Below are 72,089 nucleotides of genomic sequence, written 5' to 3' on the forward strand. Positions count from 1 at the left end.
ATGGTGCAAAGTGAGATTTGCAATTTCCTATGCATATATGCCATTTCAGTGTCTGATATATTGTGCCCAGCATGTGCCACTGGAGACATACACCCCATAAATTGTAATGTGGGTTCTCCCGGGTACGGCAATACCCTACATGTGGCTGTTATTAGCTGCCTGGGCACACGACAGGGCTCAGAAGGGAAGGACCACCATTTAGCCTACTGGAGCTTTTCTGGTGCTAAGTCATGTAGGCAGAACCCCTGAGGTACCAGTACAGTTGAAACCCCCGAGAAGTGACCCCATTTTAAAAACTACACCCCTTAAGACATTCATCTAGTGGTGTAGTGAGCATTTTGACCCCACAGTTATTGTGTAAAAGGTAATGCGCAGCAGATGGTGCAAAGTGAGATTTGCAATTTCCTATGCATATATGCCATTTCAGTGTCTGATATATTGTGCCCAGCATGTGCCACTGGAGACATACACCCCATAAATTGTAATGTGGGTTCTCCCGGGTACGGCAATACCCTACATGTGGCTGTTATTAGCTGCCTGGGCACACGACAGGGCTCAGAAGGGAAGGACCACCATTTAGCCTACTGGAGCTTTTCTGGTGCTAAGTCATGTAGGCAGAACCCCTGAGGTACCAGTACAGTTGAAACCCCCGAGAAGTGACCCCATTTTAAAAACTACACCCCTTAAGACATTCATCTAGTGGTGTAGTGAGCATTTTGACCCCACAGTTATTGTGTAAAAGGTAATGCGCAGCAGATGGTGCAAAGTGAGATTTGCAATTTCCTATGCATATATGCCATTTCAGTGTCTGATATATTGTGCCCAGCATGTGCCACTGGAGACATACACCCCATAAATTGTAATGTGGGTTCTCCCGGGTACGGCAATACCCTACATGTGGCTGTTATTAGCTGCCTGGGCACACGACAGGGCTCAGAAGGGAAGGACCACCATTTAGCCTACTGGAGCTTTTCTGGTGCTAAGTCATGTAGGCAGAACCCCTGAGGTACCAGTACAGTTGAAACCCCCGAGAAGTGACCCCATTTTAAAAACTACACCCCTTAAGACATTCATCTAGTGGTGTAGTGAGCATTTTGACCCCACAGTTATTGTGTAAAAGGTAATGCGCAGCAGATGGTGCAAAGTGAGATTTGCAATTTCCTATGCATATATGCCATTTCAGTGTCTGATATATTGTGCCCAGCATGTGCCACTGGAGACATACACCCCATAAATTGTAATGTGGGTTCTCCCGGGTACGGCAATACCCTACATGTGGCTGTTATTAGCTGCCTGGGCACACGACAGGGCTCAGAAGGGAAGGACCACCATTTAGCCTACTGGAGCTTTTCTGGTGCTAAGTCATGTAGGCAGAACCCCTGAGGTACCAGTACAGTTGAAACCCCCGAGAAGTGACCCCATTTTAAAAACTACACCCCTTAAGACATTCATCTAGTGGTGTAGTGAGCATTTTGACCCCACAGTTATTGTGTAAAAGGTAATGCGCAGCAGATGGTGCAAAGTGAGATTTGCAATTTCCTATGCATATATGCCATTTCAGTGTCTGATATATTGTGCCCAGCATGTGCCACTGGAGACATACACCCCATAAATTGTAATGTGGGTTCTCCCGGGTACGGCAATACCCTACATGTGGCTGTTATTAGCTGCCTGGGCACACGACAGGGCTCAGAAGGGAAGGACCACCATTTAGCCTACTGGAGCTTTTCTGGTGCTAAGTCATGTAGGCAGAACCCCTGAGGTACCAGTACAGTTGAAACCCCCGAGAAGTGACCCCATTTTAAAAACTACACCCCTTAAGACATTCATCTAGTGGTGTAGTGAGCATTTTGACCCCACAGTTATTGTGTAAAAGGTAATGCGCAGCAGATGGTGCAAAGTGAGATTTGCAATTTCCTATGCATATATGCCATTTCAGTGTCTGATATATTGTGCCCAGCATGTGCCACTGGAGACATACACCCCATAAATTGTAATGTGGGTTCTCCCGGGTACGGCAATACCCTACATGTGGCTGTTATTAGCTGCCTGGGCACACGACAGGGCTCAGAAGGGAAGGACCACCATTTAGCCTACTGGAGCTTTTCTGGTGCTAAGTCATGTAGGCAGAACCCCTGAGGTACCAGTACAGTTGAAACCCCCGAGAAGTGACCCCATTTTAAAAACTACACCCCTTAAGACATTCATCTAGTGGTGTAGTGAGCATTTTGACCCCACAGTTATTGTGTAAAAGGTAATGCGCAGCAGATGGTGCAAAGTGAGATTTGCAATTTCCTATGCATATATGCCATTTCAGTGTCTGATATATTGTGCCCAGCATGTGCCACTGGAGACATACACCCCATAAATTGTAATGTGGGTTCTCCCGGGTACGGCAATACCCTACATGTGGCTGTTATTAGCTGCCTGGGCACACGACAGGGCTCAGAAGGGAAGGACCACCATTTAGCCTACTGGAGCTTTTCTGGTGCTAAGTCATGTAGGCAGAACCCCTGAGGTACCAGTACAGTTGAAACCCCCGAGAAGTGACCCCATTTTAAAAACTACACCCCTTAAGACATTCATCTAGTGGTGTAGTGAGCATTTTGACCCCACAGTTATTGTGTAAAAGGTAATGCGCAGCAGATGGTGCAAAGTGAGATTTGCAATTTCCTATGCATATATGCCATTTCAGTGTCTGATATATTGTGCCCAGCATGTGCCACTGGAGACATACACCCCATAAATTGTAATGTGGGTTCTCCCGGGTACGGCAATACCCTACATGTGGCTGTTATTAGCTGCCTGGGCACACGACAGGGCTCAGAAGGGAAGGACCACCATTTAGCCTACTGGAGCTTTTCTGGTGCTAAGTCATGTAGGCAGAACCCCTGAGGTACCAGTACAGTTGAAACCCCCGAGAAGTGACCCCATTTTAAAAACTACACCCCTTAAGACATTCATCTAGTGGTGTAGTGAGCATTTTGACCCCACAGTTATTGTGTAAAAGGTAATGCGCAGCAGATGGTGCAAAGTGAGATTTGCAATTTCCTATGCATATATGCCATTTCAGTGTCTGATATATTGTGCCCAGCATGTGCCACTGGAGACATACACCCCATAAATTGTAATGTGGGTTCTCCCGGGTACGGCAATACCCTACATGTGGCTGTTATTAGCTGCCTGGGCACACGACAGGGCTCAGAAGGGAAGGACCACCATTTAGCCTACTGGAGCTTTTCTGGTGCTAAGTCATGTAGGCAGAACCCCTGAGGTACCAGTACAGTTGAAACCCCCGAGAAGTGACCCCATTTTAAAAACTACACCCCTTAAGACATTCATCTAGTGGTGTAGTGAGCATTTTGACCCCACAGTTATTGTGTAAAAGGTAATGCGCAGCAGATGGTGCAAAGTGAGATTTGCAATTTCCTATGCATATATGCCATTTCAGTGTCTGATATATTGTGCCCAGCATGTGCCACTGGAGACATACACCCCATAAATTGTAATGTGGGTTCTCCCGGGTACGGCAATACCCTACATGTGGCTGTTATTAGCTGCCTGGGCACACGACAGGGCTCAGAAGGGAAGGACCACCATTTAGCCTACTGGAGCTTTTCTGGTGCTAAGTCATGTAGGCAGAACCCCTGAGGTACCAGTACAGTTGAAACCCCCGAGAAGTGACCCCATTTTAAAAACTACACCCCTTAAGACATTCATCTAGTGGTGTAGTGAGCATTTTGACCCCACAGTTATTGTGTAAAAGGTAATGCGCAGCAGATGGTGCAAAGTGAGATTTGCAATTTCCTATGCATATATGCCATTTCAGTGTCTGATATATTGTGCCCAGCATGTGCCACTGGAGACATACACCCCATAAATTGTAATGTGGGTTCTCCCGGGTACGGCAATACCCTACATGTGGCTGTTATTAGCTGCCTGGGCACACGACAGGGCTCAGAAGGGAAGGACCACCATTTAGCCTACTGGAGCTTTTCTGGTGCTAAGTCATGTAGGCAGAACCCCTGAGGTACCAGTACAGTTGAAACCCCCGAGAAGTGACCCCATTTTAAAAACTACACCCCTTAAGACATTCATCTAGTGGTGTAGTGAGCATTTTGACCCCACAGTTATTGTGTAAAAGGTAATGCGCAGCAGATGGTGCAAAGTGAGATTTGCAATTTCCTATGCATATATGCCATTTCAGTGTCTGATATATTGTGCCCAGCATGTGCCACTGGAGACATACACCCCATAAATTGTAATGTGGGTTCTCCCGGGTACGGCAATACCCTACATGTGGCTGTTATTAGCTGCCTGGGCACACGACAGGGCTCAGAAGGGAAGGACCACCATTTAGCCTACTGGAGCTTTTCTGGTGCTAAGTCATGTAGGCAGAACCCCTGAGGTACCAGTACAGTTGAAACCCCCGAGAAGTGACCCCATTTTAAAAACTACACCCCTTAAGACATTCATCTAGTGGTGTAGTGAGCATTTTGACCCCACAGTTATTGTGTAAAAGGTAATGCGCAGCAGATGGTGCAAAGTGAGATTTGCAATTTCCTATGCATATATGCCATTTCAGTGTCTGATATATTGTGCCCAGCATGTGCCACTGGAGACATACACCCCATAAATTGTAATGTGGGTTCTCCCGGGTACGGCAATACCCTACATGTGGCTGTTATTAGCTGCCTGGGCACACGACAGGGCTCAGAAGGGAAGGACCACCATTTAGCCTACTGGAGCTTTTCTGGTGCTAAGTCATGTAGGCAGAACCCCTGAGGTACCAGTACAGTTGAAACCCCCGAGAAGTGACCCCATTTTAAAAACTACACCCCTTAAGACATTCATCTAGTGGTGTAGTGAGCATTTTGACCCCACAGTTATTGTGTAAAAGGTAATGCGCAGCAGATGGTGCAAAGTGAGATTTGCAATTTCCTATGCATATATGCCATTTCAGTGTCTGATATATTGTGCCCAGCATGTGCCACTGGAGACATACACCCCATAAATTGTAATGTGGGTTCTCCCGGGTACGGCAATACCCTACATGTGGCTGTTATTAGCTGCCTGGGCACACGACAGGGCTCAGAAGGGAAGGACCACCATTTAGCCTACTGGAGCTTTTCTGGTGCTAAGTCATGTAGGCAGAACCCCTGAGGTACCAGTACAGTTGAAACCCCCGAGAAGTGACCCCATTTTAAAAACTACACCCCTTAAGACATTCATCTAGAGTGTAGTGAGCATTTTGACCCAACAGTTATTGTGTAAAAGGTAATGCGCAGTAGATGGTGCAAAGTGAGATTTGCAATTTCCTATACATATATGCCATTTCAGTGTCCGATATATTGTGCCCAGCATGTGCCACCGGAGACATACACCCCATAAATTGTAATGTGGGTTCTCCCGGGTACGGCAATACCCTACATGTGGCTGTTATTTGCTGCTTGGGCACATGGCAGGGCTCAAAAGGGAAAGATGAGGGGGATAAGCTGTGCGGAGTGCATCAGGGTAAATTAAAAATCAAGGGATGTATGGTAAATTTTAAAACAATCTTTCATACAGAGCCCTGGTTTTTCGGGACACGTGTCGCATTGGTATGTTGTGTCCTTCCTTATCCCCCTCTTATAGCACACTTTGCACCTCTTTTGACTTTTTCCCTTCTTGCCAGTTTGGGGAACTTCTCCTGGAAAGTGTTGCCCTGGTACGATGCGTGTGGCCTCGCTTCCAGAAGTACTGGGTGCCCCTCCTTCCTGGTCGCCAAAAATTAGGTTCTTTATAACCACCTCTTGAAATTCCAGGAAAGTTCCCCTCTGGCCTGCACATCGACGTAGCACGTACGCATTGTACAATGCCATCTGTATGATGTGCACGGCCAGCTTCTTATACCACACCCTCGATTTCCGCGTAGCGCTGTAGGGCTTCAGGACTTGATCTGACAAGTCCACCCCTCCCATGTACCTATTGTAGTCCAGGATGCAATCTGGTTTGGGGGTCTCTGTACTGGTACCTCGTACAGGTACATGGGTACTGGTGTGGCCATGTATTGTTGTCAATACAAGGACATCTCTCTTGTCCTTGTACTTGACACACAATATGTTGCTACTAGAATGTGCCCTGCTCTCACCCCTTCTGAGTGTTTGCCCAAGCAGTGTTTTAGGGAGGCCTCTAAGATTTTTTCTAGCAGTGCCGCATGCCGCAGTCCTTCTGGAAGCGAGGCACTTGAAGAGCGGGACGCTGGTATAAAAATTATCCAGGTAGAGGTGGTAACCCTGGTCCAGCAGTGGGTGCACCAAATCCCACACAATTTTTGCGTTAATTCCCAGTAAGGGGGGGCATTCTGGGGGCTGAATACTGCTGTCCTTCCCTTCATATATCCTGAATTTATATGTATACCCTGATGCACTCTCGCACAGCTTATACAACTTCACGCCATACCTTGCCCTCTTACTTGGCAGGTATTGGCGGAATTGAAGCCTCCCTTTAAAATGTACCAGGGACTCATCAATGGAAATACACTTCTCGGGGGTGTATGCTTGGGCAAACCGGGCACTGAAATGGTCTAATAGGGGTCTCAGTTTATATAAACGGTCAAAACTGGGGTCATCTCGGGGTGGGCACTGCTCATTATCGGCATAATGTAGGAAGCGAAGTATTGCCTCATAACGCATCCTGGACATGGCCATACGGTACATCGGGGTGTGGTATAGGATGTCCGTGCTCCAGTAGGTCCTAATGGATGGCTTTTTTAGAAGCCCCATGTTCAAGAGCAGTCCCCAGAACTTGCCCAACTCTGCTGCGTTTACAGGAGTCCACCTCTGGGATTGGGCATAAAATGAGTTGGGGTTCTTGGTGATATACTGTTGGGCATATAAATTAGTCTGGGTGACCATTAGCTCTATAAAGTTATCAGTGAAGAAGAACTTGAAAAAGTCCATCTCACTGAACCCTGCCGTGTTAAATTTGATGCCTGGGCTGCCCGTGTACTCAGGGATTTGGGGTTCATAATGGTCTGGTGTGGGTGTCCAAATGGGGTCACTTCGCTCAGGGGTATCACTTGTTGTGGGGTCACTTCTCTCAGGGATTTCTACTATGGTGGTGGTCCTGGGGCGTCTCCTAGGGGGTCCCTCCTCTTCATCGCTGGATGAGGAGGTAGACAAATAAAATACTGTATCGCCATCCGACGAGTCTGTGTCGGAGGCCAGAAATGCATACGCCTCTTCAGCAGTAAATGTCCGTTGGGACATGCTTGTTGTGCGAAGACAAAATTTATATACTGCAAAAAAATAAATCCCTAACTGGGAGCAATAGGATAGCACAACTAGCACAAATGTGTGTTTTGTTTTTAGAGAGCAAGTGGACTTCCCTGACACTAAAGCTAACTAGGGCGAGGGTTCCTAACACTAAACCTAACTAAATTTTATGTGGACTTCCCTAACGCTAAACCTAACTACGGCGACGATTCCCTGACACTAAACCTATCTAGATTATTTCAAGCTTCCCTGACACTAAACCTAACTACGGTGACGGGTGCCTGACACTAAACCTATCTAATTATTCCGAGCTTCCCTGACGCTAAACCTAACTACGGTGATGGATCCCTAACGCTAAGCCTATCTACGGTGACCGATTCCTGACGCTAAATTCCCTGACACTATACCTAACTACGCTTTTTGACGGTTCCCTGACACTAACTAACCCTAATACTAAACTAACCAGTTAAATTTTCAAAATTGGCTAAACTAACTATTTTTTTTTGTTTCTTTTTTTTCTTTTTATATTTTTTTTTTTGTTTTATGTTTTATATAGAAAAAAATGAAAAAAAAATCCCCAGGGACCAAGAAATGTGGTCCTGAAGACTGAAAAGTGGTCAGTGATAGGAGATCACTGACCAAAAAACGTGGGTAGAACTCAAAGAGGAAGGGAACAGGAGTGGGTAGTGAATGGGGTGGTGGGAAGCAAAAAAAACGTTGTTTTAGAAACTTTTTTTCACTTTTTTTCACTTCTTTTCTCTCTGACTCTCTGCTCACAACCGATCTCAACGCCTCGCTAACTCCAACAGGGCGTTCAGGGCGGTTGCAGCAGGATGTGAGGTCAGAGAGAGGAAGTGACGAGAATGATCGCTGCTATTGGCTAGTTACTCACTGACTAGCCAATAGCGGCGATCGGCGAGGCGGGACCATAGTAAATGGTCCCGGCCCATTATGCTGTGATAGCATGCTGTCAGAAACAGCAGCTATCACAGCTCAGGAACGCCGGGCTCGAGCACTGCTGTGCTGAATGAGACCGATCGCTGCTATTGGCTAGTTACTCACTGACTAGCCAATAGCGGCGATCGGCGAGGCGGGACCATAGTAAATGGTCCCGGCCCATTATGCTGTGATAGCATGCTGTCAGAAACAGCAGCTATCACAGCTCAGGAACGCCGGGCTCGAGCACTGCTGTGCTGAATGAGACCGATCGCTGCTATTGGCTAGTTACTCACTGACTAGCCAATAGCGGCGATCGGCGAGGCGGGACCATAGTAAATGGTCCCGTCCCATTATGCCGTGATAGCCTGCTGTCAGAAACAGCAGCTATCACAGCGCATGAACGCGCCGGGCGCGCGCACCGCTGTTCTAACTGCAAGACGTACTATTACGGCATGGAGCGCGAACGATAGAGCTGCCATGACGTAATAGTACGTCAAGGAGCGGGAAGGGGCTAATACTAAACTAACCAGTTAAATTTTCAAAATTGGCTAAACTAACTATTTTTTTTTGTTTCTTTTTTTTCTTTTTATATTTTTTTTTTTGTTTTATGTTTTATATAGAAAAAAATGAAAAAAAAATCCCCAGGGACCAAGAAATGTGGTCCTGAAGACTGAAAAGTGGTCAGTGATAGGAGATCACTGACCAAAAAACGTGGGTAGAACTCAAAGAGGAAGGGAACAGGAGTGGGTAGTGGATGGGGTGGTGGGAAGCAAAAAAAACGTTGTTTTAGAAACTTTTTTTCACTTTTTTTCACTTCTTTTCTCTCTGACTCTCTGCTCACAACCGATCTCAACGCCTCGCTAACTCCAACAGGGCGTTCAGGGCGGTTGCAGCAGGATGTGAGGTCAGAGAGAGGAAGTGACGAGAATGATCGCTGCTATTGGCTAGTTACTCACTGACTAGCCAATAGCGGCGATCGGCGAGGCGGGACCATAGTAAATGGTCCCGGCCCATTATGCTGTGATAGCATGCTGTCAGAAACAGCAGCTATCACAGCTCAGGAACGCCGGGCTCGAGCACTGCTGTGCTGAATGAGACCGATCGCTGCTATTGGCTAGTTACTCACTGACTAGCCAATAGCGGCGATCGGCGAGGCGGGACCATAGTAAATGGTCCCGTCCCATTATGCCGTGATAGCCTGCTGTCAGAAACAGCAGCTATCACAGCGCATGAACGCGCCGGGCGCGCGCACCGCTGTTCTAACTGCAAGACGTACTATTACGGCATGGAGCGCGAACGATAGAGCTGCCATGACGTAATAGTACGTCAAGGAGCGGGAAGGGGTTAAGACCTTGGTTATAGCGGCAAGCAATCAACCCAAAGTAACCATGAGGCCTTCTTTCACCTGGAAGTTCTCCATCCTGCTGACCATGCATCAGGGATCAAGTTTGCCAAGCTCCCATCCTAACAGAATGTTTGGAGTGGTTTAAAGGGAAAATAATGAGAATAATATATTTAACCCAGAACCGTCTAGATAAAAGTGGTCAGCATGTTTTCTGCACATAATCCCTAAATGCAGTACTCCACGTCAATAAGACATGGCAAAATATATGAACATGACTGATAATTCAAATCCACATTTCGTTAAATGCTATATATATGTTATTAGATTTTGCCATATACCTCAAGATAAAGTCCCTTTACAATGTCCTGTTACACCTGAGTTCACCTGGCTTGTTTGAGAGATTTAATCATCATTTGATCCATGGATTATGTCAAAAATATTCCACCTCTTATATTTGTACAATATCATGAAAATGTCAAAATCTGAATGTCATCTTCAAAGACACTTTCAAGTTAGGCTTTCCCTTAATAAGAAAATAAACAATTTTATATATGCATGCTTGATGCCAGTCCAATTAATAAAAACCTTTTTTCCCCTCCTCTTTTCCTATGCTTTGCTCTATGGAAGATTCCTTTTTGAAAATAAAAATCAGAGACTGAATGAGATAAAAGGTCTATATTGTTTCCTTGCAAATTTTACAGTTTCATTTTTAATTTGTGTTTGCATGTGAGGATCTGGGTGCAGATGGTGTGATAGTCCACAGTATGTTCTGAGAACCTGAAATGATAACAAAGATATGCAAATGAAGGACATTATTTGGATGAATGCCAAGATATCCAATTTCACAATAGCTGAAAACAAATTGATGTGCCCAGCAAACTGCTCTGAGAACCACCAGGACATGTTACACTGCCAAAGCAAATGTAATTAATAACCTAAATGCTTTCTATTAATCTATTACCTAGTTTTTCAACTCATTTGAACCTGGCATCTACATTGGTGCAAAAACATATACATATGCACCCTTAGAAAATTCTGTGTTATGTTTTATGAAACAAAGAGACAACACGCCTTAAAAATATGGTCTCCAATCAGAAAAACACTGCACCAAGTCAATTGGCATTTAACCCCTTCCCGCTTTGGTCACTTTTGACCTTCCTGACAGTCCCATTTTTCAAATCTAACATGTTTCACTTTGTTGTAACAACTTCGGAATGCTTTTACCTATCCAAGCGATTCTGAGATTGTTTTCTCGTGACACATTGGACTTTAAGTTACTGGCAAAATTTGCTCGGTACATTTAGTATTTAATTGTGGAAAAACACCAACATTTTGTAAAAAATTGCAAAAATTTGCATTTTTCTACATTTAAATGTATCTGCTTGTAAGATAGGCAATTACACCACACAAAATTGTTGCTAATTAACATCCCCCATATGTCTTCTTTAGATTGGCATCATTTTTTGAACATCCTTTTATTTTTCTAGGACGTTACAAGGCTTAGAACTTTAGCAGCAATTTCTCACATTTTCAAGAAAATTTCAAAAAGCTATTTTTTCAGGGACCAGTTCAGATGTGAAGTGGCTTTGAGGGCCTTATATATTAGAAACTCCCAATAAGTCACCCCATTTTAAAAACTTCACCCCTCAAAGTATTCAAAACAGCATTTAGAAAGTTTCTTAACCCCTTAGACGTTTCACAGGAATAAAAAGCAAAGTAGATCCTTTTTATTTTGAAGAAATTCAATTTAAATCAATTTTTTTTGTAACACAGAAAGTTTTACCAGAGAAACTTAATATTTATTGCCCAGGTTCTGCAGATTTAGGAAATATCCCACATGTGGCCCTAGTATGCTTATGGACAGAAACACAGGCCTCAGAAGCAAAGGAGCACCTAGTGGATTTTGGGGCCTTCTTTTTATTAGAATATATTTTAGGCACCATGTCAGGTTTGAGGGGCTCCTGCGGTGCCAAAACAGTGGAAATCCCCCAAAAGTGACCCCATTTGAGAAACTACACCCCTCAAGGAAATTATCGAAGTGTATAGTGAGCATTTTGACCCTACAGGTTTATTGCAGAAATTATTGGAAATAGGCCGTGAAAATGAAAATCTACATACTTTAGCTAATTTTTTCTCATTTCCACATGGACTAAAGGAGAAAAAGCACCACAACATTTGTAAAGCAATTTCTCCCGAGTAAAACAATACCCCACATGTGGTCATAAACGGCTATTCGGACACACAGCAGGGCTTAGAAGGGAAAGAGTGCCATTTGGCTTTTGGAGCTCAACTTTAGCAGGCATGGTTTGCGGAGGCCATGTCGCATTTGCAAAGCCCCTGAGGGACCAAAACAGTAAAAACGCCCAAAAAGTGACTCTATTTAGGAATCTACACCCCTTGAGGAATTAATCTAGGGGTGTAGTGAGCATTTTGACCCCACAAGTGTTTCATAGATTTTATTAGAATTGGGCAGTGAAAATAAAAACAATTATTCTTCTTCAATAAGACGTAGCTTTAGTTTAAAATTTTTAATTTTCTCAACAAATAAAAGAAAAATGAATCCCAAAATTTGTGAAACATTTTCTCTGGAGTACGGAAATACCCCTCATGTGGTCAAACTGCTGTTTGGGCATACGGCAAGGATCAGAAGAGAAGGAGCACCATTTGACTTTTGGAAAACAGATTCTGCTGGATTGGTTTCTTGACAACATGTCGTATTTGCAAAGCCCCTAAGGTACCAGTACAGTGAAAACTACCCAAACGTGACTCCATTTTGGATACTACACCCCTTGAGGAATTATTCTAGGGATGTAGTGAGAATTTTGACCCCACAGGTGTTTCATAGATTTTATTTGAATTGGGAAGTTAAAATAAAAATTACGTTTTTTTCCAAAAAGACAAAGTTTTAGCTCAAAATTTTGAAAAAGAAAAAAGCACCCCAACATTGGTAAAGCAATTTCTCCTGAGTACGGTAATACCCCATATGGGGTCATAAACTGCTGTTTGGGCACACGGCAGAGCTCAGAATGGAAGTAGCCCCTTTTTTGCTTTTGGAGTGCAGATTTTGCTGGACTGGTTTCTGGTCGCTATGTCGCATTTGCAAAGCCCCTGTGGGACCAAAAAAGTGGAAACCCCCCAGAAGTGACCCCGTTTTGGAAACTACACCCCTCAAGGTATTCATCTAGGGGTGTAGTGAGCATGTTAACCCTGCAGGTGTTTTGCAGAAATTGGTGTGCTCTCGATGTTGCAGAGTGAAAATGGGATGTTTTCCATAGATATGCGTGGTGCCCAGCTTGTGCCACCATAACAAGGCAGCTCTCTTATTATTATGCTGTGTTTCCCAGTTTTAGAATCACCCTACATAATCTTTTGCCTGGACATTTGACAGGGCTCAGGAGTGAAAGAGTACCATGCGAAATTGAGGCCTAATTTGGCGACTAACAAAGTATTGTTACAAAATTGCAGGGCTCTGATGTGAAGTAATAAAAGAAACCCCTGAGAGGTGACCCCATTTTGGAAACTACACCCCTCAAGGCATTTATTAAGGGGTGTAGGGAGCATTTTCAACCCACAGGTCTCTTCCATAAATGATTGCGCTGCGGATGATGCAAAGTAAAAAATTAAAATTTTCCACAGATGTTACATTTCAGTGGCAAATATGTTGTGCCCAGCTTGTGCCACTGGAGACACACACCCCAAAAATTGTTAAAAGTGTTCTCCTGGGTATGGTGATGCCATATATGTGGAAGTAAACAGCTGTTTGGGCACGCTGTAGGGCTCAGAAGGGAGGGAGCACCATTTGACTTTTGAAGCGTAGATTTTGCTTGGTAGTAGTAATCCATAGATATTTTGCTGTGAAACAATCCAATTTGCACAGGCCAGTGTCACACTGATAATTATTTTATATTTATTTATGTATTTTTTTCCAAATATCTTTATTTTGTTCTATAGCAGTACAAAAGGGAAAGAAGTACATAGTACATACAAACATGTAATAAGAAAAAATATGCAATGCTATAGATACCCTTGGTGGGAGAGGAGGTCGGAGGGAGGGGGGAGGGAAATGAAGGAAAAAAACAAAAAAAAACAAACTCATAATAAATAAAAATATGCCTCTTATCTCCATCTTACTTGTTACTCTGAGAACTTACCCTAGCCTATAGCCAGGTTCGTTCCCATTTAGCGATGTTGTTGGCACTGCCATACCATACCTTTTCATATTTCTTAATTTTATCAACCAAGCCCAGCCAGTTTTGCAGTGTTGGGTGAGAGCTAGACCCCCACAGTCTAGCAATCATAAGACGGGCCAAGAAGAGCAATTTCCCCAATAAAGCTCTTTTGTCCTTTGACATCTGCAAATCGCTTAAATTGCCCAAAATCAGGTACTCAACCTCTAATGGGACAACCAGTCCATAAGAACCGCTGATCTCCGAGCAGATCTCCCTCCAAAATTGGGCTATTCCAGGGCAAGCCCAAATTAAATGCAAAAAGGCCGCCTGAGGGTGTTGGCAACGTAGGCAGAAAGAGCTTGCCTTCAAATTCATTGACTGAAGGGATATAGGCGTATAATACAATCTATGCATTATATTGAATTGAACCATCCTATGGGCGGCACTGAGAGAGACCGTGCTAATACTCCTATAACAATGATCCCAGTGAGATTCATCCTTTGGTCCTAGATCTCTTTCCCATTTGGCTTGTGCTCTAAAGTGAATTTGCTTTCCAAATGTGCTCATAATAGAGCGATAAATATGTGAAAATGATTTTTTCCTTTGTGAAACTACTAATAAATAATCAATTACCCTGTGAGATTCCAGTTGAATCTGTGCTACATCAATTTGCTTACATGCATGCTGAATCTGGTAATATCTAAATAAATACTTCTCTTCAATACGATACCATTCTTTCAAATTATCAAAAGTGACTATTTGTTTATCCATAATAATCTGTGAGATAAAAAAAAATCCCTCTATTTTTCCAGAAATTTATATCCGGAATTGTCCCAAATTCTCTAAAGTTATAATTATCCCAAATTGGAGTAAACTTGAGAATTCCTTTAAAACCTAACATCTCTCTCAGTGCTCGCCATGAACGGGACAACATTAGACTCAGGGGCCATTTATTCAGTGGTTCCATCTCCAGTAGGCCTGTCTCCAATAACTCAAAAATATTTCCAGCTTTCTTTCCCACTGAATCAAGCAACCTCCTGAGGGCCGGGTCCTTCTCCCATTGAATCAGAAGCCTCAATCCAGCGGCCACAAGGTACCCCCGGAAGTAAGGAAAGGATTATCCCCCTTCAGACGTATTCTTGCACAAATAAACCTGTTTCATCCTAACACGTTTTCTTCCCCAAATCAATTCATTTAGTAAAGATTCCAACATCTTAAATGTATTGTTGTCTATCCACACTGGTGTTGCCGTCAGTACATATAAGACCTGTGGGAGCACCACCATTTTAACCAGACCAATCCTATCAGCCCTGGATAAGGGAAGTTTCTGCCATACCGCTATTTTTGATCTGACCTTCTTGATCACTGGTAGCATATTCAAGGCACTAAATCTCTCAACAACTCCTGAGACAGTTATACCCAGATATTCAAATGGCTGGCCCAATCTTAGGATAAAAAGATCTCCAAAAGGGGAGTCCTGTTCCTGATCCAATGGGAGAAGACATGATTTGGACCTATTGATTCTAAGACCCGAAAATCTACCATAGGTCTCCAGTACCTGCATCGTTCTATGAAGTTATATTTATTATTATTATATATATTATTTTAACTTTTATTATATTTTTTACAACTTTTTTTGTCACTTTTTTTACATTTGTTTTTTAGTCCCATTAGGGGACTTGAAGGTCCAACTGTCAGATTTTTTTTCTAATACATTGCACTACCTATGTGGTGCAATGTATTAGATCTGTCAGTCATTAACTGACAGCAAGCCGATTAGGCTTCACCTCCAGGCAGGGCCTAATCGGCTTCAGTAATGGCAGAGCAGGAGGCCATTGTTAGGTCTCCTGTTGCCATAGTAGCAGTCTGCAGCCCTACGATTGCAGGGCCGAGCTGCCAATCTGCTGACAACCACAAAGATGAGGCGATCACTTTCGATCGCTGCATCTAAGGGGTTAATGGCAGGGATTGGAGCTAGCTCTGGTTCCTGCCGTTATAGGTGGATGTCAGCTGTAACATACAGCTGACATCCACAGCTAATGACGCTGGCTAAGCTGGGGGGGGCTGGAAATTTTCCATACTAGGCATACTGGGAGGCCAGTGTTAGGCCTCTGGTTGCCATTGCAGCCACCGACACCCCAGCAATGTCGATGAGCTGCAAACACCTTAAATGCAGCGATCGGTTTTGACCGCTGCATTTGAGGGGTTAATGGTGGGAAACGAAGCTAACTTCAGTCCCCGCCATTACAGCAGCGTGTCAGCTGTAAGATACAGCTGATATCGGGGGATGATGTCACCGACTCAGCTTCCGAGCCGGTGCCATCCATTTGTCGTAAGTATTCGACAATTTGCTGGAAGCACTGGCTTTCCATGACGTATAATTACGACAAATGTCGGGAAGGGGTTAAAGGTTCTGTGGCTTGGTGGCTTAATAGACAAGTCACGACAGTTAGGTATCCTTATGTACCGCATAGAATACCAGATGACTTTTTCTTTCACTATTTTGGTATTTTTCTACTTGTAGTATATAAATTTAGAGTATAGCATATGGTGTATTAAATATATGCTGTGCAATGTATTTAACTATCAACAAGAAATGTAAACAGACTTTTTGTGTGAGGTTGAGTTTATAGAATTTTACAGTGGGTATACTTTTATTAAAAAATAAACGTAAAAATTATCAACAATACATACCTAATTTAATGGATGTCTCTTAGGCTGGATTCCTACGCTGCATTTTTCATGGAGTTTTCATTTTCCATTTTTCAGTGCATTTTTTTTTGTTTAACCGCTTAAGGACACAGCCATTTTTTGATTTTTCATTTTCATTTTTCACTTCCCACATTCCAAGAGCCATAACTTCTTTATTTTTCCGTTAATAGAGCAATGTGGGGGCTTATATTTTGCGGGAGGAGTTTTAGTTTCTATTGGTAGCATTTAAAGTACCATATAATGTACTCGGAAACTGGAAAAAAATTATTTGCGGGCTGAAATTGGTAAAAACTGCGATTGCGCCATTATTTTTTGGGTTCCGACTTGACTTTATTCTGTGGCTCAATATGATTATGGTGATATCAAATTTATATGGATTTTTTTTATATTTTACTACTTTAAAAAAAGCAAAAACCTTTTGTTAAAAAATAATCGTTTTTTTTACCACATTCTGAGAGCATTTTTAATTTTTCGTGCATTGAGTGGTGTGAGGGCTTATTTTTTTGCGGGACGAGCTGTAGTTTTTATTGGCACCATTTGTTGGTACATATGACATTTTGATAACTTTTTTAAAAAAAATTTGGGGAGCTAAGGTAACCAAAAAACTGCGATTTTGGCGGTTTACAATTTTTATTTTTTACGGCCTTCACTGTGCGCATTAAATAACACTATATTGTAATAGTTCAGACTTTTACGGATGCAGCAATACCAATTTTGATTACCTGTTTTATTTTTTTACATTACTTTAGAGGAAAAATGGGAAAAGTTTTTTTTTTTAACTTTTTCTTTTTTTTGCAGTACTAAAAACTTTATATCACTTCTTTTACACATTTTATTAGTCCCCCTACTATTATTACTAATGCATTGCAGTTCATCATAATTTTTACAGGCATCTGTTAAGCCCTGCCACAGGGCTTAACAGAGGCAGAGTGAAGGCAGCCATGGGGGCCTTCATTAGACCACTGGGCTGCCATAACAGCCACCGTCACCCCCCGTTCCCGCAGCGGGGGGGGAATGACCTGTCGAAGGGAGCCGCCCCGCTCTTTGCAACGTCTCAGATGCTGCGGTCGCGATTGACTGCAGCATTTGAAGGGTTAAACATCCAGAAACAGTGCGATCGCTGCTCCTGGCAGTTAGTCCTGAGTGTTGGCTGTAAAACACAGCTGACACCTGCAGCATATGGAGCGCGCTCAGCGCGTGAGCATGCTCCAAACATCACCCCCCGCAACAAGACCTACCTGTGCGTCCTGGTGCACTAAGGGGTTAAAAACTCAGCGGCCAGATGTTACTTTAAAGTCTATAGTGAAATATTGAAAAGTGTTTTGTTTTTTGGCGTTTTGGTGGCGTTTTTGAGTTAAGTGGCATTTTTTCAAAAGCCCACTAAAATTCTACAAAATATTGATCTAAGGTCTGTGTTATCTTAAAGGATATTCCCTTCTTCAGCATGTACAACTTGTAATTAATAACATATGAATTCATAATATATATCTATGAAATGTATTTACATTATGAAGGTTTGGAGAAGGTAAGACAGCAGAATGTAAAAATTCCTTGAGGTTTAGGCAATCATTCTTATATATACAAAAGAAAGTAAAGACTGTAGCATCAGCTTGCCAATCAGATTTTTTTTTCATTTACAGTGGTCCCCCGACTTACGATTGCCTGAATTTGTGATGGATTCAACATCCGATGGTCTCTAAGGGGGTCACTGGAAGTTGAATGCAGCCTCAGGTTACAATGCATCAGTGTTAGTCAGCGGTAGCGGACAGGCAAAGAAGTGGAGCCAGGATCGCCATGATCGGGCAGCCATTCAGCTTGTGCCTTGTACAGGCAGGACAAGCGCTGATTGGATGTTACCTTTGAGCCATTCAGCGCTTGCAGGTGTGGTTTCCTACAGCCAATCAGCGCATGATACCCAAAACCCTAAACCCCTTAGAGTTTAGATACCACACTGCTTCGCAGTTCCTAAGACGCTGGGGCCTGCGTGCCCATCTATTGAGATTTTTTACCTTTCTTGTACACTTAATTTGCATTATATGTAATGTATCACCAATAAAAAGAGTTTTGACAATGATTAACCAGTTTCCTGTTGTTCCTTCTTACTGTTATATTACTTACAATACATGCTTTACTTATAGTTTTGTGCATAGACTTTTATGATTTATCCCGTGGATATGACATAAATGTCTAGGGTGGCAATACCCCTTTGACTGTGCAGGAGATTTGGAGTTTTTTATCAGGAGACTATAAAGATGAATAAATTAAATTGACAAATTAAGACAAGTTGCTCTCATACCTTTACCCCCCAGACCCTTCAAGCAGCGGCAGTGATGACCTTCTTTCCTTTTTCGAGAACAACTGATTTAAGATTTTAAATTTAAATAGAAGACAATTCAATCCTCCTTTTTTATCGATTCGGGTGGACATTTTCGGGGCTTCGGGAACAATTTTTCCGTTTTCCATAGGGTAATGGTTTCAACATGCAATGGTTTTAAAACACAATTGTCGTCCCAGAAACCAATGAATATTGTATGTTGAGGGACCATTGTATTTTGCCACTAGCTGACACAGTCTTACATAAGCATTTTACCACAGTGAGATTTATCATCTATATTGTCTATTTAGTAGTTTGATGAACAATTCGCTGGGAGTAGACATTTTCTATAATTGCAGACACAGATCGTCAATGTCCTTTGAATGATTCTAGAAGTTAGGGAAGTTGTATGTTTACTTTGACTTTCCAGTTTCCCAGGTTGATTTCAATCTGTTAGACATATTATCTTTATATTTTTCTTTAAAGGGAAACATTTCCATTTGCCCATGTTGAGACATAGGTCCTTAAGCCAGTATTTGGGCCTCCATGTATTACATATGGATAGCCAATCATTATATGGAGGACCATACATCTGTAATGTAATGTTTGTCTAGCCACGACTTTTCCCGGCCAAATACTCTGTTTGCCGGGGACCTCAGGAACTGGACCACCGGCGCTCAGCTGATCACAGTGGAGGCTCCCATTTGATTAGAAACCTCTTTTAGGCTAGGGCTACACGGCCACATTGGCCGCAACACAGGTCCCACAACCAAAGATCGCTCTGTCATCCTGTCTGCATCACAGTTAATGAAAGAGAAAGTTGCAACCCGCAGGTTGCCGTGAACGCGACAACAATCACACTAATTCCCGCAGGTTCGGATTTCTTGCTTACTGTCGGGTCAATATTCACTTTCCTTAGCTGGGATGCAGGCAGGGCACCACAGCAGCCAAATAGTAACCTAGCCAAAGGCATTGGATAGAATAAAAATCCTACAATAGAGGATCCACATCAGTAAAACTCCAGAGTATGGATTCATATAAAATGTTAAAGACACTCTGGACAGTAATGCACTACATAACATATGCACATATTGCTTAAAGGGTCTTATGATGTCTGGAATGAATATATAATAAACCTGGAGAAAGTCTTGCCAGTTGCACTTGGCCCGGTGTTTTAAATACAATTAGCATCACAGAAGATAATCTTGTTGGCTTAGAGCATGTGTCCTAGGTCTGTCTGACACTAACTAGACAAGTAGTTGCCCTAACTGCCGGGGTCATGTCCTACTGCCTAGCATAACAAACCATACAAAATGTTTGCTATATACCACAAGCAAGTGTAAAAGAGTGGGGGAGATTCTTTATTCATGTTGCGAGTAATGGTACCTATTGTGTTTGTATCTTTTTTATTGTTTTTCCCCAAGGGTGACTGCTCAAGATGACATGTTGTGTATTACTTGCATCTTTGATGACCGGATCTTCCCCAGGATGGGAGCTCCTTGTGGATGAGCTCTGTCTTACTTAAGGGATAGCACTGGTGGCACATAATCCGGCTTGTTAGACAGACCAACTATTGTGATGGATACAGAAAGTGAAGACTGGACCTACTCTTCGTACCACAGCACCCAGACCCTTAACTAGGTTTTCAATAAAACCCATCTTAAGGAAAGAAAGACTTCTCTGACACACAGATTTCCTGGTTGCATTAGTCTCCAGCTCCACGGCGACACATTGCTTGCAATGTTTTGCAATGCATTTTCATGACAGACCACAGCTCATATTTGCATGCGATATGTTTCCTGCGATTGTTCAATATATTATTTATTACATTATTGCAACAACATTGAACATAGAGAGAGAGAGAAGGCAATAGCTAGAGAAATGGTAGCAAGTAAATGGATTGGGGGAATAGAAGGACAAGAGTTATTATAAAATAAGTTAGAGGTTTGGATGATTACAACAAGGTTCATTTACATGAGTAATTTTTTTGCCGTCATTTTCGTAACTGTGGCAAAAATCAGTGACTATTAAAAAAAAGTGGCACAATTTTGCTGCGATAAAGAATATGTGGCACAAACGTAACAAAAACCATGAGCAAAACGACTCATGTAAATAAACTCTTATTTTTTTATCCAGAGGCCAAAGTTAGAAGTATTAAATAATTCACAGGCAATTGATGGCTAAGTCTATTTTCTATGGCTGAGGATATCACTACATATTCAGTTTTTGCCATCATTTTTTGGTAGTTGATTTGATATATTTTAACTTTTCATAGCATTCAAATAATTTTTTGCTACCACAATGCAAACTAATTATTTACCCCCCATGGGTGCCTTTTGTTTAAATTAAACTTGTTATTCAGTCGCTAAAAATTGATGGCCTATCCTCCTCTAGATTCACAGTGATCAAGTAGAAATGAAATGGAAGCAGCGCTCGCACGAGCGCTTCACCCGCTTCAAAACAGCTGATCGCCTGGGGTCCCGGGAGTCAGACCCTGACCCATCAGATATTGATGGCCTATCCTGAGAATAGGCCATCAGTTTTTAGCGACTGGATAACCCCTTTAAATTTTTATGTTAACCAAATTTTCAAAGAATTTTTGGAGACTTGTTTTTTTATTTTCTATGTTATTATCTTCATTAAAAAAGAATCCTAAAATCTTGCAATTTTCACAATGGCCGCTGTGCCTCACTTCCTGTTCTGTAGAGATAATTTCTCAGCAGTCATCTCCTTATCATCACAGGCAGGATTACATATAAAATACACGATCCACCACTGACAATAGGTGATGGACACAGTTCCCCTCCTATCCCTTCCTGAACGATGACTTCTGCACAGGTCACATAACATGCCTAGGACACTCCCCCAAAGTCAAGTGGTGGGCTCCAGACTACTGTTTCCTTCTGTCCATGTGGCTGCTGTAAAGAATATCTCTAAATGTTGTAAACAGCAGCTCAGGCAAGCTGGTTGCCCAATAATCATGGACAGACAAAATCTACAATAAAAAAAACAAAAAAAGATTAGAAAAATAATATTTTTTAACGATCTGTTTTTTATTGAGATTTTTTATGTATATATATATATATATATATATATATATATATATATATATATACATACATACATACATAAAAAAATATTATAACTGCAATAGTAGAGGACAAGCAACAGCACCAGGACTTCAATGATGATGGAGAGATGTTGTTTATTCACTACAGACTGAACAGAATGAGCAATGTTTCGGTTCACACCTGAACCTTTCTCAAGCTAATCAAAAGTGCATAGTGCCAAGTATATACAGAAAGTACATAGTGTACAGTATAGAATGCAATCAATTCATAATAAATAATATTAAATATAAAACAAACATACAGATATAAATGGTGAATTTGTATGAAATAGTGTTACATGATTAGTGTGTGTAAACACAACATCCCTCATTAATATAAGTGAAGTTATAGAATACAGACTAAAAAACTAATTTTATATTAAATTATGTCAATCACTCCTAATAAAGGGGGAGGCAGAGGCCAATCATATATTTAAATAAAATGAATAGAGAAAATGAATATGGAAACTCATAATGTCATATCAGAACAGACACTAGCGTCCTATATTACATAATACGTCAATGGAACGCATCCCTGGAACGCAAGGGAGATTGTGATCGATCGCGCACGCGCAGAAAGAACATACTATCTGCGCATGCGTGAACAATAAAACTATAAGGGAATGATATTTATATATAAGAGACAAAAAAATCTCATGCTTACACATTATGTAAATGTAGCAGATGTCCGAAAAAAAAACACAACAGAACCAAACCGTACTACAATAAAAGAACTAGGTATATCAAATGTGTCTCAAAAATGGATTATTTATTTTAATGTAAAAAAAGGGAACCAATACGTAAAATATCTAAGTGAGAGGAATGGTGTACCTGAGCACAACAGGCAACTACACCAGAACACTGGTGTCTACAATATTTATATGAACAGAAACAGGTATAATCATAATTCCATATTGGATACATCCTACTATGATATTCTATATGAAGAAGTGTACAATAACTTATTTCTATTCACTTATAGTTTATCCCAAGCACATCAAATGTAGCGGCACAAATCAACAAAAAAAACTTACCAATTCACATACATTATTTTTATATTTTATATATGTATATATACACAATAATATTTAAGGGATATATTGAAACGACTGCCTCTGTTCCCATGAGATACATCCCTTCATATAGAGAATCAATATCTGTAACAAAACAAACATATATTTGATTACAAATAATTGTGACAATATTCATATTAATTTTATGTGTATATAAAAACAGATAAATGTACAAATCTAACAAATACCCAGGAAGAAAAACTGAATATATTCACCAGAGCCCACGGCAAATTGCTTATATTATATACAGAGGATAGAAATCAGATGTGTGGAATATAAGCATAGTCTACATTAAGTCCCTTTGGGGACATGGTTTCTAGAGTGAAAATCCACTCCAGTTCTTTTCTTTTAAGGGCCAATTCTCTATCGCCTCCCCGTCTGTTATGGGGTGCTGAATCAATTAATTTGAAGGGTAATTGTGATGTATTATGTCTGCATTCTACAAAGTGCCTAGACACCGGTAAGTCTCGTCTTTTAGTATTAATACTTGATTTATGATTCCTCATCCTAAGGGTTACTTTAGTGGTGGTCTCACCTACATAGTATAGGCCACATGGAGAACTCATCAAATTCACTATCTTGTAGGACTTTATTATTCCAACAAAAAAAATTGACTTTATTAGAGCATTACCTGAGTTCATACTTACAAAAAAAATTGTTTTTGGTTGGTGACAAATTTTATCTGCAGAAGAGGGGTACAGCCATGGGGTCCAATATGGCCCCCACCTATGCAAATAAATTAATGCGGCGTATTGAGGAGGACCTCGTCTATGTATCCCACCACTTTGGTCATGTTCTGTGGTGGTGGCGGTACATAGACGATGTCTTCCTTTTCTAGACCAGTTCCATGGAGGAATTAGAACTTTTTTACGTCTTTTTGAATGACATGTGTCCAGGCATCAAATTTACTATGGCCCATTCTAGCTCTTCGTTTGAGTTTTTGAATGCAAAGATTCATTTACATGATGGTATTCTCATACGGATATATTCTCTAAAAAGACTGATAGGAACAGTTTGCTACATTTTAACAGTGGTCATCCTAGGGCAATGATTGTTACCACATAGACAACTATTTAGGGTTAGAAGAATTGCAAGCAATGAAAACCAGTTGTCTTTGAGAGTAGATGAGATGTGCCATAAATTCTCAAATAGAGGATACTCTAAGAAGATGCTGAATAAGGAACAAACTGTGGCAATGGATACACAGCAGTTACTATTGAAACGGAGCTAGTGACAAAAAGAAAATGCAAATACCATTTGTCTCCATGTTCTCTACCTCTAGTACAGAGATTGGGAATATCCTGAGGAGGGATTGGCGCCTATTGACTAGGGCCTTTCCCTTGATTCAGGAATATCAGGAGCCACCGATGTTGGCATATTGCAAGGGTAAAACCCTGAGAAGTAGGCTGGTAAAAGTGGATATTGGGTCCAAGGTTATGGGATCTCAGACTGCTTTAGCCCCCCTTAGCCAGGTCTGTTCTCCCTGACTTGGATGCAATATGTGTAACCATATGATCAAGGGTGACAGTTTCTGTCACCCTCAGACAGGTAAAACCTTTAAAATTAAAGGTTTCTATACGTGTAAAACCACATTTGCAATATATTTGTTGAGTTGTCCTTGTGGCCTATACTATGTAGGTGAGACCACCAAATCGAGTATTAATACTAAAAGACGAGACTTACTGGTGTCTAGGCACTTTGTAGAATGCAGACTTAATACATCACAATTACGCTTCAATATAATTAATTCAGTACCCCATAACAGAAAGGGAGGCGATAGAGAATTGGCCCTTAAAAGAAAAGAACTGGAGTGGATTTTCACTCTAGAAACCATGTCCCCAAAGGGACTTAAAGAGGCTCTGTCACCAGATTTTGCAACCCCTATCTGCTATTGCAGCAGATAGGCGCTGCAATGTAGATTACAGTAACGTTTTTATTTTTTAAAAACGAGCATTTTTGGCCAAGTTATGACCATTTTTGTATTTATGCAAATTAGGCTTGCAAAAGTACAACTGGGCGTGTTGAAAAGTAAAAGTACAACTGGGCGTGTATTATGTGCGTACATCGGGGCGTGTTTACTACTTTTACTAGCTGGGCGTTCTGATGAGAAGTATCATCCATCTCTCTTCAGAACGCCCAGCTTCTGGCAGTGCAGACACAGCCGTGTTCTCGAGATATCACGCTGTGACGTCACTTCCCCAGGTCCTGCATCGTGTCAGACGAGCGAGGACACATCGGCACCAGAGGCTACAGATGATTCTGCAGCAGCATCGGCGTTTGCAGGTAAATCAATGTAGCTACTTACCTGCAAACGCTGATGCTGCTGCAGAATCAACTGTAGCCTCTGGTGCCGATGTGGCCGACACGATGCAGGACCTGTGAGTGACGTCACAGATCTGCACTGCCAGAAGCTGGGCGTTCTGAAGAGAAGTGGATGATACTTCTCATCAGAACGCCCAGCTAGTAAAAGTAGTAAACACGCCCCGATGTACGCACATAATACACGCCCAGTTGTACTTTTACTTTTCAACACGCCCAGTTGTACTTTTGCAAGCCTCATTTGCATAAATACGAAAATGGTCATAACTTGGCCAAAAATGCTCGTTTTTTAAAAATAAAAACGTTACTGTAATCTACATTGCAGCACCTATCTGCTGCAATAGCAGATAGGGGTTGCAAAATCTGGTGACAGAGCCTCTTTAATGTAAACTATGCTTATATTCCACACATCTGATTTCTATCCTCTGTATATAATATAAGCGATTTGCCATGGGCTCTGGTGAATAAGTTCAGATTTTCTTCCTGGGTATTTGTTAGATTTGTACATTTATCTGTTTTTATATTCACATAAAATTAATATGAATATTGTCACAATTATTTTTTATCAAATATATGTTTGTTTTGTTACAGATATCGATCCTCTATATGAAGGGATGTATCTTGTAGGAGCAGAGGCAGTCGTTTCAATATATCCCTTAAATATTATTGTGTGTGTATATATATATACATATATACATACATATATAAAATATAAAAAATATGTAAGTAAATTGGTAATGTTTTTTTTTGTTGATTTGTGCTGCTACATTTGATGCGCCTGGAATAAACTATAAGTGAATAGAAATAAGTTATTGTACACTTCTTTATATAGAATATCATAGTAGGATGTATCCAATATGGAATTATGAATATGCCTGTTTTCGTCCATATAAATATTATGGGAGGTAGACACCAGTATTCTGCTGTGTTTGCCTGTTGTACTCAGGTACACCATTCCTCTCACTTTTATATTTTACATACTGGTTCTCTTTTTTTACATACATTTTCAATTTTTGAGATACATTTGATATACCTGGTTCTTTTAATGTAGTACAGCTTTGTTCCGTTGTGATTTTTTTCGGACATCTGCTACATTTACATAATGTGTAACCATGAGGTTTTTTGTCTCTTATATATAAATATAATTCCCTTATAGTTTTATTGTTCACGCATGCGCGGACAGTATGTTCTATTAATTTTATTTAAATATATGATTGGCCTCTGCCTCCCCCTTCATTAGGAGGGATTGACATAATTTAATATAAAATTAGTTTTATAGTCTGTATTCTATAACTTCACTTATATTAATGAGGGATGTTGTGTTTATACACACTAATCATGGAACACTATTTCATAAGAATTCACTATTTATATCTGTATGTTTGTTTATATTTATTACTATTTATTATGAATTTATTGCATTCTATAATGTATACTGTATGTACTTCCTATATATACTTGGCACTATGTACTTATGATTAGCTTGAGAAAGGTTTAGGTGTGAACAGAAACGTTGCTCATTCTGTTCACTTTGTGTTGAATAAACCAAAATCTCTCCATCATCATTGAAGTCCTGGTGCTGTTACTTGTCCTCTACTATTGCCGTTTTGTTTTACTCCAAGGAGTGTATTCATCCTTTCACTGGTAACGTACACATGGCCTGATATTCAGCTTGCTTTGAGTGCTGTTTTTTTCCTATTATAAATATATATTTTTATATACCCAATTAGAGAATTCCTAGCTAAGGGTATGTTCACACGGCGGGGGTCCGTAACGGCTGAAATTACGGGGATGTTTCAGCCTGAAAACATCCCCGTAATTTCAGCCGTACCGGCATATGCAGGCGCTTGAACGCCGCGTCAATTACGGCCGTAATTAGCGCTGCTATTCATTGGAGTCAATGAATAGCGGCTCCAATTACGGCCAAAGAAGTGACAGGTCACTTCTTCTACGCGGGCGTCTATTTACGCGCCGTCATTTGACAGCGGCGCGTAAATATACGCCTCGTGTGAACAGACAAACGTCTGCCCATTGCTTTCAATGGGCAGATGTTTGTCAGCGCTATTGAGGCGCTATTTTCGGGCGTAATTCGGGGCAAAAACGCCCGATTTACGTCCGTAAATAGGCCGTGTGAACATACCCTAATAGAGGAAGAAGCGACCACTCAACCTAAATATACAGGATAAAGGATAAGTGCAATTACAGTTTAAATAAAGAAAGGAACTATAAAGGAAAAGGTTAGAAAGGTTAGAATAGGTAGGGAGTGGGAAGGATAAAAGAAGATGCAAGGCTTTATAAAATAATGTAAGGTATCAAGGTCTACTGTGTTGTTCAGACAATAAACAGGATGTTCCTTAATTATAGGAGATAGTTAAGACTATGGGGCAGATTTACTACTACTATTTTTGGTACAAATTGGCACAGTTTGGTGCTGCTTGGCGCAGTGTGGCACAGTTTGGCAGAAATTTGAGGTTTGCACCTAAATAGACACTTTATAAAAGTGTTCCAGAATGGGGTCGTGGCTTAGCGGGAAAGGAGCATGGCTTATACCGTTGCAAGTAAATCTGACTAGTTTGTTGAATATGATGAAGTTGGAGGCAACTAAGTTTGTGATCGTATACTCTACCAAAGGCTGGACTTTGTCATCCATCAAGTTGGCCAATGTTGCTTTAGTCAACAAGACATATAAATCATGTGGAGGGTCTTTAATAGAAGGGACTAGATAGGACAGCAGAAAAGAGAATGTTAGTTGGGATGTAGGATGTTGCATAGAGGATGTATATGCATACTGTGTCTTAAGAGTTCCTTTAAGAAGAGGGTTTGCCAAAAGTATGACATCATCCTTGTTAGGGAGCCAAAGCTTTTTAAATGTCAAATTGCCTAATTGAGTAGTCTCCAATGCACATCAAGCCATCTCACCCGGGAAGACAATATCTAGCCATCTACTTCTGGTGTAGAGCAGCTTGGCCTAGATTATTAAATCAATGTTTAAGAGAGAAATGGGTGAGCATAGTTTCGGATCTTCGCCTTCCTTAATGGTGATAGTGATATGTGCCTCAAGAACTTGCTTGGGTAAGGCGTTATCCTGTAGCAGTGAGTTGCATATACTATTAAGATGGAGCAGGAGAATATCCTTGAACTTTCAATAGTAAGCTACAGCAAGCCCAACTGGACAAAGGCTTTTCCCTTGCGGAAAGTATGAAAGTATGTTCCTAACCTCTTGAATTGTCACCGGTTGTAAAGGTGCTTCCAATTCCTCATGTGTGAGGAATGTAGAAAAAAGAGGTGATGTGGGATTCCCTTTGGGTGGAATAGCATGCAGAGTCTGGCTCTGCAAGGTTATATAGAGAAGAATATAAGTCTGTGAACGCCTCAGCTATTGCTAAAATTTGGTACTACTGGTGCCATTCGGATTTTGTGATTTTGCAAATAAAGGGTGTTTCCTTGTGTTTCTTATTTAAGGCAAACATTAACTTTTCGCCCTTATCCCCATGTGACTATCTTTTGCCTATAGTACAAAAGGTTTTTCCCTGACTTTTTGTTTAACCTTTTCTCGTTTTACCAACTGGGCGTGTATTGTGTTTTTACCAACTGGGCGTGTATTGTGTTTTTACCAACTGGGCGTTGTGAATAGAAGTGTATGACACTGACGAATCAGCATCATACACTTCTCATCATTCCCACCCAGCTTCTTTCACTGCTGACACACAGCGTGACGTCACCCACAGGTCCTTCAACCTTGGCATCGGAAGAGAGAAGACAGATCAGCTTCAGGCGTCAGAGGGTACAGTGCAGGGTATGTGCAGGTAAGCATAGCAAACTCCCTAGAGACGAGCATATTAACCTTTTGGACGCCTGGAGCCGATATATCTTCTTTGTCCGACGACAATGTTGAAGGACCTGTGAGTGACGTCACGCTGTATGTCTGCAGTGAAAGAAGCTGGGTGGGAATGATGAGAAGTGTATGATGCTGATTCGTCAGTGTCATACACTTCTATTGACAACGCCCAGTTGGTAAAAACACAATACACGCCCAGTTGGTAAAAACACAATACACGCCCAGTTGGTAAAACGAGAAAACACGCCCAGTTGTCCATTGAAAAGCTCATTTGCATAAATATAAAATTGCTCATAACTTGGGTAAAATTATCTTTTAAAAAAAAAACAAAAAACTTTGCTGTTATCTACATTGCAGCGCCGATTACATTTAATAGGAGATAGGGATTTGATAATCTGGTGACAGAGCCTCTTTAAGTGAGTTTTAACCCTTTACATTATAGAAAGTCCACCTCATCGAAGCCACAATAATTGACATAAGGCAGTAACCATAAGCCTATTGCTATTGTACCATATAATGGTTGACTTCAATATAGTGAGGAAAGTAGATGGGAAGAGGGGAGAACGGGGGTAAACAAAGGCTTAGAATATAAGACAGATATATACAATGACATTTTTTTCCTGAGTACAGTAATACACGCTTGATCCCTAGCACAATACCGCATATGGATCGGGGTGTGTATATGGGTCCAATCCACTATCGGGCACACATGATATGCCTGGATATTATAGCATTTCAGTGTAGAAGCTTAGTAGAACATTTTACCACATGTACTGTTTGAACATGTAACAAACAAACAAACCACAAACTTAGATTAACCCCTTCCCCCTGCTTGCATTCTGGGCCCTAATGTCCAAGCCATTTTTTCCATTTTTCCATTGTCACATTCAAAGAGCTGTAACTTTTTTATTTTTGCGTCGGCATAGCTGTATAAGGTCTTGTTTTTTGCGGGACGACTTGTAGTTTTTATTGGTACCATTTGAGAGTAGATGCGACTTTTTGATCACTTTTTATCACATTTTTTTAAAGTCAGGATTAACAGAAAACAGCAATTTTTCCATTGTTTTTTATTTTATTTTTTACGGCGTTCACAGTGCGGGTTAAATAATGTAACAGCTTTATAGTCGGGGTCGTTACGGACGCGGCGATACCAAATATGTGTAACTTTTTTGCTTTATTGTAGTTTTTTTTAATAGTAAAGCATTTTGTAAGGGGAAAAGCTGGGTTTTTCATTTTTTTTTTTCACTTTTTTTTTAAATTAACTTTATTAAACTTTTTTTACTTTTTTACTAGTCCCACTAGGGGACTTCCCTATCCTCCGATCGCTATTGTAATACACTGCAATACTTTTGTATTGCAGTGTATTACTGCCTGTCCGTTTAAAACGGACAGGCATCTGCTAGGTCATGCCTGCGGCATGATCTAGCAGGCATTCGCTCCAGGCAGACCTGGGGGTCTTTATTAGACCCCCGGCTGCCATAGAAGACACAGACACTCGGCGATTTTATCGCCGGGTGTCAGTGAGATGAGAGGGAGCTCCCTCCCTCTCTCCAAAACCATTCAGATGCGGTGCTCGCTATTGTGCACCGCATCTGAAGGGTTAAACGGGTGAGATCGATACTAATATCGATCTCACCCGGCAGAGCAGGGACGCCCCCAGCCCTCAGCTGCCTCTGGCAGCTGAGAGCAGGGAGATTTCACGGCTCCCTGCTCTGTTTACTTTATTCTACAGCAGCGACGTAGAATAGCGGCGCTCTAGAATAAAGCCCACTAATGACCGCCGTAAAAAGACGTATCGGCGGTCATTAAGGGGTTAAAGGCTAGATAATCTGAAATGTAAAAGCTATGTAGGCAGATACAATGTATCCATCTCAATACAGTCAAAGCGGTAGTTCTCTGCTGGCCTGTAAAATAGCCACAGTATCAACAAAACTTAACAGTCTGCAAATTACATCTCTTGGCGGCTCGGTATATTTGGGCTTATGCAATGGCAGGTTTGGCTTCAATAGTTTAGGACTCAGGTATAACTATGAATCTAATATTCCTCCTACTCCTATTCTCGTGGTCTTCCAGGAGGGTAAAGGCTCTGTTAAACTGGTTAAGCTTGGTGTTGTAGTTTGTGGCCTATAGAGTCACACTATGTAATGGTGTAATGGACCACCTATTCCAGGTGCTCTCTCCATTTAACATTTGTTTTAATTTCAACCAAGTCCTTTAACATAGTTTTCCTTAAAAGGGAACCAAGAGAGATAAAGCCAAAGGCTGTGGAATCAGCGCCAGCCACGCTGTCATCATCTGAATTATCTTCCTGCATAGGTTCTAATGTGAGATTCTGCGCCATTTTGGATAGCCTGGCGGGACTCTGCAGCGGCTTCTTCCAATAGAATTTACCATGGTCTGCCTGGTTTTCATGAACCCTCGTTGTGCCCGGGAGTTCTTTGTGTCTTTTGCTGCCGATCTAAACCATTTGGCCAGTGATTTCAACTGTTTGTTGTTAGTGGATCTGAGCTGTGGTGGTGAGGGGCAGCAGTGCTATGTGTTCATCACTTTAAGGGGTCAAGCCCCACCCACATGTTTTGCATTGCTTTTTTATCCTGTAAAACTAATATTTTGATATCAATACACAAAGCCTGGTTCATCTTTTTGCTAGCATCTCTGTGTTGTGCCTTATTGCTAAAGGTAATATGCAGGAAACTTAGAAAAACATCAATTTAGTTCACTAGCTGCATTTTCACTGCTTTGTGTAAAAAAAGTTGATTGGAGAATTAGAAAATTTCTTGGTGACTTCTGTATTTCGAAAAATATTTTGAAATTAAAACCGAAAATATATAATCCTGTTTACAAACAGATCTGTACAAGCACATATTTTTTCAGAGAAATGCAATAATAAAGTGTTGTAGTTAACACTAGCAAATTTAAAGCAAGAACACACAAGACAGTGGTTGGCCTGTGCACTCTGAGCGGTCTGCCGTTACATAGCCCCAAACGTTGCAAACTACTATGCATAGTGTGCTCTAACAACTATTTTATCATAGCCAGAATTCTTCTTTTTTTTTTTTAGCAATTTGTGCTACAGTGGATCTTCTCTGGGATCAGAGCAGACGGGCCAGTCTTCCCACCCCATGCATATCAATTATGCTTGGACACCTATTACCCTGTTGCTGTTCCCTGGTTGTCCTTGGAGGACTTTTGGTAGGTGCTAACCACTGCACACCGGGATCACCCCACAAGTCCTGATGTTTTGGAGATGTTTTGACCCAGCATCTAGCCATACAGCCTTACGCTTGCTCAAGTTGAAGAACTGACTGTTTACATGCTGCCTAATATATTCCACCTCATTGTAACGAGATAATCAATGTTATTCTCTCCATCTTTTAAGGATTTTAATGGTATGGCTCATCGGTGTAAAACTGCAGGCCAAACCTGTCTCTTGTGCAACAGAGACTATGTCATCCTCCTATAGTGAAAAAAATACATTCTTTTTCTAATGCCTTTAAATAAGTCGACTTCAAAATCCACTAGATCGAAGTTGTCTACCATACTGAGATTTAGGCCCTTTTGAACACAAGGCTGACCTGAGCATTTTAAGGTTTGCAGGGATTGAACAGGTCCTCCAGCCAGTCAATTGGGGGTCCGTCATAAAATTCTTCTAAGGAAAGAGGCGGATTGGATCGACCAATGCTATAGGTCCAGCCGGCCTAAATGATAAGAATGATATGGCCGTATTACTTTGAGTCCTTGTACTGAGTGTTATATATCTTTTACTGAGAACCTGCCTATTCTTTGCAGTTCTGTTTTAAAGAGAGTAGTCATGTTGTTATACATGCCTCTTCTTTTAGATATAGGGTGTTTTCATTTATTCCCTTCTATATAAACAATTCAGGGGACGCTTGTTGGGGACGCTTTCTCTCGAGTTGTGGTTCCCACCCCCCGCCGCGTCAGATGACGCGTCCGGAGGAAGACCACCACCCCCGGTCTTCCTCACGCCGACCACGGATCTCCTCCCCCCTGCTGTTAACCAGGTGAGACCTGGTCTGTGATGTAGAGGGACTGCCTTCTTTGTTATTATATCTGTGGGCGGCTGCTGTGCACGCCCGAGTGGGGTAGGCTCCGCCTGCGCATGCGCGCTCAGCAACCAATCACGACCAATACTGTCTATATATGGACAATCGAAAAGTATAAAAGAGAGGCGGCACTACAAGCAGATGTTGTAAGAAAAAAGGTCGATTTATTCTTCCATCAGTTCAAAAACCAGTGCAACTTTTCAGCTGCTCAATGCAGCCTTTGTCAAGCTTGAAACAAGAAACCAAGAAACCAGATTACAGATAATCTTTTAAAACCGCATGATTTTCTGCAAAAATGCATGCGTTTTTGGCATAGTTTAAAAACGCAACAAAAAAGCACAATGTGAACCAAGTTTAAACATACAATAGCCTGACATATTTAGGTCTTATGTGGTGGTGCACTAGCACATTTGAACTACCTAAAATATAATATTCAGCATCTAGTCCATTACATTTCTTTTTCTATTCAGCTTCAAGTTATAAAGTAAATGTATTTTTTTTTTGTTGCTTCTTGCTGCTGTTACAATCCGATACTTGTAAGTAGACAATTTTGGATTAAGTTTAGTTTGTGATTTATTTTTTTTAATATGATGGATTAACATATTTTTACTGCATTATGTAGCAATAATCCAGATTGATCAAATTCAAAAAATCCCTTGTTAAAAAAAAATGACTGTCCAGCACCTGCATAGACAAGCACAATGATCCTGAGCTGAAAGCCAAACACTCACTCTGTCTTTATGCATAATACATGCAAAATAGGTGAAATAGTATGTAAAGTGAATTTTAATTGGATATAATTGTCATTTCATTTAATAAACTATTGTCTGGAGACAAGGATATCAATTATCACTCTATGGACTCTGTTCTCTATAAAAATAAGCATACAGCGAGATGTGCTCCAGTTGTAGAGATATGTTAATTAAGAAAACATAACAGTAAATTAAAGACTTTTAACATATTAATTAATAGCTGTACGGGTTCTGAGTATCCACTTGATAGAAGTAACATGACTGTATCTGAGTGAACTGCTGGAGGAATTGTGGGCTGATTCCATTTGTTCTATGCTTTTGTTAATACATATGCAGGTAATGATAAATTAGCTCTGACACTGTTTAAGCAGAGTTATCAGAGGTACAAGAAGGCCCATTCTTTGTGTATATGTGTTTGCCGCTCGCTCAGCATGAATTAAAGAAGAGGTTTAGCATCACCTTTTTCTTCTTTTCCGTTTTCCTCAGCCTCCACTTTTCCGGTGATTGACAGGTACTAATAACCTTCCGTGCTATAAGTGCCATGGAGACACTTTATTAGGACAAACAGCCAAGGAAATCTAGGAATGGAGCCAAGTCTGCAGTGAGTTATTATCGGACCTGTATTTATCTCAGCTTTGTAATATTTTTCAGTGATATGCAAATAATGAAATAGATCTTGTTCTGTTGAAGGACAGGTCCCTCTGTTAATTGATCCACTGAGATTCAGTCCAACCTCTTTTCGCTATCAGTAAGTGAAACATGTTACATGAAAGAAGCTCTGAGCTGTATACGCTTCTCATAAATTTACTCTGCCTTTTCTGAAAGTGTCTTAATGGTAGACAATTTTTTTCTTTTTAACATTTTATGCATATTTTCTTTTTTTTATTCAATTGGGAACAGCTGTTCGCATTATTATTTTCACATTGCACATAGGTTGAAAATGGAAAATTATGAAGAAACAGGCCCTACTTCTAAATAACCATGCAACAAGAAATGCTTTTCGTGCAGTATTTTAGTAATGGATTATACTGGAAACGACACATTATGGAAGTAACTGTAGTATTGAGATAAACCATGCCCCATCTCTATTTTATTTATTTTTTACTTAAAAGATTTTTAACAAGTTTACAGCCCTAATTTTCTACTATCTCATTCTAACATACTATTTATCTTGAAAGTGATACTAAGGAATGTTAGCATATTAAAGTTACATTAACTTAGAAAGTAGTTAGTATTGTTAATTTCTTGTTTTTGCAAGAGGATATTGCTGTATTTCACCCTAAAAATAAAATAAAAACCTGGACATATAAGTCACTATAACGGGACATCAGCCACTGCGTATGGTTGTGCGTACCGCTGCTACTGGACTCTCCATAGCGGGATGCACATGAGCTCTGCTATGTCTTAAAGGGCCAGGCCTATGTCAGCTGGTTGATGCTCAGCCTGTGGCTGATCACCTCTGATTATTTAAAGAGGCTCTGTCACCAGATTTTCAAACCCCTATCTCGTATTGCAGCAGATCGGCGCTGCAATGTAGATTACAGTAAAGTTTTGTTTTTTTTTTAAAACGAGCATTTTTGGCCAAGTTATAAGAATTTTTATATTTATGCAAATGAGGCTTTCTTAAGTACAACTGGGTCGTGTTTAAAGTTATGTCCAAGTGGGCGTGTATTGTGTGTGTACATCTGGGCGTTTTTACTTGTTTTACTAGCTGGGCATTGTGAATAGAAGTGTATGATGCTGACGAATCAGCATCATCCACTTCTCTTCGTTAACACCCAGCTTCTGGCAGTGCACAGACACACAGCGTGTTCTCGAGAGATCATGCTGTGACGTCACTTCCTGCCCCAGGTCCTGCATCGTGTCGGACGAGCGAGGACACATCGGCACCAGGCGACAGAGGCTACAGTTGATTCTGCAGCAGCATCGGCGTTTGCAGGTAAGTCGATGTATAGGCTCATTTGCATAAATATAAAAATGGTCATAACTTGGCCAAAAATGCTCGTTTAAAAAAAAAAAAAAAGTTACTGTTATCTATATTGCAGAGCCGATCTGCTGCAATACGAGATAGGGGTTTGAAAATCTGGTGACAGAGCCTCTTTAAACCTTCTCAGACCTGCCACGCCTTGTCTGAGTAAAAGAGTTCTTTGAAGTCTTTCGATTTGTGAAGGTGTTTGTTGTTTGCTATTTTGGATTTGACCCGCACTGTTTACTGACTCTGCTGCCTTTGAAACTCTGTCAACTCTGAGTTCAGACATGTACAATCACGCTTCTGTTTATTCAAGTACCTCACTTTGGAAATACCATCTGCAAGCTGTCAGCAGTTGCTATTGGAGATGACTCTGGGGACGCAAATCAGGGATCCCCTGCACAAAGTCCATAATCCTGTGAGGGGCATTTTGAGGTGAATATTGCAAAATCCCATAGACCACCGCTCACTTGGTTTAGCCTTGGCCAAATCTAATACTGGCATAGTGGGTCCACACTACTGTCCCAAGTCACTGAGTTGTCCTCCGGTGTGGCAGTGCCTATAGTGGTTGTCATTAAGTATTCCATATGTATGGTACCAAAATTGCACGGTTAAGGCCGGTTTCCTACGTAGCTTAAACGTTGCAGAAATTCTGCAGCATTTACAGTAGCAGAACATTGGATACGTTTTAGATAATCTCATGCCCACGCTACAAGAAAAAAATGCAGCGAAAACTTTACTAAATTGACCCTCAATGCGGAATTTCAATCTGCACCATGTCAATTTATGCTGCATTTTTGTTGCTTTTCTGTTGCGAGTTTTCCAGATTGAATTCAATGGGGATGCAAAACCCGCAACAGAAAGCCAAGTGTTGCGACTTTTGTGGCGGAATCGCAGGTATTCTGCCACAAAAATCGCAAAAAACAGAAAACAAAGAAAAATCATTCATACACAGAACTTCCTGCTTCTGTCTCCAGTCCGGCCTCCTGGGATGACATTTCATAACATGTGACCGCTGCAGCCAATCACAGGCCAATCACAGGATGCAACAGTTACATGGGCGTCATCCAAGGAGGCTGGACCGGACAGCATGACAACGGCATCACAGCAGCGGAAATTCCGTCCGAATGTGCTGTGGGTTCCAGGTTGGATACGCTGCATTGTTTTCATGCAGCGTATCTGACCCGTGGGAGCCTGGCCTAAGAGTTATATTCTGTAATAATACAGATTTATGTCCCATTCACACATTGCGTATTTGTTGCAAATTTTTTTGCCTGGATTTTCCATACAGAAATTGTGCAGTTTTCGCAACATAAATTGACATGCTGCAGATCCAGAATCCACACCGCAGGTCAATTTCTGCAAGTGTTTTCTGCAGATGTTTTCCACAACTTGTGGATGAGATTTGTTCAAATCATATTCACTTCGCTGCTACTGTAACATGCTGATGAATTTTTGCATGGAAATTCTGCGGCAACTACGCCACTATGCATGAGGCCTCGCTGGATTGGTATTTAGGGTCTATGGAAAGCTGTGTAAAAACCTATAGACTTTCCAGCTATTACCAGTAGTGCTTGTTTTGTCACCTAAAATCTGTCTCCAGTGTTTGAAACCAAGAAAGCTTAGAACTCACATACGCAGTAAAAATATTATATATTTTATAAATATCTAATGTATTTTACACTAGTAAACTGTGTCTAGCACTAAATGCAATGTAGAACATTTATAACATTTATTTAAAAAAAGGCAGGAATATTTTACAACAGTTTTCAAATTCGGGGTATAGTTTAATTGTTCACGAGCAAACACCAATTATAAAAAATTGCCATTACCAAAATTGTCTATTCCAAAAAGCTATTGAAGAGCCTATACTAGGTCGGACTTGGTAAAAAGTAGTTACATCATTTTATTTATTCGGTGAAGGATGCGGACCGTCACCCGCATTTGCGGCCCGTGCTACCATTATAAATTATGGGAGCATGGTCTGTAAAATAAAAAAATAGGACATGTCCTATTTTTTTCGGATGCTTTCTACGGCCAGGACACCTTCCCGTAAATATACACCATAGAAATGAATGGAACCGTATTTTTATCCGCAATTACGGTCCGTAATTACGGATAAAAATTATGGTTGTGTGCATGGGGCCTAACATATAGTACTAGCACCAAACTATCAAGTACATCTGTGTGCCAATTTTGCGCGTTTTGCTCACATCATGTAAATTTTGCTCCATTTTTTGTAGCAGGAGGAAACTATCAGCAATGAGAAACATTTTATAAACGTGCCCCAATATCTTAAAGCAATATCTGATATTCAGTTTGAACTATTGAGTCATGGTTTATGGAAGTAGATACTAAAAATAAACTATTAAACCATAACTGGTGCCAACTGGTGCCAATTAATTGTTGCTATGTGGTGCCAGTGTTAAATCCTAGAGATGCCGAATATTTAGTCAACTCTCCTACATTCATTTACTAGATTCCCAATATAGGAGATCGATTGGAAGATGTTTTTGTATAATTGTTGCAATGCATATAATTCACTAATACCTAAACTGGGCCAAAGAATATTTCATAAATTCATAGAAAATAATCTGCTTTTACACTACTACTGCTAATTGTAAGGCCTCAGTCAGAATAGAACTTTGCAAACCATTTTTGCAATTATATTTTGCAATTTTAATACATTTTGTCTTCCTGGGAGCTATAATGCGACCTTAATAAGTTATCTTTTCCCCTATGTATTATCAAAGTGGCTGTTTGACACACTGTCTATTTTTACATTTGTGTTACTTTGTTTGTTACTTTGATTTAGGAGTATTTTCCTTCCATTTACAACTACAAGGATAATATGGTTCATTTTCTTTCAGTAGGCTTGTGTAACAGGTGCCCTATTTGCATTAGCATCCATAATTACTTAATGACAAATCAGATATGGTTCATTGATACTAACTATAGAAACATGCTGTCTTAAGTAGTTGGAATAATAAGCATATTTCTAAATCCATGCCCCTGATGACCATATCATGCAATGATTGTATTTTATTTTAACTGTGAAATTTATATTTGCACAGTAAAATACAAAATTCAAGTAGTACAACTGCATTTTATGGAACTCAGATACAGAAGGCTTAGTTATGGACTGAGACCTCTGCATTGCTAATGGAAAGCACTGATTATTTAATCATTGGCAAGCCCTAGTGTCTATACTTAAAAGAGACCTTTTCCCAATTTGGGCTGGAAACTATAGGGTTGTGTTAAAAGCCTTGTCAAGGAATACTAAAAAACATTTATACTAAAAACACAAAAATATAACAACTGCTTCCACCCCTATATCCTCTATTGTTATAAATCCCCTTTGAATTGACTTACCAAGTTGAGCAATTGTACTATTCTCAGACTCCTTATTCCATCTTCTGGTGTTACTGTTAAGGGGTACACTGAGCCAGGCACTATTATGGGGCCATGATATTTCACACTGTGGCTCTGACTGTAATAAGAACACTGCTAATACTAAGGGTGGGCCAAAGAACATCATGAAGCATCCTTTCAAGAATTAACTTTTATTTTGACTAAGAAGGTATAAAGCAAAACAACAATAAGCGCTTGAGAAAGGCTCATCTATTGTAACAGGTCTAAACGCTGCTGTTATGCTGTATACCCTTTTGGGCAGTATATTTTCGTCACAATGTTTTTGGAAGGATTAATAATTGGGAGTGATGGCCATCTTAGTGTTATGGAATCACTAGTTGAGCAATTCCCAGAGTGAGAGTTGATGGGATTGCTATGTGAGCGATTCCCCAAAGGCTGCTGGAGACTGTCTAGAACTAGCGTGCAAGTAAATCCGCTACCTCAAATCCATCACAACTCTGATCAGCAGAGTCTAAGGCTACTCCATGCTCTTCACCAGAGCCCACTGCAAGGCAGGTTGGATTTTTCTGCATAGAACCCAGGTTGCTTTAACAGAATTTGGTGTTGGACAAGAGGTGCAATGCAGGCAATACCAGAACAGATAACAAGACAGCTAGAGGGTAAGGCTGGGTTCACACGACCTATTTTCAGGCGTAAGCGAGGCGTATTATGCCTCGATTTATGCCTGAAAATAGGGCTACAATATGTCAGCAAACATCTGCCCATTCATTTGAATGGGTTTGCCGACGTACTGTGCAGACGACCTGTAATTTACGCGTCGTCGTTTGACAGCTCTCAAACGATGACGCGTAAATTGACTGCCTCGGCAAAGAAGTGCAGGGCACTTCTTTGCAACGTAATTTGAGCTGTTCTTCATTTAACTCACTGAAGAGCAGCTCAAGATTTACGAGCGTCACAGACGCCTCGCATAATACGAGGAGGAGCTTTTACGGCTGAAACGAGGCAGCTGTTTTCTCCTGAAAACAGTCTGTCTTTTCAGACGTAAAAGCCTCTCATCATGTGCACATACCCTAAACAGAAAGTCCAAATCACAAAGCTAGTGGATATCAGGTGATTGCAAAAGTCAAAACCAGCTGGGAGCAGAAAGTCCAAATCAGTTGGCCAAGGGTAATCCAGAGACAAGCCGAGGTCCTGTTCCAAAAGTTCAAGTAGTCAAAGGTACAGAGTATAGTCAGTAGCTTGCTCAAGCACCTGGAGACAAGGAAAATCACAAGCAAAGAAAACAGAACCAAACCAGATTTAAATACTCCACCCTTCAATCTGATGTGAAGAAAGACAGAGAAGTGGGATAGGCTCTGCAACTAAAACCAGAGCCACTCAGAAGCTAGACTAGTAGTCATGGCAATCTTAAAGGGACAGATGTTTCCTAACACCCAGCTTACGAATTTGCATATACTGTCCAATCCGAAGGTCTGTTGCTGTCTCATTCTTTACACAGATATGATTCTAAGGGCAGTTTTACACGTGCCATTTTGATGCTATTTTTTTATGTTGTTTTTTAAGCCAATGCCAGGAGTGGATTATAAAGTGAGGCTAAGTATATAGAAAATATTCTACAACTTTTTTTTAATCCACTCCTGGTTCTGGGTTAAAACGCTGCAAAATAAAAACTGCATCACAATGGAACGTGTGAAGGCACCCTTGTAGACACACGTCAGTTAACACATACCCAATGCTTTTACCTTTTTCCCATCTTCAAAAGTTTGATTGGTAAGCATATAATTCATAGATGACTTACCTTTCTAAGACTTTAAACTTGAATCAAGGTGATAGGATTAGTGACTAAAGGAAGCAGCACAGCACTAATATACAAAGTAATAAACTGTTAATTGAGAATTCTTCTTAAAAATCATGACCGATCATAGCAATGTAGGTACATGGTTGATATTTCTTTCATTAGGGGATACTTGTCTTACAGGTGCTATGAAAGACTGCAATAGATAGCATCTGCCACACTATTCCACTATTAACATGCACGTTAAGCAGATAGAGTCAACGCTTAGTTGGCAGACACCTAAAACAATAGGAAACATCAGACCTAGCCAATTTATTTCACTCTGAGAAAGAAAACCCAAGGGTGTCTGGCAAGGGCCCAGTTATCAGTGGAATCTGCTGCAGCAATTTAATGTGTATTGAGAGGTTAAGATCTTGTTTCTGAGGTCTTTTGTCTCTGTCCATATTGTTTTTGCCAAAAACTGGATTGCATCCCAGGATCCCAAAGGAAAGGTTTTAATAACTCTATGTAACCATGTACACGAGACTTAAGACTGATCTTACCATATATATTGTCACGGTCACAGGGTATGTGGACCCACTAGGCCGCTCCGCCGTAGTGGGGAGGCAGCTGACCAGGTCACAGTCTATACAAAAGTCTATAGCAGTTCGTAACACTATGGTACCTGAACTAGTCCAGACTGTGGCTGTGGCTTCAGCACGGATGGAGGTTGGTGCAGCAGGTTGCGCAAGACGTGGCGCACAGTACAAGATGTGGCAGAAGACACTGGACGTGGCAGAAGACTCTGGACGTGGCAGAAGACTCTGGACGTGGAAGAAGACACTGGATGTGGCAAACGACAGCAGGTGCAGTGAGACATGACTCCAACACTAGTAGGCACAGGAACAAGAACACAGCACAGGATACAGGAACAGGTAACAGGGCACGGGTAACAACTGGAACGGGAAACACGTAGGGACCATTTGCAAGACAGACTTGGGATATACTAACAACACTCAGGCAAGGATCAGAAGGACTGGGGCCTTCTTATAGTCCAGGAAATCATGTGGGTTGATTATGATGATTGTTTTCATGTGCACGCGCTGGCCCTTTAAGAGCGGGTACGAGTGTGCGCGCGCACCCTACGTCCCGTGGACCGGAGCGGAAGTGAGTGCTGGCGTCTCCTAGGAAGGAGCTGGAGACTAGCGCTCACAGATCCATGGCTGCGGGCATCGGGAGGTGAGTAACCTAGATGGGCCACGGCCATGGACGCTACATATATCCAGAGAAGAAATCCTTTCTTTGGTTCTTTTGAGCAATGTGCACCCTCACACATACACACATTCATTGTTGTATAAATAGTAGCTATATATCAGTGAATATAACTTCTGCTTTTTTTAAATTTAAAAAAAGTTGTCAGGCTCTGACAGGCCATTTTATTGGAGGTCTCCCTGGACAATAAGTTGATATCTACTGCTGGAAGCCTCACCTATCACCTGCTATCCTTGAGTGAACTTTGCAACAAGTATTCATAATGAAGCATTATATGATGCCCATTGATGCCCACTGCTATATCATGTATAGATGTGACAGCCAGTTTTTATAGCAGCTTTTCATTCTGGAAGACAATCCTGGAGCCGTCATGTCAATAGGGCTTTTAAAAAGCAGAGAACCTTTTTACATACTGAGTGACAGGCTGATAATCTGTATTCATGTTAATTAAATGTACATTAGTCTGAATTATCCTGATCTCATGAAAAATAAGTAATGTTTGAAAAATATATCAGCTATTATGAAGCTGTAAACTCAAATCTGGATGTTGGTCATACTATTAATGATACTTTGCTATTGCAAAAGTGTTTTATATAGTTTATCAGAAAAGCCTGGTACAGAAGTTGCTGAGAAAGCACTGTAAGTACTTGGGTGGAAAAGGGACCGGTTAAAAAGGGCACTTGTATATGGTATGTATTGAAATGGACCAAAGCTAGTAATGGTCTAGTTCAGGGATTGACATTTATCTCAGCTATTTTTAATCTTTGTATCAATGAGCTTGTAGATGCAGTGGGACCTCTACCAATCTCTAGAATAAGGAATTTTGTTTCCCTGTCCCCCAACCACATGACCGCAGCATGGAGGATATAGAATGGAGCTGTGGATGAGCATACACCCTGCTGTCACATGCAAAGTCTATGTGACTTATAAAAACAGTCAACCAACAGCTGGAAATATGTATAAAATAAATGATAATTGTTTAAATGCAACTGGTTTGAAAAAGGGGTAGAATATTGGTGACAAATCTCAGATCGATGAGGGTCAAACTGTTAGGCTACTAGTCCCTCCTTGCCAGAACATTCAAGCATGCTTTCTGCTTTTCCATACAACACTATTGGATGTATGGAAAAAGCTGAGTGAGGACAGGGGTCTCCTGCATTAATGATTGGTGTAGGTACAGCAGTCAGACTTCCACTGATCTACCCATTGCATCGATAGATGATAAATGTTTGTAGCTGGAATGCCCATTTAACTTTGTTTTCCTTTAGCTCCAATAAATGACCTCAATTTCTTTGTGTGCTTCACGAATCATTAAAAAAAAGATGAACAGATAAAAAATGGTATATCTTCTATTAGTCTTCCCTTCTTCTCTTACTTTTTAGTTATATATACAGTTAGGTCCAGAATTATTTGGACAGTGACAATAGTTTTGACATTTTAGCTGTTTACCAAAACATATTGAATATACAGTTATATACTCAATATAGGCTTAAAGTGCAGGCTCTCAGCTTTAATTTGAGGGTATTCACATCCTAATTTGTGGAAGGGTTTAGGAATTACAGCTCTTTAATAAGTAGCTGCCTCTTTTTCAAGGGACCAAAGGTAATTGGACAATTATCTCGAAAGCTATTTAATGGGTTGCATGGGCTATTCCCTAGTTAATCCATCATCAATTAAGCAGGTAAAAGTTCTGGATTTCATTCCAGGTGTGGCATTTGCATTTTGAAGCTGTTGCTGTGAACCCACAACATGAGGTCAAAGGAGCTCTCAATGCAAGTGAAACAGACTATCGTTAGGCTGAAAAAAACCTGAAAAAATCCATCAGAGAGATAGCACAAATATTAGGAGTAGCCAAATCAACATTTTGGTACATTCTTGAAAAAAAAAAAGAGCGCACTGCTGATCTCGTGAACACCAAAAGGCCTGGACGTCCACGGAAGACAACAGTGGTGGATGATCCCAGAATCCTTTCCATGGTGAAGAAAAACCCTTTCATAACATCTACCCAAGTGAAGAAAGCTCCTGGAAGTAGGTGTATCAGTATCTAAGTCTACCATAAAGAGAAGACTTCATGGGAGCAAATACAGAGGGTTCACCACAAGGTGCAAACCATTAATCAGCCTCAAAATAGAAAGACCAGATTAGACTTTGCCAAACAACATGTAAAGAAGCCAGCCCAGTTCTGGAACAGCATTCTTTGGACAGATGAAACTAAGATCAACCCTCTACCAGAATGAAGGGAGGAAGAAAGTATGGAGACGCCTTGGAACGGCTCATGATCCAAAGCACACCACATCCTCTGTAAAACATGGTGGAGGCAGTGTGATGGCATAGGCATGCATGGCTGCCAAAGGCACTGGGTCACAAGTGTTCATTGATAATGTGACTGAAGACAGAAGCAGCTGGATGAATTCTGAAGTGTTCAGGGATATACTTTCTGCTCAAATTCAACCAAATGCAGCAAGGCTGATTGGACGTCGCTTCACAGTACAGGTGGACAATGACCCAAAACATACTGCGAAAGCAACCCAGGAGTTTTAAAGGCAAAGAAGTGGAATATTCTGCAATAGCTAAGACAATCACCAGATCTCAACCCGATCGAGCTGCATTTCACTTGTTTAAGACAAAACTTAAGGCAGAAAGACCCACAAACAAGCAACAACTGAAGACAGCTGCAGTAAAGGCCTCGCAAAGCATCACAAAGGAGGAAACCCAGTGTTTGGTGATGTCCATGGATTCAAAACTTCAGGCAGTTATTGCCTGCACAGGATTCTCTACAAAGTATTAAATAAAATTAAATAAAACATTTTATTTATGGTAATGTTCATTTGTCTAACTGCTTTTGAGCCCCTAAAATGAGGAGGCTGTGTAGAAAAATGGTTGCAATTCCTAAACTTTTCACAGGATATTTTTGTTCAACTCCTTGAATTAAACCCGAAAGTCCATACTTCAATTGCATCTCAGTTGTTTCATTTCAAATCTAATGTGGTGGCAAGCAGAGTCCAAATCATGAAGATTGTGTCACTGTCCAAATAATTCTGGACCCAACTGCATATATATATATATATATATATATATATATATATATATATATATATATATATATATATATATATATATATATATATATATACACTACACTATATATATAGCCAGCACGGTTTTACAAAGGACAGAAGCTGTCAAACCAAAGGGATTTGTTTTTATGAAGAGGTAAGCAGGAGCCTAGACAGAGGGGCCGCTGTGGATATAGTGTTTTTGGACTTTGCAAAGGCATTTGACACTGTCCCCCATAGACGTCTAATGCGTAAATTAAGGACTATAGGTTTAGAAAGTATAGTTTGTAATTGGATTGAGAATTGTCTCAAGGATCGTATCCAGAGAGTTGTGGTCAATGATTCGTACTCTGAATGGTCCCCAGTTATAAGTGGTGTACCCCAGGGTTCAGTGCTGGGACCACTATTATTCAACTTATTTATTAATGATATAGAGGATGGGATTAATAGCACTATTTCTATTTTTGCAGATGACACCAAACTATGCAATATAGTTCAGACTATTGAAGATGTTTGTGAATTGCAGGCAGATTTAAACAAACTAAGTGTTTGGGCGTCCACTTGGCAAATGAAGTTTAATGTAGATAAATGTAAAGTTATGCACCTGGGTACGAACAACCTGCATGCATCATATGTCCTAGGGGAGATACACTGGGGGAGTCACTTGATGAGAAGGATCTGGGTGTAATTGTAAATCATAAACTAAATAACAGCATGCAGTGTCAATCAGCTGCTTCAAAGGCCAGCAAAATATTGTCGTGTATCAAAAGAGGCATGGACTCGCGGGGCAGGGATGGAATATTACCACTTTACAAAGCATTAGTGAGGCCTCATCTAGAATATGCAGTCCAGTTCTGGGCTCCAGTTCATAGAATGGAGTTGGAAAAAATACAAAGAAGAGCAACGAAGCTAATAAGGGGCATAGAGAATCTAAGTTATGAGGAAAGATTAAAAGAACTAAACCTATTTAGCCTTGAGAAAAGACGACTAAGGGGGGACATGATTAACATATAAATATATGAATGGCACATACAAAAAATATGGTGAAATCCTGTTCCATGTAAAACCCCCTCAAAAAACAAGGGGGCACTCCCTCCGTCTGGAAAAAGAAAGGTTCAACCTGCAGAGGCGACAAGCATTCTTTACTGTGAGAACGGTGAATTTATGGAATAGCCTACCGCAGGAGCTGGTCACAGCATGGACAGTAGATGGCTTTAAAAAAGGCTTAGATAATTTCTTAGAACAAAAAAATATTAGCTCCTATGTGTAGAAATTTTTTACTTCCCCTTTCCCATCCCACTTCCCCTTTCCCATCCCTTGGTTGAACTTGATGGACATGTGTCTTTTTTCAACCGTACAAACTATGTAACTATGTAACTATGTAACTACCGTTCAAAAGTTTGGGGTCACCCAGACAATTTTGTGTTTTCCATGAAAACTCACACTTATATTTATCAAATGAGTTGCAAAATGACTAGAAAATATAGTCAAGACATTGACAAGGTTAGAAATAATGATTTTTATTTGAAATAATAATTTTCTCCTTCAAACTTTGCTTTCGTCAAAGAATGCTCCATTTGCAGCAATTACAGCATTGCAGACCTTTGGCATTCTAGCTGTTCATTTGCTGAGGTAATCGGGAGAAATTTCACCCCATGCTTCCAGAAGCCCCTCCCACAAGTTGGATTGGCTTGATGGGCACTTCTTGCGTACCATATGGTCAAGCTGCTCCCACAACAGCTCTATGGGGTTGAGATCTGGTGACTGCGCTGGCCACTCCATTACAGATAGAATACCAGCTGCCTGCTTCTTCCCTAAATAGTTATTGCATAATTTGGAGGTGTGCTTTGGGTCATTGTCCTGTTGTAGGATGAAATTGGCTCCAATCAAGCGCTGTCCACAGGGTATGGCATGGCGTTGCAAAATGGAGTGATAGCCTTCCTTATTCAAAATCCCTTTTACCTTGTACAAATCTCCCACTTTACCAGCACCAAAGCAACCCCAGACCATCACATTACCTCCACCATGCTTGACAGATGGCGTCAGGCACTCTTCCAGCATCTTTTCAGTTGTTCTGCATCTCACAAATGTTCTTCTGTGTGATCCAAACACCTCAAACTTCGATTCGTCTGTCCATAACACTTTTTTCCAATCTTCCTCTGTCCAATGTCTGTGTGCTTTTGCCCATATTAATCTTTTCCTTTTATTAGCCAGTCTCAGATATGGCTTTTTCTTTGCCACTCTGCCCTGAAGGCCAGCATCCCGGAGTCGCCTCTTCACTGTAGACGTTGAAACTGGCGTTTTGCGGGTACTATTTAATGAAGCTGCCAGTTGAGGACCTGTGAGGCGTCTATTTCTCAAACTAGAGACTCTACTGTACTTGTCTTGTTGCTCAGTTGTGCAGCGGGGCCTCCCACTTCTCTTTCTACTCTGGTTAGAGCCTGTTTGTGCTGTCCTCTGAAGGGAGTAGTACACACCGTTGTAGGAAATCTTCAGTTTCTTGGCAATTTCTCGCATGGAATATCCTTCATTTCTAAGATCAAGAATAGACTATCGAGTTTCACATGAAAGCTCTCTTTTTCTAGCCATTTTGAGAGTTTAATCAAACGCACAAATGTAATGCTCCAGATTCTCAACTAGCTCAAAGGAAGGTCAGTTTTATAGCTCTTCTAAACAGCAAAACTGTTTACAGTGGTGCTAACATAATTGCACAAGGGTTTTCAAGTGTTTTCTAATCATCCATTAGCCTTCTAACACAGTTAGCAAACACAATGTACCATTAGAACACTGGAGTGATGGTTGCTGGAAATGGGCCACTATACACCTATGTAGATATTGCATTAAAAACCAGACGTTTGCAGCTAGAATAGTCATTTAGCACATTAACAATGTATAGAGTGTATTTCTGATTAATTTAATGTTATCTTCATTGAAAAAAACTGTGCTTTTCTTTAAAAAAATCAGGAAAACGGACCCTAAACTTTTGAACGGTAGTGTGTATATATATATATATATATATATATATATATATAAATACATATATATATATATATATATATATATATATATATATATGTATACATATATATATGTATCTATATACATGTATATATATATTTATATATATACAACAAAGAATATATATATATATACACACTGTATATTGCTTCTACAGGCATTATATGAGGGTATTGAGCAAAGTAGCATAAGTATCTTATAGCTGAAAACTACTACCTTAACACTTTCTTCACTCCAACTAGACTAGATGTTAGAAGTCAACCTATAGTGATGTCGATTTTGCTAAATAAACATTGACAGACAAAGGTAAAGCTGCAAATAAGGGCTAAAGTGTGTCAATAGTGTTTCACAAGAACAATTTCAGGCAACTGTTGTACTTGTTGGAACATTTTGACATGTATTTAGTGATGAAACGTAGTAAGTTTTCAGACTGTTTCGAGACTTGATGTTATCTGTTGTGTTTTATTGATTTTTCTGTTAAATTGCACAAGGCCATTTGGGACATCATTGAGATTCAAGCAGCAGAAGAGAAAGTACTGAAAGGACTGTCTGGACTTGATGATGTCCAATGGTAATTAGTTGCGACTCGTGCACTTTAATTATCTATAACGTAGTTATTTCACATATAAATGAAGGATTTTCCATTTTTTTCAGTTTAATGTTAGATGACATAAATATACTTCCAGTAGCTGCTTGTACTCTTAATTCATAAAACATATTACTATGCTATAAAATTGTTCATGGAATATTTTAAATGCAAATATTAACATTTCTTTTATTTAGATATTGGTGGTTTGGTCTGACTGCTGATGTCATAAATTCTTAAAAATATTTTATGCGTTCCTTATTTTTTCAATAGATTTTTCTCTTAACCCAAATTTCCTTTCCATGGTCTACAGTCCCTGCAATCACTCCTGTAATCAAGGTGAAGAACAGATGATTGGTGCAAGAAAAAAATGTTTCAAACTGTGCAAGACTTACTGTCTTCTTTTATTAGGACGCTCCATTGTAAATATAAGGGCATGGCCCCTTGCACACCACGTGGGAGAAATCTATTTTTTGTTAATATCTTTTTAGATTATAAGGAGGACTGGATAATGGCACAAGGAAGAGGGGAAATATTCCCTAATAATTCCATATAAAAAATTTGTGCCACAATCATTTTGAGAAAAAAAGACCTTTGAGAGTACAGATCTTCCGTACATCATGTGAAAGGGGCCTTAGGTGTATGAATAGGTCAATTAAGCCTTTCAGGATCAAGGCAGTTAGATGCCTTAGTGTCCACAGCAAAACTTTCCCTTATACATAGTTCCTAACACTGAAAAAACACAAGTTTATCAAGTTCAGCCTATTATACTGCAATGCTGATCTAAAGCAGGGGGTCTCAAAAGCGCGGCCCGCAGGCCTCATGCGGCCCCTGAGGCTGACATCTGCGGCCCACGGGGCACCATAGCTACCTCGGGAGAGGAGAAGGAAGGCCGAAGAAGGAATGCGGCGGTGCTCCTTTATGACGTCATAAAGGAGCGCAGTCTGTTGGTGGTAGGTGGCAATGGCCACACAGCCCCCTGTAGATACTGCAATCCCCCCCCCCCGTAGATAACGCTACATTTCCCCTGGGGCACCTTCCAACCGTCCCGGATTCAGGGGGACAGTCCCGGATTCTAGGTGGTGTCACGCTGTCTCGGGCGGCTGGGGGTATTTCCCGCTGTCAACTGTATCTGCGTCCTGAGGACTCAGATACAGTTGAACCCAATGCTGAAGCAGGGAACTGCCATATATGGACAGTGATGTCAGTGGCTACTCCTGGAGTGGAATCCCCATTGCCGCCACTCTGGCAGGGGATTCTGCTTGTTGAGTAGACCCTGACGTCACTGTCAGTATATGGTCTAACTAGGGAATTATAAAGTGGTTTAATTATGTTCTCGCCATGTGCATCTATGTCTCATTGATGCACCCCATGCGCTTATTTGCCTTAGCACCAGCTGCCTGACACCGGTTGCTACAGTTAAGATTACTATCAACTAAAATTCTTATGTCCTTTTCCATGTCGGTTTTACGCGGTGTTCTGCCATTTAGAAAGTAATCTTGTTTTCACTTCCCATGTGCATCACCATACTCTTATTAGTGTTAAAACTCATTTGCCACTTCTCTACCGAATCCTCCAACTTACAACTCATTTGTAAAAGAACTCTGTCTTTCTTTTTGTTAATTACTTGACATAGTTTAATATCATCTGCACTTATTGATATTTTACTGTGCAATCCCTCTACAAGATCATTAAAAAATATACTAAACAGAATAGGCCCCAATAATGATTCTTATGGTACCCCACTAGTAATGGTGACCCAATCCTGGTATGAACCGTTAATAACTACTCTCTGTTTTCTACACTGAGCCAGTTACTTACCTACATACACACATTTTCCCTCAGTCGCAGCATTCTCATTTTATGTATCAACATTTTATGTGGCACATTATAATATGCTTCTGAAAAATGCAGACTGATGACATCCAGTTAATTCCCCCTGATCCAGTCTAGAACTAACCTCCTTGTAGAATCTGATCTGATTACTTTAACAGGACTGATCCCTCATAAATCAATGCTGATGCCGTGTTCTAAGTCTATTTTCATGGAGATATTCCAGAATAGCATCTCTTAGAAACTCTTCAAACATTTTACCCACAATGGAGGCAATGGAGGTTAAACTTACAGGCTTATAGTTACCAGGCACCCTATTTGACCCCTTTTTAAAAATTGGCATCATATGTGCTATGCACCAGTCCTGTGATGCAGACGCTTTTCACTATAGAATCACCTTGGAATGACACATTCTGAGGATAAACATTTTTTTTCATACTGGTCAAATAATTAATTTTTTCTTGCAGGTGGGATTTTACTATGGTGCCAAAACAGAACCAGTATCTTTTCATTTTTTACATTTTATGTAAGGGGACAATACAGACAAGGAAAACCAAAAAAGGACAATTACCTGTTTTAATTTTTATTGTAATTCAATATAAATAGTTTAACTAAACAAATTTATACCACTCTCCAATGTATAATGATACCACATAAGTATACTTTGCCCAACCACATTATTACTATAACACCCGTACCAATATTTGGAGGATCAGATCACAGCACAAAGTGGACAGAAAACAGTCTGATCTTCCTTTTGATTGTTATAAAAAGACATAGAAGCCTAAATAATTTGTGTGACATTGAGGTAACATATTATGTGTGATTATTAAATGGGTGAATGTAAAATGCTTCCATGTCATATAGGATGATCCTGACTGTGCAGATGTGTTGGAAAAGGGTTACGGTCACATGAAGTGAATATGCTGTGGAGTTTCTTTACGCAATAACAGGAATTCACATAGAAAATGTGCAGCAAAAACGTATTCACACATGGTGGGAATTTTTTTTATCTGCAGCATGCTCTATTGTGCTGTGGTATAGCGTTGTATTTTTCCACAGATTTATCCTTTGCCACTACAAAGGGTCTGTAGTCAAATCTGTGTCAAAATCTGGATGAGTATGATTTCTCCAGAGTCAGGCCTCATTTACACGAGCGTGTGCGTTTTGCGCGCGTAAAAAACGCAGCGTATTGCGCGCGTTGGCATTGCGTTTGCACTGCGTATACGCAGCGTTGTTGCGTTTTAAATGCGCGCACGACTAGCGTTTGCAACGTGCGTAAAAAATGCAGAGGGGATTAATGCGAGGCCAGCATACAAATAGGCCAGCTGGCCCAACCCCTGCTTGCTGGGAGAAGCCGGTTTTGCACCTTATTTCCGCCTCTACAGAAACCCCAGTGTGTGTTTCTCCATTGAGGTTGGAATAGCCTTTGCACAGCACAATTATGCCTTCTCAGTCGCTGGCACGTGTGCTTCTTGCCTAGATGATCTCACGTCGTTTTGGGGAGCGTCGACCCATGCTGCAGCACCAGACGCCTGTAAGATGTCGCATTTGGGTTCATCCACTTGTGGCCCAACGTACGATGAAAGGCCATTTCCATAGCCTGTATGAGGACTTACGACAGCATCCTGAAAAATTTCGAGCCTTCTGCCACTTGTCTGTGGCCACATTTGACCTTCTGCTTGAGCAGATTCGCTCTGGTCTCACCTACAAGAATACCAACATGAGACGCAGCATTTCGCCCGAGGAACGTCTGCTTGTGACCTTGAGGTATGTGTGCAGCTGCTATTACTTAGTCAATGACGCTGTCTGCTTTACCAGCCCCCCCCCCCTAACATGTGTTGTGGCTTTCTTTTTCTTTGTTTTCTAGATTTCTGGCCACAGGCAATAGTTATCATTCCTTACATTTTGAATTTCTTTTGGGAGTGACCACCATTTCGTTCATTGTCACATCCACCTGTGTCGTGTTGTGGCAGAGGTTAAAGACCACGGTCATGCCTCAGCCCACGACAGAACAGTGGCTAAGTATTTCAGTGGGATTTCTTAGAGCAAGTGATTTTCAAAATTGCATTGGTGCCCTAGACGGCAAACACATTAGTGTGAGAAAGCCCCCACGCAGTGGCTCGCAATACTATAACTACAAGCAGTATTTTTCTATGGTATTGTTAGCCTTGGCGGACACGAATTATTGTTTCACTATTGTTGACATCGGCTCGTATGGAAGCTCGGCAGATGCCCGCATATTCCGTTCATCAAGAATGGGGAAGCGACTTGTGAATAATCGACTGGCGGTGCCCGAACCTTCCATCCTCCCGGGCTCCAGCGGACCCCCTATCCCATATGTCATCGTGGCGGATGAGGGGTTTGCCCTGACAAGGCAAGTCATGCGTCCTTTTACGAGAAGGGGCTTGGATGACCGTTGGCGCATGTTCAATCTCCGCCTAGGCCGAGCTCGACGATGTGTGGAATGTGCCTTTGGCATTATGTCGAACAGGTGGCGTGTCTTTCTGACGACAATGCAATTGTCCATGCAGAATGTGACACGTGTCATACAAGCGTGTGTCGTTCTGCATAACTTCTGCCGCATTAATGATGCTACCTTTGATGCAGAATATATCCTAACACATGCAGGCACCAGCCACACTGTCCCGGTTATTCCTCTCGGCCGATCTCTCTCTTCCGGCCTTCGAGTGTGGGATATTTTGGCGGCATATTTCAAGTGCCCATCAGGAGCCGCACCGTGGGGGCGTGATGACCTTTGAAGGGTTGTCTGTTGTTTGGAGGCTTCACTACACACGTCACATGTGGCCTTGGTTTTTAGAAGTTTTTGGGGTTCGTGTTGGGTTAGGGACTCACAAAACATGAGGACCCTTGACGCGGGTTGCGAGCTTACATCTGTCGGGGTTTGACAAGGACTTTTGACATTTGGCAACATTTTTTCTGGAGATAGAATGATGTGCGGCCTAAAGATAGGCAAGTCCAATTGCAAGTGTACTTAGTTTGCTTCGGGGGCCCATAACAGCACCTAAACGTTCGCACCTCTTGCAAACCATGTCAAACCCCAAGAGATTAACTAAAACCTCATATCACGTGTGTATGCATTGGGCCCAAAGGCCAGAAGTGTGAGAGGGTATAGCCAAAGGAAATGTGGGTCAAACATTGTGTTGAGGGGTATCAATTAAAAACAACACGCAATAGAAGCAATCAACATCCATGTTTTTAATGTGTTGGGAATGCACACAACGGAAACATGGTGTGGTCAGGAAAACACACAAACATATTGTATAAACAAACAAACACCAACATGGTGTAATATACATAATACATAAGACGACGAGTTGCCATCCCTGCATCAAAATTAAATTGGCCGCCCAAATATCACCCCACCAACACACTCACAGGTGTTGGTAGTGGCGGCAGGGGATGAATACGCCGGCATTTCAGCACCACTATGCTGGACCTGGAGCTGTGGAGGTTGTTCCTCGCCAGCATAGTGGTGCTGATGTTGCCCGTGGTACGTTGGGGCAGGGAAGTGGGGAGCCATAGGGCGCATATAGGGATGCGGACGTGGCATCCGGGGGGCTGGATTGTATGTGGCCGGCATCTGTGGCGTGGTGGCCGCCATGGCTAATCCGCGCCACTGCTCAATGGCCGTGAAGCAATGGTTGGGATTGTGGGGCGGTGTGGATGCGTCGATCAACGTTATTATGGACGCTTGCAGACGGGCCATATGATCCATGGGGACCAGCCGGAGTAGGGGAACGATGATGCGCCCAAAGGAGTCGTTCCCGTCCTCATCTGCAGCTCGCCAGAGATATTCGAGGACCCGGGTATCGACTTGGCCAGCAGCGGAGGCCTGTTGAGCACGGCGCCGGCGAGTGGGGGCACGCACAGGGCGCTCCTCAGCCGGAGAGGCGATGGCCCGTGCAGACTGGACAGGGGCGGGGTCCAGGGGTGTCGGCTCGGGGCTAAGGGGCAGGACATGGGCAGCAGGAGGTTCCGGCAGAGACTCTCCCATGTCCGTCTCCTCTGTCGTATCCTCCAAATTGTCGGTGGTTCTATAATGGGAAAATTATGTAAGAACAGAATATAGAACAATGCCCACAACAACACGATGGCAAACAGGACATGGCTGAACACACATTAGACACATGCAATTGCAGAATCTCTTACGTGCGCATCCCCATTATGTCCTTCAGGAACATCAACTGTTTGGTGTACAGGTAAGGGCGCTTACGCGAGCCGCCATCTCCACTGTGTCCCTTTTCCCCCATTTCACGGCGGAATTGGTCACGGCAGCTCCGCCACCGTGTTTTGATGTCTTGGACTGTTGGAGTAAAAACAAATATAACGCCATAAGAACTCTGCCCTCTCACTAAAATGAGGGGCCCTGCCCTGCCAATGACGTGGTACATGGTGATGCGCCTGCTCCACATTGGGCAAATGCGCGGAAGAAGACACATACAGGGCCCCAGTTCTTCAATAGGGATGACATTGCATTGACAGAAAAAGCATGGTACTCACCCAACCGACTGCGGTCCCGGGTTCGGCCACTCTCCCACTCCTGGCCAAAAAGCTCCCTCGCGACCTCCTCCCAGGCATCCTCCTTGACCGTGCGGTCATGGTACGCCTCCGCGCGAGTGTCCCAAATCGCATGATGGCCCTGGACCAGGACGATGAGGCGCTCCACGTCAATCCCACGTGGCATGGCAGCAGATGTCAGTGGAAGCTAAGTTCTGTCTCAAGTCAATAGCCTTGCCCACTCGCAGTCAAAACGCAAGCACTTCCTGGTTTTTGTTTGCTTTGTCCAGCTTTATAAACTCTTTTTCATGGACATAACAAGTGATGCGTGATTTTCGCGCATGCAACGCAGGAGCGTCCGTGTGTCATGCGTGGTTTTCACGCACCCATTGACTTCAATGGGTGCGTGATGCGCGAAAAACGCACGATTATAGAACATGTCGTGAGTTTTACGCAACACACTCGCGCTGCGCAAAATTCACGCATCGTCTGCACTGCCCCATAGAGTAATATAGGTGCGTACGACACGCGTGAAAAGCACGCGCGTCGCACGGCGTATATTACGCTCGTGTAAATGAGGCCTAAATCTGCCCTGTGTAAACATAGCCTTAGAAATGTATGTATTTAATGTTTTTATTTGTCGTGCTAGGGGCTTTTTTTAACTTCTTTGTATTTTTTTAAAATAATAATAATTTTTTCTATTTATTATTTTTTTTTAAACTTTTATTTACTTATGCTCCTGGGGCTAGGAGAAGATGGGGAAACATGTGTGTCATCTTAGGGCCTGTTTACATCAGCGTTGCTTTCCGTTGAGTGGTTCTGTCTGAGGTTTCCGTCGGGGGAACCCCTCAATGGAAAGGCAAACGGAAAACTTTGCTTCCATTTGCATCATCATTGATCTCTTTCCGTTGAGGGAACCCCTCAACGGAAAGAAAACGCTGATGTGAACACAGCCTTAGCAGTCTATATATGCAGATCATATAAAATAGTGACCTAATGTCTGATGGTCTACTATTACCAGTGATCTTAATACAAAGAAATGCTAACATCCTGTGCACACGCATGCTGGATTTAGAGAGGTTGTGGAGTTTTAATAAAGTGTCTTCACTTCTAGTGATCAGCTTGTATATTCAATAACTAATAACTCAACACAGAAATTAGATATTTGCATTAATTCAAATGATTAAAAACACACAAATTTGATTATTTAGCATTTACCGTGGTATTAAAAGAAACTTTATAGTAACAGTATACAAAGTATCTGGATTATTAATGTAATGCTGCTTTCCTAATGCTGTTTCATTTGCTGCCTTTTTAAGCAGACTTAATTCTTGCCAGGGTGAATCAATAACTAAAAGGTGAACTTTTTGCTTTATAGAAAACTTTTTCAAAACAACAAAAACATGCATTGGATAAATCAAAGTTTGATCATGTTCAAAAACAAATTTCTAGTAGAGAAGTGAATAATTAAAATATTTACAATTGAGGAATCCCAATCATTACATTTGCTATGGATCTCCCAGGAAATGCATGCAGTAGATAGCCAAAGGCAGTCAACAAACCAAGGTCAAATGTATAGGTTTGAGCTACTTTAAAAAATCTTTTCTGCTACAATTTTATAGACAAACTGGAAGCCTTGAAATGAACTAGCTTTACACTAGAGTATAGTATGAATCATTATTTACCATGATCAGTATTAGAATTGACTGGAATCTATCATAGATGTTTAACAACTCTCAAAGCAACAGATTGCAGACCCAACAAGCCAAAGGAGTGTTTCAGATTAAAAGTTCACGTGATTTTGGCAGAGAACATTTCCTCACTAATTAAGAAGTATTGCTTTAGGCACTATGTTTGTCTTTTGTACCTTACTCTTTTATCGCTAGATCAGAGTGCATGTAGTTCATTTAGTATAGAGTGTATGGCAGAAAAACGGGGAACGTTTGCAGAATTGAAAACAATATACATTGCTAAGGCTTTAAGGTCTTTGGGTAACTGTTCTCTTATTTTTCAGTCTAGGTATAGCATTATTATTTATACCTTTAGTGGGATTTCATAGTTTGAGGAAATATTACAAAAGATAATTGTTCCCCTTATGAACTGTAACTAGGGGATTTTCCAGGACTTAAAGATGTCCTCAAGCAATATTTTACAAAATAGACTTAGTATGGCAGTAAGAGACAGAGAAATGCCCAGCTTATGCCCTGCTAAGAATTCCGGCCCCTTCTCTTTCCTCAGTTTACTGTTAATTGCGTATATACCATATTCTAAAAGCCTTAGTCATATGTGTTTGTAAGGCTTCATGCACATGGCAGAGATGTATGAAATTGGCGGCATACGGAGGTATATTAAGGTCCTATACACCGGTGCTCTATTATTAAGTACAACATGGAGCCATAATATAGCTGTGTGCATTCGATCTTAGGTAGTAGATCTCTTGCACTCTGCATCACACGATTCAGAAGTTAAATTCAAAGCCGGATTGGCACAATGTGAAATGAGAGAAAAAAATAAGTTTAGCAACAATTAAGCTATAGCGAACCCATTGTCAGCCTTGGATAATCAGAAGAAAATATGATACATTACAAAGTTTTATATGTTCATATGTACTACTGATTTATATACTGTATATAATATAATGATAGGTACATTTCAACTTTGTCTTACCAGTCTGAGTTATGTTTTCTTAGAGACGCAAACCTGATAATGCATATGCATAAAGAATATATCTTCACCAAAATATTTCTCTAACTGACTCTTAGCTTCAAAGGGCCTTTTTAGTACTTTGAGTACAGACTCTGAAGGATAAAGTAATTTATACAGGTCTCCTATGGTCTCTGCAGCATCTACTGCTGAGATGGAAAAGATGGTTGCTTAAAAATGCCTAAATTCTTTCCCTACATAGTCTACATGTTAAATTAAGGATTTGTAAAGAATATCTTCTTTGTACTTAGTGAAATAGACAAATATGTTACTGAATTTTAAAAACACATGCAAAATTAGATTATATGAGAATGATGTTTTGCTTGTTAATCCACTATTTAAAGAATATGAGTTTTTCATAACTACACTATGACAGAATGTAATTTGGTGCTTTAGCCAAATGCATAAATTCATCCATTTTCATAGTGCCTTTAACCACCGCAGGTGCACAATCAGTACACGACAGAAAGAGGGAACTGAATGCTGTCAGCTTGTGACATTCAGCTACAGCCCTAGCCAAAGTTTTGAGACTGACACAAATTTTTATTCTCATAAAGTACAATTATAAGCATTTCATAAGTTTTTTAACTATTTTCGACAAATACATCAAGTTTATGCATAGACTCAATATTTACAATGTTGACCCTTCTTTTTCCAGACTTCTGCAATTCGCCCTGGCATTATGGATATCAGTTTCTGGGCCAAATCCTGACTGGTGGCAACCCATTCTTACCTAATCAGTGCTTGGAGTTTATCACAATGTCTGTGTTTTTGTCTGTTCATCTGCTTTTTGAGGATTGACCAAAGGTTCTCAATGGGATAGAGATCTGGAGAGTTTCCTGGCCATGAACCTAAAATTTCAACGTTATGTTCACCGAGCCACTTAGTTATCACTTTTGCCTTGTGACATGGTGCTCTATCATGCTGGAAAAAGCATTGTTCATCACTAAATTGCTCCTAGATCATTGGGGGAAGTTGCTCTTGGAGGATGTTTAGATACCATTCTTTATTCATCAAAGTGTTCTTGGGAAAAATTGTGATTAAGTTCACTTCCTTGGATGAAAAGCAACCCCATATATAAATGATCTTAAGATGGTTTAATGTTGGCATGACACAAGACTTACAGTGTTGCTCACCTTGTCTTCTCCAGACAATCATTCTTCCAGATACCCCAAACAGTCTGAAGGGGGATTGATAAGGGAAAATAACTTTACCCCAGTCCTCTGCAGTCTAGTCCCTGTATGTCCTGCAGTATGTCAGTCTGTCCTTGATGTTTTTCTTGGAGAGAAGTTGCTTTTTTGCTGCCCTTCTTGACAACAGGCCAGCCTCCAAAAGCCTTCGCCTCACTGTGTGTGCAAATGCACTGACATCTGCTTGCTGCCATTCCTGAGCGGGCTCTACATTGGTGTTAAACTGATCCCGTAGCTGAATCCTGATTAGGAGACAATTCTGGAACTTGCTGGACTTTCTAGGGTGCCCTGAAGCCTTCTTCACAGCAATTGAACCTCTGTACTTGAAGTTCTTGATGATCTGATAAATGGTTGATTTAGGGGCAATCTTACCAGCAGCAATGTCCTTGCTTGTAATGCCCTTTTGACGCAAAGCAATGATGACTGCACATGTTTCCTTGGAGGTAACCATGGTTAACAGAAGAATACATTGATTTCAAGCACTATCCCCCTTCAAAAGCAACCGGTCTGTTCTTATAATTCAATCAGCATGATAGAATGGTATCAGCTGCCTAGTCCTCACTAACACTTTCTCCTAAGCTTACGAGAAGATCACAGAAATTAAGTTAGCAGGTCATTTTGTGGCAGGGCTGAATTGCAGTGGAAATTGGGTTTTTGTGATTATGTTAATTGTCATGGCAAGGAATGGCTTTGCAATTAATTGCAATATATCTGAACATTATTCATAACATTCTAGAGTTAATGCAAATTGCCATATAAAAACTGAAGCAGCACGATTTGTGTAAACCAAAATTTGTGTCAGTCTCAAAACTTTTGGCCAGGACTGTAGATACCACTACTGTTGCTACTACTACTACTACTACTACTACTACTACTACTACTACTAATAATAATAATAATAATAATTATAATTATAAATATAATAATTATAATAATATTAAGAATCTTTGGTTAGAGTTACTTGTGTTGGCAAAGGGAATATAAATAAATCTGCATGAACCCGTCTCCAAGCCAGTATTTGAGTCAACACAGATATAAAGTGCCGAGTGATTTGACAAGGATAGCTAGTTGAGTACAGGGTGGAGTGGAGATATTTGTGACCAGGTCAGGTTGTGTACAGGCCATGGGCTAATTTTGTGTTTTTGTATTTTTCTTTGGAATTTCTACATGGGATCATGCTTTGACTTTTAATATTGCTTCATTATTATTAAATGTGAAGTTAAACATATTATACCAAACAGTATAAACAACCCCTAGTGTCACATTCCCTAGTGGGAAGACTGGACCTGGTTCTCAAAATCTTGGCCATCCCTAAATCCGATAAGTATAAGCCATGGAGTATACCTTTGAACTAGGTTATATGACATAGGCTTCCTTGGAGAAATTAGTTGTCAAGGCAAGACTAATGATCAAGACAGACCGCACAAAATGAGGGCAACATGGGAGAAGTCCTACAGACGGGAGTGAGAGGATGTAATAAGGTAGGACAGAGTCATAGTTCATTGGCTGTTTGAAGAGCATGAATAGGTTGGTAGATGAAGATGAGAGCAGAGATGTTTGACAGTGCAGTATTGTGGAGAGCTTTGTAGACTAGCAGGAAAGATTTTAATTTAACTCTGCAAAAAAACAAGCAGAGGCTTGACAGAAAGATCAACTTTGCAGCTGTTAAAAGTGTAAGGGGTTTTCCGTCAGTTTAAAAATTAGACTGACCGTAGTACATGTGATAATAAAATAAAATAAAAAAATGCTCGCCTATTAAATCCCCTGCTGCTCCAGCGCTGAAGTTCCTATAGTCCTGAACAGTCTTTGCTTATTTTGTGCAGCAATAACGTGACATACTGTACATTCCTGTGACCGCTACAGCCAATCATTGGCCTCAGTGGGGATGCTTGCATGTATGGCACAAGACTGCTAAGACTGCTAAGGCCTTTAATTGGCTGTATCGCTTAAGTGGATGAACGGCAAAGTTCTGAGGTCACGCAGGAGTCTGTTTTTTTTCCTGTATGAAACATTCCCCATGTTGTTTCCGGCTTGGATTCCTCCAACGGTCAGCTTTCGAGCATATGCAGCACCTCTGGCAACCATCATATGCTTAACATAGCTGTTCTATCTTACATAACTGCAAAAGGCAATCAGTTTTTATTCAACGAAGCCGACCTTTTTTGTTGTCTAAAATTATATTATCCATGGAAGCGCTCTGTCCTTTCTTCTCTTTCAGCATTATGAGTAGTAAAGTTTATATAATAAACCAGCTTATTATAAGATGTGGAATGGTTTATAAATTGTGGCCTGTAATCTGTTGATTGACCCACCACTGCCATGCTTATTACATTGCTCTTAGTCTTAAAGGGATTGATGAAGCTATATATGAAGTTACCCAATATACAAGAGAAGATTTTCTGTTAGCTGACCAAGGTGATCCTACATTTTAAGATATATATACACAAGCTTTATTCCTTTTGACAGGATTCATTTTAAAGTCCTGTTAGAGTTATATAACAATGAGTTTGGAGGATGAGCAAAAATTCCTTAGGAGATATATTTTTTAACATTAATATTTATAATAATCTTGGAAAATGATGGTCTACAACCCAAATCTTGTAAATCAATAAGATTCAATAAAAAGGAACAAATGTCTATGCTGAACTAATCAATAAAGTATTACTATACGTAATGTCAATACATTTATTTATTTCAATAAATTGTGCTGTGTCTTTAAAACCCCATAAAACTTCTATATTTCTATTATTTGCTTAATTTTTCCACATTGTAACCTATGGCTATTCATATGAAAGGCTAATGTTTAAGTCATTTAATTACTGTAAATAAACCATTAACATAATATAATAATGTACCAGTATATTTTTCTTGCTGACGCACTGTTTCTCCAGATAATTTGCCAATTCTTCACATGACTCAGACTGTGTTCTGTAAACAGTCTTCCCACGTTTTTTAATCAACAGAATAATGCACAGTTTGATCTAACTCAAATCCTTGGTGTTGTCCTCAATTTCAACTTGATTTCTTGAGGCTCTCATTAGTAATCTTTTAATAAGAAATAGTTTGGATTCATTTAACACATTCTTATATTTATGAAATAAAATATTTTTTTTATCCTTAAATATAACCTTTAAGTCATTATTGAAAAATGGTGCAATTCTAATTATACACATCAAAATGGACTTGATTAGAATTCAATTTCCGGGCAGAAACAAGAACGTATGAACGTGGTGTTGATTTAAGTAAATGAAGAAATGCCAGCCAGGTAAAATAGGGTTAAACAAGTCATATTATTAGAGCAGGGTAGCAGAACTCTTATTAAAAATGGCAGTACCATAAATGTTCAAGTATTGTCAGGAATATTCTGTTGGATGACACTATACTGTGATTTGTACACACAGCGGACCATAGCTGATGGGTGAATGAAATGATCCATAACCCTCGCTGACACATTTAGAGCAGTTCAGCTGCACACAGAGAACAGTCCATCATTTGCACCCTTCTGTGAAAGCTGGCTTCACCAAGTGTTTCAATGAAATATGTGCAACTTCCCATTTAAATTAGTACCACATGAACCATGAAGAGCACCACAGGTATCTGTTGTAGTACCAGCCTAATGCAAAAGTGGCCCGAGCTGTAATGCTTTAACAGGAAAGACATACAACTACTCGTCTGTAACATATTAAAACCAGAAGAAATAAATTACTCTATAGATGATGAATTATTGCATAGGTAGAGAAAATATTAAAGATGTGCTTCACATCTAAGAAGCAGAACTAACTCTCTCTCTCTCTCTCTCTATCATTAAAGATGCGCATATTTTTAAATAATTTTTTTATTTTTTATTATGTGCAATAATAAATATTGTAATTTTGTTTGCTTTGTCTGTTCAAAATATTATATTTTATATGACATGCCTAAGCACATAATCTATTCAGAATTGTCTATAAATTAAATGGACTATAACTTTTCAAACAGCGTATGCTAATCTAATAGTATACCTGGTTAGATTAACTTTGTAATTTACTTACTGTTAAAATGTAGTTGTTTTATCCATGCAAATTCTGTGTGAAGTTATTGCCACTAGGTGTCTCCCTTCCTGTAATCAGCTTTTCACCTCCTGTTGACAAGCCTTGGCCAACCCTGATTACAGAGCAGAATTGACAGACTACAGAAGGTGGCGGTCACTTCCACTGCCTATCTATACAAGTCTATGGAGAGGGGAGGGGGAGCAAGAGGAAAATTCAAGAAAAATAATAAAATTAGTTGCTTATGTCACCTGTCACTGTTGTGCTACCTACTTACCTCCTTCCAAAAGCTGCATATGGTGCAAACTTTTCCTGTACTGTGATGTGTTGTCATTGTGACATAATACCTATTTAACCCTTATTTTTGGCCTTAAAAATCTAGGTACACCTTTGAAGTGAAGTTTTTTATTATTATTTATTTGATTCCTAAATACAAAATGAAGCAACTTTCTAAATATTCTTCATCCAAAATGTCCTACCATTTGGCTGCTGTAGAGTATGTGTAGATCCCGTAGACAACAAGTCTCCTGCAAAGTCTAACTCTAATACGTCAGTCCACTGCTCCTAATGGCTGTCTCAACTGCTCTCCCCTCCCTTTCTCTCAGTGTTAGATATAGCAGCAGGTAGGGGGAGGAGGTTCTGCTGCTGTTCGCAACGGTGACAGTAATAATATGGTTCTGGTCCTCTAAGGACTCCTGCCTGCAAGGGTTAATCATGTGATTGTGCAGGAGTTAATGATGCAGTGGTCACATGACTACACGGATGTGACGTCACAAGAAAGACTATATTTGCTATGTTTAAATGTAGACTACAGCTGGAATAGTGATTATAGACAAGAGTTACTAATACATTGACAGAATTTTATTTAGGTTACAAACATGTGTTTACCATGCTTAAAATGGCCATACAGACGATTTGATTATGAGTCCATAAGAGAAAAGGAAAACATCAATGTCATTGTCAACATTACAAAGAATTTCTAATAGGTGGAACATGTATTGTTTTTAACATTTGAAAGTCACCAGCATACTCAGAAGATTAATTTGAGATTAACGGTATCCTGTTGATCATACGTCTCACGGAACAATTTCTATGCTATATAACTAAGTATACTGATTATAATGACTTTTTGAATGCTGCATTCATGGATCATTACTCATTAATCATTGTGGATCTACTAAGTTCTATGTAAGACTTACCTCCACCAAGGGAAAATACTGCAGCCTTTTTTTTTTTTTGCCTAAAGGCTTCTTTTATTCTGATTCTCTCTGGATCTGACCTAGCTCCTATTTCCTATTCAAGGCTTAAATTCTGTAGAGATACCTAGAGCTGGGGAACTTTTTATTTTGCTGTTCTGCTTGAATGTATTTGATGAGTACATTTCAGTACCAAAGTCCTGACAAATATGCTAAAGTATGTAATCTACCCATAACTAATAAAATGTTCATCACAGTTATCAGTTGGCTGTCTACATAACCCGACATGGGCTGTGTGAATGAAAACTGATCGTCAAGACAGCTCGTTGATCGGCATTCGTTTGCTCCTTTCACAAGGAGCTAGTATGAGGACGAACGATCGTTACTACTCGTCCCCATGAATTACCATCATGTCGGCAGCACATCTCTGTGTTTCACAGGGAGATGTGCTGCCGACAACGATAATATATCATGCTGCATAAATGATATGATCAACCGATAAACAAGCATTTGCTCACAGTTATTGAGACGTGACCCGCGGACGAAGGCATAGCCGAAACGCGCATCGGGTCTGGCATTATCTCTGTGCGGGAGCTTGATTATGGGTAGGTCGCTTTATATATTCCACTTGATGTGTTGTATACCCCCTTTGGAATGATTAATTGTGCTAAACTATTAGGAATCTCTTTCTTTGAGGCACACTCATGCTATTTATAAATATACTCTTGATCCCTTGTTTCCTATATATTGGTCCAATTTTGACTACATACATACTTATACTCATTTATACATCTCACATCGCTAGACTTTATATGTTACCCATATATGAACAACTTTTTATCATTTTGGATGCATTTGTTTAATAACACAATTTTTGTATTTCTCACTATATTCATATGAATCATGTGTGTTAATTAACTTCTCTTTGTAGGTTCTAGTTATTGAGACGTTCCCGGTGCACACAGGACATCAGCTGTACCCGACAGCTGACACTCTCCTGTCAGTCCCCTGTCATCGGCAATGGATCCATAATAGCGGTCCAATGCCGGCTATCTATGCGGTCGGCGGATCTGTCACAATGTATTTATGTTTAAAACCGTTCCCGGTACTTGTAGTTAAGCCCAGGAATGGTAACTACAGTCCCCCCCTGCTCCATGTCCCATCTGACTGGCAATGGACTAATAGCATTTATACATTGCCAGTGATCGCTGTGCTGGGTGGGTCAGACCCACCAATCCCAGTGTGTTTTCACCATGGGCGGGTGAAAAATAACGGCCTCAGGCTCTGATCTCTTAGTAGGTGAAGAGAAGTTGAAGAGATCAGAGCCTGTGCCGTTTTGTGTGCCCCTCACAAAGTTAAAAACAGAATTAACCCCTTTAACGCCTCTCATCTCCAGATCCTTGTTCCCAGTGTGTGACCCCACCACCTCCCAAAGTATAAGGGAATTTTTTTTTTCATAATAATTCACTAAAAATAACAATTTGATTTAGTCCTTAGGTCCTTAGTCTAGCTCGTCTACGTCAATTCGTCGCATCAGTTGTCAGTTAGCCAGCGTCAATCTGTCACATCAGTTCGTAAGCATCAATCCGTTGTGTCAGTTGTCAGTGTCAATTTGTAGTATCCGTGTCAGTCCGTTGAGTCACTTGTCAGTCTCTCAGTGTCAATCCGTCACTGTCAATTAGTTGCATCATTTGTCAGTTAGTCAGCATCAATCCGTCACTGTCAGTCGCGTCACTTGTCAGTTAGTCAGCGTCAATCCATCGTGTTAGTTGTCAGTTCATCAGTGTCAATCCGTCACTGTCGATTTAGTCGTGTCACTTGTCAGCGTCAGTCCTTTCGCTTGTCAGTCCATGAGCTTTTCAGTTAGTAAGTGTCAGTTAGTAAGTGTAGTAAGTTTTACTGTAAAAACTTAATATACTAAGTATCGGGGGTTAGTCCTCAACATGGGTCTCACTAAAAAGTCAAAAGTGAGATCCTACTGTTCCACTGACATTTTGTACCACTGTGCTCTGTACCACAATACAATGACCAGACCCTGCTTTAAGGCCCTTCATAAATGTATTCACTTTAGTGAGAACCCCCTATGCCCACCCAGGATGACCCCAATTTCAACAGACCTTTTAAAATTAGGCCGAATTAAATTAGTGACGCAACGGACTGACACGGATGCTACGAATTGACACTGACAACTGGCACAACGGATTGATGCTGACGAACTGATGTGACAAATTGACGCTGACTAACTGACAACTGACGTGACGAATTGATGTAGACGAGCTAGACAACTACCTAAGGACGAAATCTAATTATTATTTTTAGTCAATCATTATGAAAAAAAAAAATCTCCCTTATACTTTGGGAGGTGGTGGGGTCACACACTGGGGACAAGGAGCTGGAGATGAGAGCCGTTAAAGGCGTTAATTCTGTTTATAACTTTGTGAGGGGCACACAAAACGGCACAGGCTCTGATCTCTTCTACTTCTCTCCACATACTAAGAGATCAGAGCCTGAGACCATTATTTTTCACCCGCGCAGGGTGAAAACACACTGGGATTGGTGGGTCTGACCCACAAAGCACAGCGATCACAGGCAATGGACCAATGCAATTCCAACATTGTTTTTCAGGTTTCGTTTTTACGGCATTACTGTGTGGTATTAATGACAGTCAACTTTATTCTGCTAGTCAATATGATACCAAATGTATATAGTTTTTTTATGTTTTACTTCTTTTGCACAATAAAAACACTTTTGAAAAAAAAAAGAAATATTATTTTTGTGTCACTGTATTCTGAGAGCCATAACGTTTATATTTTTGCGCCGACAGAGCTGTGTGAGGGCTTGTTTTCTGCAGGACAGTTGATGTTTTATTTCATACCATTTTTGGTGCACACCTAACTTTTTGATTGCTCTTTATTCTATTTTTTTTGATCGGTGGGATAAGCAAAAAGTCGCAGTACTTGCATTGTTCTTATTTTTATTTTACAGTGTCACCGTGTGGGTTATATAACATTACAATTTTATACTTCGGGTCATTACGGACACAGTGATTGCAATTATATATACTTTTTGGCAGACCTGGTGAACATTGCTAGGCCATAGCAACCCACTGGGGGATGGGGCGATGTGGTTAGCCCCGTCCTTTTCTCTAACCACACAGATAAAGGGTAAACGGCCGGACTATGAGTTATTTCTGATTCCGATCTCTAGAGCAAAGTGTCGGCTGTTTAATACATCTGGCACCCGCGAATTATGGTGCGGGCTCATATTTAATAGTTACAGAATATGAAGGTTCCCTCATCTAGTCTGGACAATATACTAAATGATCAAATACCAGAATTGCACTCTATTTCTCCTGGTGCTGTAATGCTGTACATGTAATGTAAGCATATATACATTTTAAACAGGAAAACTAGTATCCAGAATAAAATCTGTTAAATTTGGGGCAAAAAAAAGAAAAGTTACAGTTTCTTCACAGTATTGGGGAAATGCCTGTCTAACAGACTTAACATGTTACCATGCACTTTGTCTTTAATTACCACTTCCTTTCTCCCCTCATGACTATGCAGCCAATGTCTTCAGAAAGATACAGTATCTAAATGCTTATTAAAAAAATATATATATATTAATGAATTAAAATTATTTTTCTAGAAATACTGTAGAGGTGAGTGAGTTAAATAAAATTAAATGAATATAGGGTTTAGAGATATAGAACAAAGTGACCATGTTCAAAAACACCATCTATCCTGTAGTCTCTAATGATATTGTCTAATTCTAACCGTATTTTAATGAAATGATAATTCCTTTATGATAAGTGAATAGAGCAAATTTTAATTAACAACAAAAAGGTAGAATTTAGAGATATGAAACCACAGTAAGGATATTTCAATAATGCTTTTATGTCAGCATTGCCAAAAAGACAGGTCAGCAAAAATATTGTTAACTCACTTGGAAACTATGTATTGCAAACTTGTCAAAATATATGTACAGGTTCACTGGGAATGTGGGTTCATATATTTACAATAATAATGTATCTATTTGTATATAATACATATATATAGCAGACTCAATGAAATATTCATCAGTCAGCCACACCTGGGATGCTTGAAATAGGTTTTAGAATAATGGTAAAAATTAAAGAGTTTGTGTCATGACAGACATTTATGACATACCCACAGGATATGCAATAAATGTATGATACAGATTTGTCCACCCTGACCTTTGCTTGAATTTGGTTAAGTACTCCAATTTCTCATGAAACTATATCAATACAATCTCGCGACATGCTGGAAAAACTCTTGACAGGCTCACATCACAACCACTGGGTGGCCAGTCATAGACATATACAGCATAGACATCTCGTGACAGAGTATCACAAAATAATGTTTTTGTTTTTTTTAATGCTGGTCATCTCATGTTACACATCTTAAGATATGCTGAGCAACGCTGTTTCCATATCTCTCAGCAAGCTACGCTGTTTTCTTAACTACTTATTTACGTAAACAACTTAATTCACTGTACTACGCTATTTCCGTAACTCTCATTCATTCACTTCTATGGGAGATATAGAAACAGCATAGCTCAGCGAGCTCGGCTGTACTCAGAAACCCGTCCTACTGTGCACTGCTTCTTCACCTGGATGCCGTGGCCAGAGGCTGCCTCAACAGGAATGGGGGCAGACCCCTTTTTGGGAGAAATGTGCTGGTCCCAGAGATGGGAACTGCATCTAGTAGACATTTATGGAATATCCTGTGGATATGCTGTAAATTTCTGTCATGACACAACCCCTTTAAAGAAAATGTTTCAAGGCTTACCTTCATCAAATTCTTTCTGTGCTCCTTAATTCTTATGTGCAGTAACTGTTTGACATCGTTCTGTACGATGCTTAGCCCTTTGCTATACAGACTTATCCTGTCTACTAATTAAGAAGCAGGTAGATTTTGGTAAAGTGGCTGTTTGGTTGCCTCGTCCGCAGTGCTGGACCTTGCTTCCCTCTTTGTTCTTCCTCTCACTATCGGTCACAATGTAAGTTGCTTCTGATTATCAGACACCACAACAAATAAACTCCTTAGCAGGGACATCAATGTGTGAAATATCCTTGAAGAGTTGTAGTAAAACTTCTCCTATTATGAAGATTACAGAAAGGGCTAGATCACAGATCATTGAGTAGATTCACTCAGATACAGTTAAGAAAAATCAAGATTGATGCCAGATTTTTACTATTCAAACGTAACACTTTTATTGTAAACCCCATGAAACATACCCTGGTATTTTCTTGATAAAGTTACTTGAAGTCTGCTTTAATACTGTATTTTCATTTGATGATCATCTAGTAGGTCTACTATGTGTTTTGCAGAGTCCAATAATGCTTTTGTTAGACATAATTGATATTGTGTGCAGGAGTATCCTTCAACTCCAGGAACGGGGCAGGGACCAAATCATTTAAATATGTAGCGTTGTCTCCATATTGTGAGATTTGATTTTGTCATGGACTTGAGAGGGTATGTTTCCTATTTATATATAAAAGCGTAGGGATCTATGAGATATTTTTACATAGATTGTTCTACCGTAAACCTAAACTTCCAAGAAGAGTCCAGTAGCTAGTCTAGATTTTAGTTATGTGGATAGTTTTACAATTTGTAACCCATTTCCACCAAAATCTGTGGACCTGTTTAAGAAATGACAATTGAATACGTGTATACTGTTACTTATGTTTGTTCACAGTATAAAACACTGTGGCACTGGCGTACTTTACGCCAAATGAGAGGGTATTTAGGAAGATTGGCACCAAATTTATTAAAAGGCGCACGCCTATAATTATATTCGCCACATTTTAACCTCTCGGACAGGCAAAGAAGGTTTCTACGCCTGTTTTCTCAGATATACTTTGGTGCATAAAACTTGAGCGATTGTTCCTTACTTCAGTTAATAAATGTGGCCTAAAGCATATCTCCTGGGAGACCACATCCACTTTTCTTATCACTTTTCAAGTATAACGAGAAAGGAAAAAAGTTGCAGAAAATTTGGCTCAAATTCTGCATGAGTTCTCACTTTTAAAAATGTGCATTCTATACGCACAATCTAGCATAGACACAATAATAAAGGTGGACCTCTTTGTCCATGTATTAATACCAACAAAGAAGGTAAATAAAAAACAGTGAGGGCACTTTAAGTATTTGTCCATGCGAGCTGATGCAAGGACCAGCCTTCTTCTATAGAAGTCAATGTAAGCAGGCTTGTCCTTGCAGCCAGGCTTGGAAGAGCTCATACGGTATGTTACTTAACCCTTTCTCACACCGGTATTCTGTAGTCGCTATCAGCCACAACATTTTAACATAGACTATAAAAGAAACCTCATGCTCACACTTTCTATCCTAACTTCAAATTTGTTTGCATCTCTTTACATAACTAAAAAAGCAAAATCTACTCCCAGCTTTGAGTGTTCAGGAATTTATATAATTCTTATCATATAAATAAGAAGAAATTGAAAGTACAGTAAACAAGTGTACAGTATCTGTGCATTTCATCAATGCGCCTTCTTCTACCACAAAGAGGAAATTGTAGGGAAGATCTTATTTCAGGCTGATTGCTCAGAGATAACATTTTCTGCATTGTTATTTGTTACTGTAATTTCTAAGTTTGAAATTGTTCTAGTATTTTTTCTACATCTGATTTCTCATATCCTAAGTAATGTATTATGTTGTTTAAGTATTTCCCTTTTACCCATTAGTGACCACCATTAAGCCTTTTCACGGCGGTCACTAACGGGCCTTAGGCCAGGCCGCTGCCTTTTCACGGCAGCCTAGTCTAAGTCCTGCACAAGTGTAAGTTTTCCTGACTGCGACCGTTTAACCTCTTAGACGGCAGAATTGCTATTTTTCCATTGCCTCCCAGAAAAGAATAATAATAAAAGTTAATCAATAAGAACCATTTTCCCCAAAATGATACCAATAAAAACGACATCTCGTCCCGCAAAAAAACAAGCCCTCATGTGGCGACCGTCAAAAAAATACAAACGTTACGGCTCTTGGAATGCGACAATGCAAAAACAAATCATTTTACTTCAGAAGTTTTTTAGTTGTGCAAAAGTAGTAAAACTTATAAAACCTTTACATATGTGGTATCGCAGTAATCGTACCAACTAATAGAATAAAGGTAACATGTTATTTACGCTGCACGGGGAATGGCGTAAATCTAAAATGCACAGATCAATGGCAATTTTTTTTTATAAAAGTTAATCAAAAAATGTTAAGTGAACCCAATTACAAGGCGGGCATGTCTATGGTGTGGTGCTCTGCCCTTCACTGATAGTATAGTTCAACTGATACTCACCTCAGACTTCACATTAAATGTTACTGCTTGCAAAGCAGCAATGCGACAAGCTAACAGCCATTTTGCCTCCTCAACACTTGCTGTCTTCCCCATTGGTATCTGCTGTCTTATTGCCAATGTATAGCTACTTTCAGTGATGGAATAAAAACAGACGTGAAGAGTGATGCTTGTTTTTAGTTTTACTTGCCCTGTAAACTTGAGAAACTTTGTCTACCACTGTAATAAATGGCTATTTTCAGGTTTCGGGTGATAATCCTCTTTACTGCTATATATTTGATTTGTGCAGACCAGAAGAAGGAAGAGACAAAGATCATTAATGTCATAACTAGTGTTATCTAACAGTTCTATTTTT

The sequence above is a fragment of the Rhinoderma darwinii genome, chromosome 2 (genome assembly GCF_050947455.1).
Source record: "Rhinoderma darwinii isolate aRhiDar2 chromosome 2, aRhiDar2.hap1, whole genome shotgun sequence".
Classification (NCBI taxonomy): Eukaryota; Metazoa; Chordata; class Amphibia; order Anura; family Rhinodermatidae; genus Rhinoderma; species Rhinoderma darwinii.